Source organism: Cucumis melo, chromosome 5 (assembly GCF_025177605.1).
Source record: "Cucumis melo cultivar AY chromosome 5, USDA_Cmelo_AY_1.0, whole genome shotgun sequence".
In the NCBI taxonomy this organism is placed as follows: Eukaryota; Viridiplantae; Streptophyta; class Magnoliopsida; order Cucurbitales; family Cucurbitaceae; genus Cucumis; species Cucumis melo.
The window spans coordinates 3,663,485-3,735,573 of record NC_066861.1 but is presented as its reverse complement, the minus strand read 5'-3'; the positions used below and the strand labels follow the sequence as shown (position 1 = coordinate 3,735,573).

Here is a 72,089-nt window from a genome sequence, read left to right as displayed (position 1 = left end):
CAGCAGTAAGAAGAGCAATGGAGCAACAACAGCCACATCAGCTGCAAGCCTGCAATATTACACCAAAATTAGAAAGATTCTTTCTCACTTTCAACTCTTCTTCACATTTAACCTCGAACAAGATATCAATGAATTATTTGTATTTTTTAGATTTGATTTTTAAAATGACTACATATATACATTTATAACATCAAATTGCTTAGGTGTAGAAGCTAAGAACCCGTTTGGTAACTTTTCTATTTTTTGTTTCTTGTTTCTTGTTCTTTGTTCCCTGATTCTTCTCTTTTTAGAACAAGAAACAAGAAACAGGAATATGTTTAATAACTGTTTCTATTTCTTGTTTCTTAAAAAAAAAAAAAACGAAAAATGTGTTTGATAACTATTTCTTGTTTCTTGATTTTCTTCTAGATTTTTTTTTTATTTTCACATCTACTTCAATTAAACATTAAACAAAAATATAAGTAATCCATCAAACATAAAAAATAAAATTATCAAAAGTTTATTCATTTAATACAAAGAAGTACCGATGCATGAATAAAAATAATAACATAAACATAAAATTGTATCTATCCTTCAAATGTTGCCAAATTTGATTGGATATATCATCTCACTCTGGTCATTTCTCTCAGATGATGTTGACTCACTTCTTAATCCATCAATTTTAACAACTCATTGATATTTTGTGCCATCTAGAATGTAATATTAATTTTAAATTATTATATCTTCAATATTTAGAATTGAAAGAAACAAAACAAAATTTAACTTTAACTCTGCTACCTATGATGCTTTAGAGAAAAACCCACAACTAAAACCCAGATCCATGCAAAGAGGAAGCACTACAAGAAAATAGAGCATTCCCGACGCAAAAAAGGACGTCGGCATAAAGAACGTCGGGAATAAGGGCTTTCCCGACGCTTCAACAACGCGTCAGGAGATGTGTCGGGAAAACAATCTTTCCCGACGCATCACGAAGGCGTCGACAAGTATACGTCGGGAAAAGGGTAAATTAATTTTAATGAGCATCGGGAATTCCCCTTTTCCCAACGCGTTTTAGGGTATTTCCCGATGCCACGTCACTGCGTCGAGAAATCCCCTTTTAAAGCGTTTCGGTTTTATAATTTACAGAACCGAAACCGAGAGGGGAAAAGAGAGGAGAAGCCGAGATCGTTGTCGCCATTTCCGTCGTCCTTCCGCCGCCGTCCGTCGCCGCCCTCCCTCGCCGTTGTCCCTCGCCGCTGTCTGCCACTTTAGGTAAGTGGAAAATGAAAATTTATTTAGTTTAAATTTATGTTTTAGGGTTTTTTTTTATGAAAATTATTTTAGGATTTTCTTTTGGAATAGATTTTTGTTTGTTAAATGTATTTTTGTATAGAGTGTGTGTAATTTGTGATTGAATTCAAATTTGAATGGTTTAGGGTTTAGGGTTTTTTAGAAAATTGAATTGGGGGGGGATTTTATAGTTAAATGAAAATTGAATGGGGGTTGAATTTGGGGGGGGGGGGTTATTGTTAAATTGAAAATTGAATTGGGAGGGGGGTTTATATTTGAATCGAAAATTGAAATTGGAGGGGAGGGAGGGTTAATAGTTAAATTGAATTGGGGGGGGGGGGGATGTATAGTTAAATTGAAAATTGAAATGAGGGGGGGGGGGAGTTAATAGTTAAATTGAATTGGGAATGTAATATGCGTGTTAAGATTTGTTTTGGCTATCCTGCAGTTATGGTAGCCTGTTTGTGTTGAATATTTTTATTGTTGATTTGAGATGGCTATCCGGCAGTTATGGTAGCTTTTTTGTTTTGAATTTGTTTATGTTTGGGATGACTATCCTGCAGTTATGGTAGTCTTTTTTGTTTTGAATTTGCTGGTTTCAAGGGGTGGTAGTAGGATAGCTTGAAGTATTTTGTTGTTAATAATTAGGTTGTGTTGGCTATCCTGCAGTTATGGTAGCCTCTGTAGTTTGGAGGGGTTTATAGGATGCAAAGATTTTAAAGTATTTTGTTGTTAATAATTAGGTTGTGTTGGCTGTCCTGTAGTTATGGTAACCTCTGTAGTTTGGAGGGGTTTGTAGGATGCAAAGATATTTTGAAGTATTTTGTTGTTAATAATTAGGTTGTGTTGGCTATCCTGCAGTTATGGTAGTCTCTATAGTTTGAAGTTAGTTATCGAAAAATAGTGAAAATTCAGGGGAGTAAGTTATGGATGTGAGAGAGTGAGAGACATTTGTTTCTAATCAAACCTATTTATGTTTTAGGGACTTAAACGATGGATAAGAGTTGGATGAAACTTAGAAATAAGTTATCCCTTGAGTATAGACATGGAGTGACCCAATTTTTAGAATTTGCCAAATTTCACGTTGATGCTTACGGACGATTAAGGTGTCTATGCAAGAGATGTTTGAATTTAAATTCGAGCTCATTAGAGGGTGTGGATCGACATCTGCTGACTATTTGAATATCCCCCTACTACACAGAATGGGTGTATCATGGAGAGTCATTAAGCTATAGAGGTACAGAAAACTTTGAGGAAGGAACTAGTAGTAATCCTTTTAATGAAGGAACTAGTAGTACACAATTTAATGAAAAATGTGATATCTTTGGTATGCTAAATGATTTACAAGCCCCTATTGAACATGAAGAGGAAGTTATGTATTTTGATTCTAGCTATGTGTTCGTATTTGGTTATTATATTGAATGTTTGTTTTCTATGTCCATAGTCATTATGTCATATCGATGATCAAATTTTTTGGAGACGGACGATATGTTCCTCCAGTTTGAGGATGATTTAGATAACATTGCGGGAGGGTCTTCATCTGTGGGCGACAATACGGGTGAGTCTAAGAATTTTCTTCATTTTAATTTACAAATATTTCATGTAGGGGTTTCTAACTTTATATGTTATTGTCTATTTATTGAGCAGGGTCTTCTTCTCAACAAACGACTCCGACTCTTAGGAGACGTGCGTAGTCTCGACTCTTGAAGTTATAGCGCCACGTTGCAATAAATGGGCACATTTCGATGACGATCGCCCCTAGAGCGGAGAAGCCTATTTCTCCATATGCCGTTCGCTTCAGCCAGGTGATAGGCGTGTGCGTGCGAAAGACATTTCTCGTCCGCTGTCTTAAGTGGGCAGACGTTAGGAAAGAATACATTGAGGTCGTCAAAGGCGACCTCCAGGTAATTAAATGCACTACACATTTATATATGATTTCATTTGAAACATATCTAACTTTAACCAATCTAATGTGTTATGTTTGTAATGTGTAGCGATTGTTTGTGCTTGATTTCAATGATCAAGCAATGAATAGGTTTGTTGAGCATCAGATGCTCACGACCTTTAAAGAGTTCTGGGCCGACTGTCATAGACATTTCAAAAAGTACAGCGACCTGGAGGAGGCTCGTGCCAACCCACCAAACGCATTGGTTGGACGTGATGAGGATTGACACTTCCTCTGCGACCATTATATCAGCCGTGCATTCCAGGTATTTGTCATGATTAATTATGATAACAAGTTTTAATACGTATAAGAAATAAACAATATAATTGTTTTAATGCAGGAGCAATCACGGACGAATAAGGCTGCTAGACAGAAGTAGCCTTACAATCATAGTAGCGGGTCCAAGTCGTTTCTACAACGACAGTATGAGCTCGCTGAAAGAAGAGGGCAGCCGGTCGATCGTGTGGAATTGTTCCGGAAAACACACGTTCGAGCTGGGACATTCGTGTCGTAGGCCGTCGAGGATGCACATGTAAGTTATACCCTTATTAATTATCCACTTTCATTATATATTTTTGCGCGTTACTTAACGTAATTTTTAAATTTGTTGCAGAATCAAATGTTGGAACTCCAATCCCAGCCTACCCCAGAGGGTAGTCAACCACTCTCTGAGGGTGAGATATGCGATCAGGTGTTGGGTAGACGACCAGGCTACTCAAAAGCCCTTGGTTGGGGACCCAAGCCGAAGGCCCGCAGAACGGCGAGTGCAAGTAGTTCGTCGACATCTTGTTCGCAGTCCACAGAAAAAGGGAGTGAATTACAAGCTAAACTTCATGAAGCTTTGGAACGGATTGAAGTACAAGATAGAAATCACCATGCATTAGCTTCACAAGTGGAAGGTACGAAAAAGATGATAGAAGAACTAACTCGTGCACAACAGGGACCACCACATGATCCCTAGCTCTGCGGTACGTATATGTCTCTATTATTCTTAAGTTTTTGTAATATATGATTATGTATTAAACTTAATTATTTTTATACCATTTTTAGGACCGAAGGTGTAGAATGACGCGCATACGCACCTCGTTGGGAGACTTTTCATTATGTTTATGTTTTTTCTATTTTGAGAACTATATTTTGTTGTAGTCAACTTATTCGTATTATTAATTTTAATTCTATTTTTTTAATTTGTGTTTGTTTATTTATTAATTTATTTTAATTTATATTTAATTTATTTTAATTTAATCCAAAACGTCGCGAAATTTTTTTGAGCAATCCGAACATCATTGTGAATGTTTGAGCAAAATATTATAAGGAAAAAAGTAAAAATAAAATATTTTAAAAAATATATAAAAAAGATTTCTCGACGTTCTTTACGTCGGGAAAAAAACGTCGGAAAAGGTATTCTCGACCCCGTTTATGCTGACGCATATCTCGACGTCGGGAACACCTTTCCCGACGCCGTGTTGGTACGGCGTCGGGAAAACCTCTAGCGACGCATTTCTCCCGACGTCGTTTTGTACGTCGGGATATCCTTTCCCGACGAACTTTTCATTTTCGCCGACGTATTTGTGCGTCGGGAGTACCCTCGTCTCTTGTAGTGAAGAGTTAGACGAAAACTATGGATCCGACGAAAAGGAAATGTATAGGGATGAGGAAGAGTCCGGGTTGTAGAGGAAGACGATGAGAGGCATAGAGGAAGACGGTGTGCAGAGGAAGACGATGAGTAAAAGAGGAAGACGATGGAGATAAGAGGAAAAGGAAACCAATAAAAATAATTAAGAAAAAGGAAAAGAAAACAAATAATAATAATTGAGAAAAAGGAAAAGAAAACCAATAAAAATAATAAAAAAAAGGAAAATGAATCAATAAAAATGATTGAGGAAAAGGAAAATAAAACCAATAAAAATAATTGAGAAACACGAAAATGAAACCAATAAAAATAATTGAGAAAAAGGAAAATAAAAGAAATAAAAATAATTGAGAAAAATGAAAAGGAAACCAATAAAAACAATTGAGAAAATGGAAATGGAAACAAAATAGAAATAAATTGAGAAAAAGGAAACCAATAGAAATAAATGAGAAACTGAACAGAAGAAACTACTTTTTTTTTTCCCAATAATTCCTTACAAAATGAGAAATCTTTCTATTTTTTTTTAGAACGAGAAATAAGAAACGTTACCAAACACCTCTGTTTCTTAAAAAAGGAAAACAGAAACAGGAAACATGGAATGGGAACGTTACCAAACGGGCCCTAAATAATTCAAAAAAAGATGAGACTTATCATGAGGCGAGCAATATGAAGCAATCTTTTTAATAGCGTAATATCCTACCATTGTCATGTATTGCTTGCTCTCAAGGAAAATTAATTATTAGGCCATCACCAGCCAAAGTGGGAGTTGAGTCACCTACAATTTTAGAACGAATTTATGGTGACATATGTGGACTAATTAATCCACCAAGTGGACCATTTAGATATTTCATGGTTTTAATTGACACATCAAGTAGATGGTCACATGTGTGTTTATTATCAAGTCGAAACCTTACATTTGCACGATTACTTGCTCAAATAATAAAATTAAGAGCATAGTTTCCGAATTATACAATAAAAAACATTCAACTTGATAATGCTGGTGAATTTACATCCCAAACATTTAATAATTATTGCATGTCAACTGGGATAAATATTGAACACCCTGAAGCTCATGTTCATACACAAAATGGTTTGGCAGAATCATTTATCAAGCGTTTACAATTGATTGCCAGACCATTACTTATGAGAGCAAACCTTCCATTATCTATATGGGGTCATGCTATTTTGCATGCAGCATCATTTATACGCATAAGACTGATATCTTATCATAAGTATTCCCCAACACAATTAGCTTATGGCCAGGAACCAAATATTTCTCATTTGCGAATTTTTGGTTGTGCAATATATGTTCCAATTTCCCCACCACAACGTACTAAAATGGGACCTCAAAGAAGGTTAGGAATATATGTCGGATTTGAATCCCCATCAATTATTAGATATCTTGAAACCCTTGACGGGGGATGTATTTACTACACGATTCGCTGATTGTCATTTTAATGAGACAAATTTTTCAACATTAGGGGGAGGAATTAAGAAGTTGGAAAATGAAATTGACTGGAATGTATCGTTATTGTCTCATTTAGATCCTCGTACAAAACAATGTGAACTAGAAGTTCAAAAGATAATTCATTTACAAAGTGTAGCAAACCAAATGCCAGATGCATTTACAGATACTAAGAAAGTGACCAAGTCATATATTACAGTTGCAAATGCTCCATCTAGAATTGAAATCCCAACTCAGCAAGTTGATACAATTAATGAATCAGCGCAGCGCCAAAAGCGTGGTAGACCGATGGGTTCAAAGGATAAAAATCCTCGAAAAAGAAAAGTGACCAATAGTCGAAATGACTTAATTGACAATAGAAACATTTAAGAAAAAGTCATGGACACGACTAGTGGTAAAAATGTAGAAGAGACTCAAGTATATGAAGATAACTATGAGATCTCGATAAATTATACCATGACAGGAAAAAGGTGGAATAGAATTAATGTAGTTGTGGACAACATTTTTGTGTATAATGTTGCACATAATATCATTCATGAAAATGAGGATTATGAACCTAAATCTGTTGATGAATGTCGTAATAGAAAGGATTGACCCAAGTAGAAAGAAGCCATCCAAGCAGAACTAAACTCACTCACGAAACATGAAGTTTTTGGATCTGTAGTTTATACACCTAAAGGTGTAAAACCTGTGGGATTTAAATGGGTATTTGTGCGTAAACGAAATGAAAATAATGAGGTCACTAGATATAAAGCACGACTTGTTGCACAAGGATTTTCTCAAAGACCAGACATTGATTATGAGGAAACATATTCTCCTATGGTGGATGCTATTACATTAAGATATTTAATTAGCCTGACTGTATGATTTTCATCTTATGGATGTAGTTACAACATACTTGTATGGATCTTTGGAAAATGAAATCTATATGAAAATCCCTGAAGATTTAAGATACCTGATTCATATAATTCGAACTCTAGAGAATTATGTTCAATTAAATTACAAAGATCATTATATGGATTGAAACAATCAGGACGAATGTGGTACAATCGCTTAAGTGAATATTTATTGAAAGAAGGTTATCAAAATAATCTAAGTTGTCCATGTGTTTTTATTAAGAAATCACAGTCAGGATTTGCGATTATAACCGTATATGTTGATGATTTAAATATAATTGGAACTCCTGAAGAGCTTTTAAAGGCAATAGAATATCTTAAAAAGGAATTTGAAATGAAAGATCTTGGTAAGACAAAATTTTGCCTTGGCTTACAAATCGAGCATTTAGCCGATGAAATTTTTATTCATCAATTGACATATACAGAAAAGATTTTAAAAAAGATTCTACATGGACAAAGCACACCCATTGAACATTCCAATGGTGGTTCGATAACTAGATGTAAAAAAGGATATCTTTCGACCTCGAGAAGATAATGAAGAATTACTTGGTCCTGAAGTACCGTACCTTAGTGCAATAGGTGCACTAATGTATCTTGCTAATAACACAAGACCAGATATAACATTTTCAGTAAATTCTTTAGCAAGATATAGTTCTTCTCCAACAAAAAGACATTGGAATGGAGTTAAGCATGTACTTCGTTATCTTCGAGGGACAATTGATATGAGTTTGTTTTATTCAAATAAATCAAACTTTGATTTAGTTGGTTATGCGGATGTTGGATATTTATCTGATCCACACAAAGCAAGATCTCAAACAGGTTATCTGTTTACATGTGGAGGAACTGCTATATCTTGGCGGTCTGTAAAGCAAACCATGACAGTCACTTCATTGAATCATGCAGAAATTCTTGCGATTCATGAAGCTAGTAGAAAATGTGCATGGTTAAGGTCAATGACTCATCATATTCGAGAAACATGTGGTTTGTCTTTCAGTAAAAATTTACCAACAATATTATTTGAAGATAATACCGCATGTATAACACAAATCAAAGGAGGGTATATAAAAGGAGATAGAACAAAGCATATCTCACCAAAACTCTTCTATACGCATGACCTTAAAGAAAATGGTGACATCAGTGTTCAACAAATTTTTTCAAAAGACAACTTGGCGGACTTATTAACAAAAACATTACCCACATCAATATTTGAAAAGCTAGTGCACAACATTGGAATGCGACGACTCAGAGAACTTAAGTGATGTATCCATAAGGGTGAGTAGAAATATTGTTCTCAAGGAATAGAAGTACTGCATTTTTTTTCCTTGACTATGATTTTTCTCATTGAATTTTCCTAGCAAGGATTTTAATGAGGCAGTTATTAATGTATAAAAATGATGTACTCTTTTTCCTTCACTAGGATTTTTTTTCCATCGGGTTTTTCCTAGTAAGGTTTTAACGAGGCATTTATTTTTATATTATATGGATATCTAAGGGGGAGTATTGTAAATATAATGATATATTATAAATGTAGATATCCATAACCTACATAGGTTACAATTTTCGTATAACTCTCACATTCAATTCCATATTGTAACATCTATCCCATTGAATTCCATAATGTAACCTATATAATATGTCCTATAAATAGAGGAGTGTGGTACCTTTGTAAGACACACCATAATTGAGTTCAATTGTCTTCTCTTCTTCCTCTCTTCTCTATTCTTCTCTTTGTTTGTTTCATTATCCTTTATTTCATAACATATATAAAGAAACCTATTTAATTTTTAATATTTATAGGTAGCTTACACTAGAAGAAATCTGGTCTTTAATGTCGGGTGGAAAAAATGAAAAATAAGCTTTAATGTCGGTTTTCAAAAGACGGATCTTTAATGTCGGTTTTCAAAAGACGGATCTTTAATGTCGGTTTAAAACCGACATTAAACATCATGTTTTTTAGAACCAACATTAAAGGTCTTTTTTATTTTATTTTTTATTTTTTTAATTTTGTAAAAAGTTGAATTTTTCTCTCTCTTACTTTACTCTTTTCTCCTTTCTTCTCTACCAAACCCTACACTTTACTCTTTTCTCCTTTCTTCTCTACCAAACCCTACGAAAGAAGGTTTTCTCTCAACATTTCTTCCCTTTCTTGTTTTCTCAATCTCATCACTTTCTGCCCTCTCTTCTCTGATCAGTCGCCAACGCGTGTGAACTCGTCGTCGTGCTATCATCGGAGGCAGCTTCTTCCGTTGTCACATCGCGCTCGTGCCTCACGTGGAACACTCACCCTCCTCACCACCGGCACGTTACCGACTCGGGATGTCCGGTAAATGAATAAATGAATATAGAAAATATTAAATATTATTTTATTATTATTATTATTATTATTATTATTATTATTATTATAATTTATCTGTCAAAGAAGCTGAACTGAACCGGCTGGAAACCCTTTAAACAATAAATGGAGATGAAGAACGAGCCGATTGAGCTGGGCAGTGGATCTGATCGGTTTGCAAGAAGGGGTTGGGCGGCGGTGTCTGAAGAACGGGGAGGCGAAGGTCTGGTAGACGGTGTCTGAAGTACTGGCGTTCTGGTTGGCAGCGGATATGGACGACGATCACACAAACGAAGCAGAGACCGACGAACAGAAGGAGATTGAGGATCTGCACGAGCGGTGGTAGATCTGAGTAGGTGCGGCGGCAGAATGGTACTCACAAAATTTTAGAGCTATTATTATTGATTTTGATACATTGCAAAGTCATTTTAAAAGGAATATTATCTTGTTAATATGTTTTTCTAGAGTTGTGACTTTAGCAATAATTTTCTTCTCTCAGCCTTATACTCCCTCAACAATCATCTGCACGATGAGGTTCACAAGCTTGCTGCAAAATTCAAAAAAAGTTATGTGTGGTAACAAATCCTTTGCTTTATTAATTAGTAATCAAAGGAGGAAGGAAACCATGGAATAGTATCAACTTATTTGTGCACACAATGGTTTCACTTTGGTTGATTTAGTGACTTATAATAGTAGACATAATTTAGCAAATGGTGAAGACAACAATGATAGTGAAAATCATAATAATAGCTGTAAGTATGGACAGGTATGCAATCAATTGTATGCATCTCATGAGATCATCGTTGATGTGGTATTAAGATCATCTCACAAGTTCTTTACTTGTTAGTGAATTATTACCTAGTTGTGGCTATTTCCAATACGTATTCCTACCACATAGGCCAAGAAAAACCAATCCAAAATTCTACTTTTGGCCATCAATTATTTGCTCTTTAATTAGCTTTTTTCTACACTTGGAAGTAGATCACACTCATTCTGAGAATGGGAAGATTGGATTTTTTTCTGTAAAAGTTGGATTGGAGTATTCTTTTTCAGGTTATAGATAGTGAACATATGAGAAATTAGATATTGATTATAGCTATATTGGTTATGGAGTTGTTTGCTGTTTTTCTTTGTAATGTGGTTATGTTGTTCAAATCAGATTCTTGTTTTTGATGGCTCTATTGTAATAATTGTTGTTTAGCCATAAGAACACCCAAGAGATATATTGTTCTCTTATCTGTGTAATCAAGCAAATCACAAGCACCAAATAATATGTAGGAAATTGATGGTTCAAGTTCAAGCTTCAGTCAACTGTTTGGAATTGAAGGTATTATACAAAAAAGTTTATCTTACCATGTTTCTCAATTTGTTTTTTAGGAAGACTTGAATGAATAAGTTACAATATTATCTTGGTAAGGCTGTTATGTGGTTGCACTTAGTTTAGAAAATTTTTTTGGTGGTGTTGTTTCAAATACTGTTTAACAATTTAGAAAAGCGGGAAGTTTAATTATGTGAAGAAAAAACTGTTTTGGTGGTGACTTTATGTTTGGTCTTTTGTTTGGCAATGAAAAGACTATTATGGTGGCGACTATTTCTCAAAACTTGACTTGGATTTTTTTATGCACTTATTATGAAAAACATGAATAGAAACTTGACTTGGAACTATCATATCATCCTCATTTTGATATTTTGATATTTCTACTAGCAACTAGGTCATAACATTGTTACTTATCAATTCAACCATCTTGATGTCTTTTACAGGGAGTTATCACTAAACAAATGACTGCAATAGAAGAAATGGTTGCAAGTGAGTACAATTAGCCAGACCCTCATCTTTGTGACAAGATCTTGAAGTTGGTCATTTGTGAAGTGTTCTACTTTGCTATTAGTTGCAGTTTTAGTTATTGCTCTCTCAATATATTCTTTTTTTTTCTTTCTTTCTTTTTTTCCAAATGATGATCAGTGTAATAATTAAGCTTCATAATTTCTGTGTTTGGATCCAAGTTGTATATAAATGTCACATTATTAAGATTTCATTTTGTATATGTACAAGTAAAAGATTTCATTTTTAACTATTTGGTGTCATACAAAATGGACAATAATGCAAGGATTTAATAAAAATAAATTTGAGAAAACCACATTAAAGACAGCTTTAATGTCGGTTAAAAAAAAAATTAAAGACATCTTTAATGTCGGTGGAAAAACGACATTAAAGATGTATCATAAGTGACATTAAAGACATATTTAATGTCGGTTATCCACCGACATTAAAGATGAACCGACATTAAAGGCCTTCAATAACACCTTCAAAGATGTCGGTTTATAACCGACATTGAAGGGCTTTAATGTCGGTTTATAACCGACATTAAAGATGTCTTTAATGTCGGTTATAAACCGACATTGAAGCCCAACCGACATTAAAGCCCTTTAATAACGCTCGCAAAGATGTCGGTCGCCCTTTAATGTCGGTTTAAACCGACATTAAAGACCAGATTTCTTGTAGTGGTGGTTATTTTGTTTGACGATTTCCATCCAAGAAATTTGAGATTTTCTTATTTCTTTATTTATATTATATTATAGTTATTTTAGTATTATATTTTCTCGATTTCTGTATTCCGTTGTGACTCGATTTTCTAACTATACGAATTATTTTTCTTTTTTATTATTTTGTTTTTGAATATTTCATCATTACCTTATCAAAGATTTCCATCAATTTAGGACTCGATTTGATAACTATTTGACTTTTAATCCTAAACTTTATAGACCTTACATCAATTATATGTTTTTTTTAATCCACTTTCTACCAATATTTCAAAAACTCAGCCAAAATTTAAAAAAAAAATCAATTTGATAAGTATTTAGTTTTCAAAATCAAACTTATGAACACTACCTCAATCCATAATTTCTTTATTTTTTTAGTTAACTTTTAAGATTGTTTTAAAAATGTTACAACAAACTAAAATTTCCATAACAAAGAAAGTCAAATGTAGATAAAGGAGAGGAAAATTTGTCATAAAATTAAAGTCAAATTTGTACGAATTTACCACAAAAAATGATGCATGACTAAGAATTTATATTTTTAGTTTAAATAGAGAAGTCTTTTGAAAAATATAACAAAGCAACAAAATATTTACATTATATAGAATAATTTCGAAAACGAAAAAAACGCTACAGGCTTACAATAAAAAAATGGCAAACCTGAATATTTAAAAATGGCTAACTTTATGCACTTTGTTATATGTACGGTAAAATATTTTAATAGTTTGTTATATTTATGAAAATTTTCCTTAAATAAATAAATAAATTCATGTCGGGATAACACACTGAGTTCAATAGATTGAAGAAGTAAAATTTGTGAAACACTTTTGTGAAGCATAGTGAAGCCAAGTTCATGTCAGGATAACGTTTTTTTTTTTCAAAATTTGGTATACAACCGTTTATATTTGTTTACACGATTGTTTGTTTTTTCAAAATTCTTTGGTACTCGATTGTTAGTTAAAATATATTTTTTAATTTTTTTGATTTGGTTATCCAAATCTAGACAATGTAAAAAAAAGAGGAAAAGAAGAAAGACAATGAAAAAAAAAGAAAGAAAGAAAGACGATAGAAAAAAATCGTAGAGGAGAAGAAAGACGGAAGGACAAACCTGAATATTTAAAAGATAACTAACTTTATGAGTTTTGTTAATATACCGTAAATATTTTAATAATTTGCTATATTTATAAAATTTTTCCGTAAATAAATAAATAAATAAATAAATTCATGTCCTTAAATAAATAAATAAATAAATTCATGTCAGGATAACACACTGAGTTTAATAGATTGAAGAAGTAAATTTTGTGAAACACTTACGTGAAGCATAAGTTCATTATCTTATAATTTAACTAAGAATTGAATCATTTCATTAGAGAAAAAAACATACAGAAAATACCCACTTCGTAGGAATTACAAAACATGTTTATATATATATATATATATATATATATATATATATATATATAGAAGAAGGTAGCTCGTAAAAAGTTTGAGTGATGTGATACATCTTGCCACCCATCAAATACACACAAAACTAAAGAAAATATTTCAAAACAAAAAGTAAGAAAAAAATTGTTAGTGAGATTCTTAATGCACCTAAGTAGTTTCCTTTCCAAAATCCAACCTGACTTGGAGAAAAGAGCCCTATGTTGGTGAGATGGCTGAATAGCTTCTTGTTGGGACTTTCTTGATAGTAGCCCACACAAGATCCACATACAAAGGAAATTGTGCTATAGCAAACAATGTCACTGGCAAGCATGTCACTGCATACACAGGCAATGCAGCATATTGAAGCTTATCACTAAGCACAAAGTAATGTCCCGCACAAAATGAAACCAACATTGCTGCAATTGACACAAAAAGAGATGACAATCCCAGTAATAGCTTTGTGGGAAGATTGCCTCCAAAGTCCTTTGCTTGAAATCTTGAGGTCAATATTGAGAGGAACATTACTAAAGAAGTGACTGAACAACAAAGAGCAATGAGTGATGCTATGGCAAAAACATTGAAGGCTGGTCTCCCATGGAGTAATGGTATGCCTTTGTTTTGATCGTTTCCACCTGGGACGGTGGCGGAGGTGGCGAAGGCAACGGTTGCAATTAGGGCAGCTACTAAAGAACAGGATTCTGCGGTGTTTGTTAGCCATTCTTCTCCACTTCTTACTAGATCACAATGTGTCTCACAAAACATTACTTTTGAAGTCTTTCCTTCTTTGTTGTAGGTGGGGAAGAAGTTTGCTGGCATGGATCCCTTCACAAACTGTCACAAATTGGTGTTATATACTTTGGAATTGATAACAGTAGGAAAAAGCAGAAAAGAAGTAATTTTAACTACCTGATACCATTTAAGTTCCCATTGCATTTGCAAGGCAGCACCCGGGATAAGCCAAGGCTTATGATCACCAAGCTTTGCTGCAAGATGCAAAGCACTATTTCCTTGAGAATCCACCATTCTAAAAGCACTTTCTCTTAGAATATTTCTACGAAGCAATAGTTCATAAATATGAGGATGCCTATTCTCCACAGCCAACAGAACAATGTTCTTTTGCTCTGAATTAGTATCATGAATTGCCACAGGAAATAAGTGCAAAATTTTCTCCACCATTTCAACTACTCCATTCTTTGCTGCTATCAATACTGGTGTTTCTTGCCTATTTTGATGACGACCCTCTGTTTTTTCCCATGTATTTATTCTTGTTGCTGTTGTTGCTTTGAGAATCAGTTTCTTGTTCCCTTTCTTGTCTCCAATGGTTATTGGAAAATGTTTTAGGATTTTGTCACCAATGCTGGACTTCGATTCTATAGTGATTGTTGTCGTTGCTTCTTCTTTGTTTTCTGCTACTGTCATTTGACATGAAATAAATCACATATACTATCGTTTATCTTTACTCACTTTGATTGATACCTTAAATATTATGAGAAAAACTTCTCATATTTGCAAATTTGTAACAACTTTAGTTATTTGGATTTTCCTCTTTTCATGTTTTCAAATATACGAATTGTAAATCAAAATCTAATATAACATTGGTATACATGAATAATATCACCGTAAATCATGTATGTTTATGGTATAGGATTAACCAAATTCATTTTCAAGGCATAGAAAGACAAACATTTAGATTACCAATAACCACATTTCATCTAAAGTTTGTAAATAACACAACACAATTCAATAAAGTAATATCAACATTCATACCGTGATCCTGGTCGATAATGTTATTGTTGTGGAGGCCAGGGATGATGTTTGGTGGTTGTTGATGTGGAGGGTGTACTCCATGTTGGGAGATGTTACTATCATCAAATGTGACATTGTCATCAGCAATGGTATAAGGTTGTGTTTCTTCCCCTTTTGGAGTTTCCTTTGGTGTACTTCCATTGTCATCATATTCATACATTGAAGCACATTCTAGAAGTTTGTTCATAACTTGGAATGACCACATGTGCTTCTTCTTTTTCTCCTCAATCTTCTTTAGTCCTCTAGATCCTTAATCAATTCATATTTGCATACATATATATTAAATTGAAAACATTCGAATTTTTCTTGTATTAACAAACAACGAAATTTCTTCAAATCATAATTTTATATATACCTAGTCCCATGAATATGAGCAAGGCCTTGGAGATCAATTTGAGAAAGTTGAAGCAAGTTGCATAATTTTCTGGGAAAATTGCAAGCTCATAATGTTTCACCGTTGAATCATCCTCTGTAATGATTTTAATATATATACAAGTGAGTTTATATTATAATATTAAATTTGAAAATTCACGACTCAACCTAAAATTCCAAATTTGATGTTAGATTTTTCAAACCTTTTTGATGAGGATTCTCTGCATCGTTTGTACTCTCTTTAGCTTCATTGTTGTTTTGGGTTTTCTTTGTCTTTCCCACAGAACACACTGCATACAAAGGATCCAAAACACAATGAGATAACCACATAGTAATTTAGATGTAGATTCAAAAGCTGCTTATGGTTTCTAAAAAGAAAACGAGTTCCAAACTTTATGTATCCACTTCAATTACAACAGAAATCAAAATTATATACAAATATATACATGCCCATCCAACAACTCAATTGAAAGATTAAGAAATTTTATAAAGATACTTCCAAAGTATTCATTTACTTTTCACTCAAAGTTTCTCTATGACTCTCTTCCATTTTTATTTCCACTCTTTACTTGCTTGCTGGTTCACAATTGAGGATCACACCTTCTATTTATAGGCATGAAATTCTTGAAGCTCAAGTAAAAGATTTCTATAGAATTCTAACTATTCTAGGTAGTTATTATTTCGTCCTTATCTAAAAGAATAATTTTGAATTCCTTAACCTAAAAAATTCTTAAGGTATTTCTAGTTTTAATTTTGAGATATTTATTTACGTCCTTCAACATAACTGTAGAAAAATTTTAATTCACACACTAATGACATATTGTGGATACTTCAAAAAACTATTCCAGACGAGTTAGTGTTAGTATATATTTTAATACTCCCTTTCAACACTGACTATCCTGGGTCTTTCAATAATCCTCGGTTGTTGAAGAAACTTTGCATGCTTGGTTGCAAGTAATCCTTTTGTAAATAGTTTTGCAATTTGATCTTTTGTCTTATTGGCGTCATCTCAATTTCCTCTTGAAGTACCCTTCATCAATTTAGTGATTGTGTACCTTCACATGCTTAGTCCTTGCATGGAAGACTGGATTCTCAGCTAAGCGAATTGCAGATAGGTTGTCACAATATAAAGTTACTGCATGATTAATCTATTGGTGCAAATCCTTCATTAGTTACTTTATCCACATATTCTCTTGTGTTGCCATAGCTGTTGCTCTATACTCTACTTCTATGGTAGATAATGCAACTTTTGGTTGTCTCTTGCTACACCAAGAAATTGTTGCACAACAAAGTTTAAACAAGTAACCAGTAGTTGTCTTCATGTATCATGATCCCCTACATGATCAGCATTATTGCATAAGCCTTCTAACTTCTAGTTTTCCCCTTTCTTATATAGAAGGGCATATATATTATTCCTTTGAGATAACTTCAAAATTCTGATCTAGACTGCTTCGAGATAAGGCTTCTTCGGATTCTGCATGTAACGACTTACGACTCCGACAAAATATGAGATATGGGGTTTTGTTAAGGTAAGGTAGATCAAACTACCTACCAACTGATAGTACATTGTTAGGTCTGCAAGATCTTTACTTTCATGCATACAAAACTTTTGTTAACCTCCATCAGCATGGATATTGGCTTGCAGTCACTCATGTCATACTTCTGCAAAAGATCTTTTACATACTTCTGTTGTTAAAGGAATAACCTTTTCTTTGAGCATTCCACCTCTAGGTCTAAGGAAATGCTTTAGTTTTCTAGGCTCTTTCATTTCAAATCAGATTAGTAGATTCTACTTTATTTGTCAAACTTATTCCATTTGATCTTCTGTTATGAATAGATCATCTAGATAGACTAATATGATTGTGACCTTTGAGTTTTAAGCTTTGAGACATAAGCTGGAATCTGCTAGAGCTACTGGATAACCACTTTCAACAAGAAATTTTGAAAATTTTCCATACCCAAGTCTTTGGTGCTTACTTCAAGCCATATAAAGTCTTTCTTAGCTTGTAGACATAGTCATGATGAGCTTCATCCTCAAATCCTTTTGGTTGCTCCATATATATTTTTCAATCCAACTCTCCATCTAAGAAAGTGTTTTTAACATCCATTTTCCATAACTTCCAATTCTTACTAGCAGCTAGTGTCAATAAAACTTGAACAATGGTGAGCTTTCCTACTAAACTAAACGTTTTATAGAGTCTAGGTCATATTGTTTAGAAAACCCTCGAGCCATCTGTCAAGCTTCGTATCTCTCAATCTTTCCATCGTCTCGAGTTTTAACTTTGTAAAACCCATTTACATAATATGGATTTAACATCTTTAGGCTTTGGTATGAAGTCCCACGTACGATTCTTTCTTAATGCACCAACTTCTTCCATGGATTTTCTCCATTATATCTTTTGTGACGCCTTTTCGTATGTTTTTAGCTCTTCAAATGTTGCTAACGCTGCACATTTACATGTCTGGAATTTGGTTTTCTTATTCTGGTATCTCTATAATTGTGGTTCTTGTGTACTTCACTTTGCCAAGGATTTTGTGTTCCTAATTGTTCTTCTTCATCTTTATCATTTTCTTCTTGATCTTCTGTTGGAGTCTATTGCACTTAAGTTAGATTTTTTTTTTAATTTGAAAAAATCTAGGATATTTGTACATTTTTTATTTTGAGATATTTATTTACATCCTTCAACGTAACTCTAGAAAAGTCTAATTCACACACTAATGACATATTGTGGATACTTCAAGAAACTATTCTAGACAAGTTAGTGTTGGTATATATTTTAATACTCCCCTTCAACACTAACTATCTTGGGTCTTTCAATCATCCCGAGTTGCTCAATTAACTTTGCATGCTTGGTTGCAAGTAATCATTTTGTGTAAGTATATTTGCAATTTGATCTTCTCTCTTATTGGCATCATCTTAATTTCCTCTTGAAGTACCATTCATCAATGAAGTGATAGTGTACCTCCACATGCTTAGTCCTTGCATGGAAATCAGGATTCTCAACTAAGTGAATTGCAGATCAATAGGTTGTCACAATATAAAGTTAATCTCTTGGTGCAAATCCTTCATTAGTTGCTTTATCCATATATTCTCTTGTGTTGCCATAATAGTTGCTCTATTCTCTGCTTCTGTGGTAGATAATGCAATTGTTGGTTGTCTTTTGCTATACACCAAGAAATTGTTGCACACCCAAGTTTAAACAAGTAACCAGTAGTAGATCTTTGTGTACTGTGATCCCTTACATAATCAACATTGTATAACTTGCGGTCTTCCCCTTTATTATATAGAAAGGCATATACATTGTTCCTTTAAGATAACTTAGAATTCTTCAAACTACATCGAGATGATGCATCTTTGGGTTCTGCATATAACGACTTACAACTCCGACAGAATATAAGATATGGGGTCTTGTTTAGGTAAGGTAGATCAAACTACCTACCAACTAATGGTACATTGTTAGGTCTGCAAGATCTTTACTTTCATGCATACAAAATTTTTTGTTAGCCTCCATCAGTGTGGATATTTGCTTGCAGTCACTCATGTCATACTTTTGCAAAAGATCTTTTACATACTTCTGTTGTTCAAGGAACAACCTTTTCTTTGAGCACTCCACTTCTAGTCCAAGGAAGTGCTCTAGTCGTCCAAGCTCTTTCATTTCAAATCGGACTAATAGATTCTACTTTATTTGTCAAACTTCTTCCATTTGGTTTCTTGTTATGATTAGATCATCCATATAGACTAATATGATTGTGACCTTTGAGTTTTGAGCTTTGACATATAAATCAAAATATGTTAGAGCTACTACATAGCCACTTTCAACCAGAAATTTTGCAATTTCTTCATACCAAGCCTTTGGTGCTTGCTTCAAGCCATATAAAGTCTTTCTTAGCTTGCAAGCATAGTCACGATGAGCTTCATCCTCAAATCCTTTTGGTTGCTCCATATATATTTTTTGATCCAACTCTTCATCTAAGAAAGAATCCTTAACATCCATTTGTCATAACTTCCAATTCTTACTAGCAACTAGTGCTTTTCACTAGATAAAACGTCTCATTAGAGTCTAAGCCACGCTGTTGAGAAGACCCTCAAGCCAACAATCAAGCTTTGTATCTCTCTGTCTTCCATATGCTCGAGTTTTAACTTTGTAAACCCATTTGCATAATATTGGTTTAACATCTTTATGCTTTGGTACCAAGTCCCACGTAAGATTCTTTCTTAATGCGTCAACTTCTTCTTCCATGGCTTTTCTCCATTGGAAATTTTGTGACGCTTTTTTGTATGTTGCTGACTCTTCAAGTGTTACTAACTGTGCACATCTACATACCTGGAATTTCGTTTTCTATTATGATCTATCTCTGTAATTGTGGTTCTCGTGTACTCTGCTTTACCAAAGACTTTTTGCTTTGTCTTGGTCATTTTCTTCTTGACCGTTTGTTGGAGCCCTATTGCACTTGACTTATCTCTTCTTTTGATCCTTCTTTGAAAGACTTCTCATCTTTGATTGTCTTTTCTAATTTTGGTGTCCACCATTGTGATGCTTCATCACATATAACAATCATTGATGTATAGCATCATCCAATTGGTAGGATCAACACATCTCCACCTTCTTTTAGTTTTCATATCCAATAAAGAAGCATCGATTGCTTTCTTGTCATACTTGCTTCTTAGATGATTTGGTACGAATATATAACATACAAAATTAAAGACTCGAAAGTGTCTAACTATTGGCTTGATATTCAACAACTTTCATAAGGTGACTTAAATCCAAACATTAAATACAAACATTTGTTGGGGAAGTCTATCAACCACATGGGTCGTTGTTCTTATGCACTTAGCCTAAATTTTTTATGGGATTTTACTTGCATGTAGCATGTTATGTATCATAATCTGAAAGATGTTTATTTTTCCTTTTTGCCATTCCATTTTGTTGTAGACTGTTTGAACACGTTAATTGATGACATATCTTATACTTTTGCAAGTATTGAGAGAATTCATTTGACATATATTCTTCTTCGTTATCTAGAAGTAGACATGTAATTCTCTTTCCTAATTCACTTTCAAATTATTCTTTGGATTCCTTAAATTTTATAATTGTTTTAGACTTCTCCTTTCATAAAGAACACACAAGCATGTCTCGAGAAGTCATTAATAAAGGTCACCATGTAGCACATTCTATTAAGTGAAGATTGCTGGACAAGACCAAATACGTTTGAATGCACCGACTCCAGTAGTTGTTTTTATTTGGATTTGAACTCCTTTAATAATAGTTGATGTGCCTTACAATACTAAAACTAGCATAGACCACGTTTTCTCTTATATCAAGTTGTGACAACTTCTTAGGCATAGAGTTGTTTATCACTGTCTTCAATTTGTTATAGCTAAGAAGACCAAGTCTTGCATGTCAGAAATCCGTTGTTTCATTCTTCAATGTCTTGTTCACATAGGAAACCTCTACTGACATAGCATAAATGAAGTTCATCGTTTGTCCTTCCAACAATGGTATACCACTAACTTTAAGATTATAGTACACCTTGACATCATCAGGTCCAAACACAACAAAGTTGCCTATAGATGTCAATTGAGATATTGACACCAAATTCTTCTTTACTCTAGGCACATAGTTTTGCTAATGTGGGCTATTGACAACTTCAAGATGATTGCGGTTACAATAAATTGGTTTCTTTTGTACTATAATGTGTTTTGCAGCTTCTTGGTATCTTCCGTCCTGAGGTTAGAGCAACCAAAATCAATAATCCAATCATTTTCATAATTTACCTCTTTTGCATGGATAGTCAACATTTCCTTCTTCATCGACTGGATGTCAACTGGAGGTTGGGATCTATTCTTGCAAAGCATACATCTGTACCCCATTCTTCTTCACTAATGCTCTCAACTTAGGAGGTGACAGCTATGCTTTCTGCTGTCTTTTCTATTTATGACATTCTTTAGCATTATGACCTATCTATCCATAATTGTAAAATTCATCCTTTTTTATTATGGTCATGCATATTGTCGATCATTTTTACCAACTCCCCCTACTTAGGGTCGTTTTCGAGTCCTTCATCTTCTTTTGATCCTACTTTATTTTGATATTTTAAATGACCTTTTCTTTAGCCAATAAAGAGTGCTTCTTTATTATTTTTCTTTATTGTGGCCTTTTGCAATTCTTGACTGGGAAGCATATTTTATAGGACAACTAAAGAAGGTTACATTTCCCAACCTTGAATAGGAGCAATAAAGCTTTTAAATTTAGGTTTAAGACAATGGATAATAATTCTTCTTATTCTTAATTCTCAAATAATAGAAGTAGAATCTAATTCACAGATTTCATGATATAGAGCTTTTACCTTGATGACGTATTTATTGATAGTCATCTCGCTTTGAGCAATTGACAAGAGCTCATTCTCTAGAAGCTACAATCTTGTATCATTTTTCTTCAAGAAAAGTGAGGTACACTATGTGTCCCATGCTTTCTTTGGCATCTCAACAATAGTAATGCGATCCAACATTTCATCAACTGTAGTTTTGATTGCAAACATGACCTTGCCTGCCTGGACATTCTAGTTCTTCAAAGCAACAACTTCCTCAAGTGGGTTAACTTTAGTATCTCCTACCATATCCCGTAAATCTTGGCCTTGGAGATACGGGTTCATGCTTATGGGCCATGTTTTGTAATTATGAATGTTGAGCTTCTTAATTCTTCCAATAATTTGAAGGGTCTGATCTTCCATCATCATGTAATAATGAATGCACTCAACAAGTAGCTTTTTTCCAGACAACAATTAAGTTTCATAGTCTCAAATTGTATTTGATCTTCAAGAGCTCTACCACAACAAGTTAAGCTAGCTTGGCTCAAATACCGCTTAAAGAAATTGACACAAAAGAGACACTCACTCGAAAGAAAAACTTTTCTTAAAAAGAGAGTACTCTTTTACTCACAAAACACTTACTCTCTTTTCATTCACATTTTCTCTCTAACTCTCTTGCACTCTTTCTTACCCTCTTTACTTGCTTGTTTAGTTCACAGATAAGGATCAATACACATTCTATTTATAGGCGTGGAATCCTAGAAGCCTTAGAAGCCTAAGCAAAAGTAATCTCTAGAATTCTAACTATTTTAGCTTGTTATTATTTCATCCTTATCTAAAGAAATTCTATAATATTTTTAACTTTTTTATTTTGAGATATTTATTTATATCCTTCAACATAACTCTAGAAAAGTCTAATTCACGCACTAATGACATATTGTGGACTAGTTAGTATTTGTATATATTTTAACACAAGGTGTACTACATAGAAAATTTAGTTTAATCCAACCTATAGAATCACAATTTGAATTTTCCTTTTAAATACATTTTTTCATTAGATCTCTATTGCTAATGGAGAATCGTACAAAAGGTAGGTGTGCAGCTCCAAATGCACCAAAAAAAAAAAAAATTATGCTTAATGATTTATATATCAACCTTAATTGTTCAATGAAGGCCGTTTACAACGTTCGTAAAATGTTTACCATTTTCTATCCAAACTAAAATAACATGTACCCTAAATATAGACTATTATAATTTATAGAGGATGGTAATAAACAATCAAGTGTCCAAACACTACCTTAAAAATTATATGAAATACAAATTTCTCAACCAACATTGCCATCTTAAGTAATTTACAAAGAATTTGGGCTAACATGCATGTATGGTTAAAATGGAGGAATATTATATGTTGTGGATTGAGAAAAGAGAAAAAGAAAAATTACTAACCCATTAGAATTCCTTTCCACAAAAAGTTGAAGAAGTTGGCACATGTAGTGTAGTTGGGTGGATAAAATTTCTCATTATTATTTGGGTTCGATCGTGGGTGTAGCGATAGCGGCTTTGTCGGCAAAGCACGAAGAAATGACTTTGGATCAATCTTCACTTCGTCCACAAATATACCTAATTCCATCGTACAAACCATATTATATGATGTATTATTGCTGGACATAGCTAGCCATAGAAGAAGGGTGTGATTAGATAGAAATATATATATACATATACTTACAATGATAAACAATCATCTTCCATCTTCCTAAGTGGGTTCCACTTTTAAAAGCTGAAGGCTTGGTGGCTAAAAGATGGAGAGGTGTGTAACCTTGCACATTCACATAGTTCACCAACTCCTTGTATAGTCTTATGATATGAAGTGCTAGTTCTGTTTAATTACAATTCATTCATTAATTAACTAATTGAGATCTTAATGTAATGTATAAGAATTGAAAAGTTGTGTATGTGTCTACATATATGTTTAACACACTATCTTACAAATTTAATAATAATGCATCAACAAGGAAGGAGTCTTAATTTTTACCATGGTTTTCGCGGTTCTTAAAAGGCTTGATTGAATTATTAGTCAATTCAAAAAATAAGAACAAATTCTTAAAACTAATTAATGTCCCCTCTTTCGTAGCACTTTAGATTATGAATTTTAATTTTTGAAAATTAAGCCTACAAACACTATGACCGACTCTAATTAAAGAAAATTATTTTACATTACAAAATTTCAAAAAATATCTACAAATACAAGAAAATATCACAATCTATTTGTAATAGATCACGATAAACTATTATCGATGTCTAAGATACAAATAGACTAAGACAAATGTAGTCTATAGTAAAAAATTGTGATATTTTTTATAATTTTTAAAAATATTTTAATTTATTTTACCATAAGATAATAAATCTAAAATTATTTAGTTAAAATCTTTTAACTCCTTTCAAATTTACCAACTCAACACATGTCATATAATGAATGTCAAATTAACTTTAAATTATATTCTGAATTGGTCAGCTTTCTAACGTTAGAAAGAGAAGTTGTTATGAATAATAAGAGAAAGAACCTATTTACAAATATATAAAAAATATTAAATGGATTAGAGTAGGTTTAATAGATTTTATTATATTTTGTGAATAATTTTAATATTTTACTATTAAATTAATTGCAAATATAGCAATCAAACTCAAAATATTTGTAGATATAATACAACGTAAAAGAATTTGTAAAGGTATTAAAATTTAGATCCAATTCTAAGAGCGAGTATGATTTTCACATTACTTAGATCCTTTTGGCATTGTTAAAATCATTTTCCTCTAAAATAATCATGTCAACAAGAAAATAAAAAATACATTTTTAAATATAGTAAAACAAACTAAAATATTTAACAACATATAACAAAATTTTGGATAATTTATCAATAAATAAACACCGATAGACTTTTATTACTATCTATCAATAGAAGCATATCAAGAGCTATCAATTCTATAATTGATAGAGTATTAAATTTTCTATATTTTGTAAATATTTTATCAAAAATATAATCTTTTACAAATCCCAAAAAAAAAAAAAAATTGAATTTTCAAAAAGTAAAAGGTCACTTTAATTTGATTTTTGAACTATCACTAAGCAAGTGATTTTTGTTTTGGTGATTGAGTGAGAATCAACCAAACCATTTTTCTCATATCATTGAACTTTTTTAAAACTCCTGTTGTCATATAGATTTAGGACGAAATTTCAGCCTTAAAACTATTAAAAAAATATTAAAAACAAATAAATTGATGAATTTAGATAGGACATTTTTAAATATAGAAAAATAAACTAAAATATTTACGAAATATAGTAAAATTTTGTATTCAATTAATGATAGACACCGATAGACTTCTATTATTATCTATATGATAGAAATATATGGGTGTCTATCATAGATAGAATCTGAAATTTTTTTATATTTTTTTATATTTTGTCAAATTTATTATTTTTCAAATATAAAATACCTTTCTTACTAACTTTGTAATTTTAATATCACATTTAAAACCAAACATAATAATTTAAAATCACTTTTAGACATTTGAAAATCACTTTAAGTTTTGAAAACCAAACATAAATTTGTTGTTTAAAAATCAATTTTACCTAATTTTTCTTTTAAAAAAATCACTACTTCAACTATCACTCCCAAACACATCCTAAATCTACCATGAATGGAAGACAATTGATCGACTCTACCACCGATAAAATTTATTAGATTTGCATTGCACTAAAAAGGTTGCTATATAGTTAATTATTAACTATAAAACTGTTATACATCGCAATAATCAAAATCTTTGCTTGATAAAGATTAAAATAAACATGAAAATAATAAAAATAGTCAAATAGTTATCAAACAAAATGAAAGAAAAATAAGAAAGAAAAACAACCATTCAAAATTTTAGTGAAAGACCGAATTTGTTATCCCATGTTTGCTTGAAGACAAACTATTGAAATATTTACAAAATATAGTAAAATTTTAAATTTTATCAATAATAAACATTGATATATAAACACTAATTAATAGAAGTCTATCAATATTTATCAATGATTGAAATGTTGTTATATATCGTAAATATTTTTGTTCATTTTACCATAATTAAAAAAGAAAAAAAATTAAAAGTAGATGACGAGAATAATGTAACTGACCGAAAAAATCACCCATAATGGCACAATGAAGAATGGTTTGACCATCTTTAGATCTTCTACAACGATCCTCTGTGTGAGCACAGAATGAGTGAAGGCAAAGAAAAGCATCTTTGTTACCATGCAAAGCCGCCAAGAAGAGCGGCGTCTCCCCTTCATTGTTCCTAATCCCCACCAAAGAATGGTCCACACTTGCTATATCATAACACATTTTCACGTTCCCGAGCGTCGCCGCTAGGTGCAGTGCCGTGGCACTCTTATGGTTCGCAATTCGAACCACTCTCTTACTATTATTCTCCTCCCCTCCTTTCTTTTCCTCCCCTGATATAATTCTCATCAGCTCCTCCACTACCCCAACTTGCCCATCGCACACTGCCACATGCAACACCGTGTCTCCACGCTTTGTGATTTTCATGTCCCGGGCTCGACTATCCATCGCATATTTCTCCACCACTTCTTTCCATTTTCCTTTCATGGCGTTCTTAAACAGGGATTTCTTCAGGCTTTCCAACTCCTCCATCTCTTTCCAATTCCTCTCTTTTCTTGAGGGCTCCATTATATTGTACATATCTTACCATCCGTTCGTCCCTTTTTATATAAAAGAAAAACACTTTGGTAAGTGTTGCTTGAATTAAGACATATTTTATGACTGATTATTATTTTATGGGGGAAGTGTAAGTGGATTCCATTTTTGAACTTGAATATCAAGTTATGAATCTACCTCCTCAGTTTAAGTTAGAGTGAACTGACAACTTTCTTAAAGTGTTAGCTTCAAGACAAGGAAAAGCAAATGCTTATATCGTACATACAATTTAGCATGATAAACAAATCAGAATAAAGCAAATGAAGAGTGCGAGGGTTACGTTGGTTTGGTAAGTGGAAAGAATGTATGAGGTTCCAAACACTACTTTTGAGATTATCTGAGTTTTGAATTAAGGAATTAATGCTCATTATCCTATAAATGTATTTTGAAAAGTGGGATCCATCAAATTAGGTTTGTTGTGGTGTTACAAGTGTTCCATAATGTGGGTCCATTGTTGAATCTTAATAAAAAAAAAAACAATCGGATTGCAGAGTTTGAGAGTAAATAATTTGATTGCATTTGAAAATTACATGGAACTCATTAGCTTGAGATACTTTTGAATGATTTTTCAACTTTTGTTCTCAATTCTATTACCTTTGCAGTAAGATATATGAATATGAATATGTCATAGTTACTGTTAATGTTATAGATATCATTACTGATGGACTCCAAAGGGTAATAATAATGGATGACATTTACGTTATTCCTTCAATTATTTCAAGTGTAAATTAAACAACTTCAATAGTAATTACATTACATTTTTGCAAATTTAGAAGCTTAAGTAAACAAAATCAAAAGCTATCTAATTACATTTAAGACCCATTACAATTAATTTAGCAATAGAACCTTATTATTGTTAAATGTACTGTGTAATTTCAAAATAGTCCATTCTGTTCTTCGATATGACTTTTCGAAATATGAAATGCGAAAGCACTCAAATAGAAGAAGTTTATTCAAATTACTCTCTCCGTTCTAAACTTTATCCTAATTTTTCTTCATTGTCTCCAACAAATTTTGTATAGGAGCAATCCTAAAATAACATCAATTGTATTCCACACTTAGCTTTCAATTCAAACAAAGCAAGCTCTAGTATGATTTTAATTATATCTTAAAACTCGTAGTTTGTAAATGCTAAACTTATTTTAGACACATATTATTCAATAAAGTTATAGTTATTGAGGTATGATTCAATAAATTGTTATTGAATTAATGACGTGCTCATTGTAACCTAAATCTAATAAACTAAGGTTCCTTGACTATTATATGAATATTCAAGCTTTATGTAGTGACATAAAAGTGGATCAAGTTTAAGTTAATAGTCTAAATGATCTAGGTATAAGAATAGGGTTTGACACCTTATTTTGGGGACACTATGAATGTGATTTAATTTACATTTAGCACTACAAGAAGTGGGACCACTCCCGACGCACAAAAACGTCAGCATAAGTGTAAATAACGTTGAAAACTGAGTTCACAATGCAGAAAGAGACGTCTGAAAAACCGTTAGAAGAAATGTGTCGGGAGACAAATTCTCGAGGCATCACCAACACGGTTTTGGAAATATACTTCTTCCGATGACCTCGTTATCGACGTTTTCAATGCGTCGACAACAAGGCATCCCTGACGTCCGCAGCTCCGACTTAGCTATGCATCGGAAATAACTATTTCTGACGTTTGTATATCAGACGTCATCCATGCGTCGGAAATAACCATCCCCGACGTAATGATTGAATCTTTGTAGTAGGTTTGAAAGAAAAGAAGACGCCCCCTATATTCGTTTTTCTAAAGAAAGGAGAAAGAGATAAATAAGAGCAAGGAGGCAAGAAATCTCCAAAGGAGCCCTTCTACTAGGCTTTTTCCTAGCCTTCAGTGGAGGCAATCATAGTTAGAAGGCGATAAAGGAGAAGTCAAAGGAGCAGTTTCGTGCTTCTAAAAGTACGGTGGGAAAATCCTTGAAAATCAATGCTTTTCCACTCTTATATATTTTTATGATATATTGGCATATTTAGGAAGGAAATATCAATGCTCGAGGCGGAAGCGAAAGGGGGAAAAGGTGAACTTTCAAGGGCAGATTTCTCTTTTCATTTGCTTTAGACATTCTTTAATTGGCCTGAAGGATCAATATAATGGAATGAATAAGCAAAATCAGTATTCACTCATCAGGGAGGAGATCCTAAAGGACTTAAGACCTAATGCACACTATTTCCATGAAGAGGAGTAGTCTTTCCTAACCGCCTTAATGAACAAGGGGTCTTTTCGCTTGCTCAGTAGTCATATACATTTCCATTATCTTACGTAGCCTCGCCTTTCATATGATGAAAGTGATAGCTTTCTAGTAGTCTAGTCTGGAAAGATTTTGATGTCCGACCTAATAAGTCTTAGATATTTCGATATAGAGTAATCTTCCAAAATCGCGACAGCGAGACAGAGAGAATCCACATATGTTGATTCTGAAGGCTACCTTTATTATTTAGTCTTCCATTACAAAAGGGAAGGTCGAGATCCTATTATTCCATAGATTAGGATTCCTCAACGGGTCTAGGTCTTTCACTGATGCTTTTCGTACTCATTTACTGGGCATGTTCGTCCTTTTTATCTTGCATTTGTCCTCTCATTTTGCCTTATCAAATCTACTCTATTGTCGGACGATGAGACTATCCTATTCTATAAAGGGTTCAACTATAGAAAAGAATATATTTTGAGGGCTTTATCCCAGTTCTCTTATGAAAGGGATATTTCTATCAAATAGAGTCCAAATCAAGGAAGGTTTGAGTTTTGCACCTGGACGAAAAAAAGAAAAAGGAAGTCTCGGGAGAAGTTTCCGGAGCCTGCCCTGGCAGACAGTCACTCTTCTTCTTGCAGGATCAGTTTTTGGGCAACTGACGCTTTAAGGTCAATTCTCATGAAGGAATTGATGAAATTACGGTTGAATAAATATGAGAATCGACTGTCTCTTCTATTTAAAAAGAATAGGTTACAATGAGACAGAGTTAAGAATAGCTAAGTAAGACCAGAGGTTCGAAAAAAGAGAGATCGACCTGAGTATTATGAAAGAGATCAATGAAGAAGGCTAATATCTACAGAAAAAGATCAATGCCCACAGAGTGAGAAAAGAGAAGTCAAGATAAAGAGAAGAAAGGAGAAAAGTCTCATAAAGAAGAAGAGAAAGTTCATCCAATTACTTGGCTTCTAAAACTTGCACCTATCTTTAGAGCTATGGCATACTCTTTATGCCTTAATATGATTTATGAGGGAATAAAAAGAAGAGAACTTCTACTAGGCCAAAACCTACTCCGCAAGGCATTAAGCGGAAAGCGAGACAAAGCGCAAATTGACACCTTGGGATTGTAGTTCAATTGGTCAAAGCACTCCCCTGTCAAGGCGAAAGTTGCGGATTCGAGCCCCGTCAGTCCCGACAAAATCCAATCGTACTTTTCCTGTTCAACCATCAAAATAGAATATAATCTCTTTCTTCCTTCCCACGAAGCGGTAGGAGAGTTGGAAGAAAATGCCAGTTTAGTCAGACCTATGCAAAGAGTTTTTTTTTATGCTGGTTATAGGTTGATTTTGAAGTAAAAAAAAAAAAGAAAAAAGAAAGAGTGAATAATAAAAGTGGAAGAAATCGCTATTTTGGTACTGCATTTCATGGAAAAAGCTTAGTCTGATGGCTTCTTCAGAGCAGTCTTCTTCCATATTCACTTTCCTCTAAATAGTAGGTTCATTAAGCCTAGGACCATGAATGAATTGCTTAACATAATCCGTCTCATAAGAAGATAATGAGTTCCATTATATTCAGTCCAACAACAAGAAAGTGAATTTCAGATAAAGGAAGCATAATAATGAAATGAATCTCAGATAGATCAATCTCAAATTAGTCTCACAACAAAAGAAATGAAAGGATTACTATCAATATACAAGGTTCAAAGAATATGAAACAAGGCTTAAAGCTCTTAGCTAAATACAAGCATATTTCTCTTCATTCTTTTAATGGTCAATTTCATTTCCCACCCATAAAGAAGAAAAAGAAAAGTCGGGGCACTCGACTAAGTGCTAGGGCATAATAATTCGTCCCTCTTTTGGGCCCATGACACGGTTCTTGTTAGGGTTGAAGTTATTGCAGAAGCATTCCCCAATGGATAGTCGAACCCTCATATAACAATGTATCAAATCCACTATTCATCATTGAATTATTATGCTTTATATATTATGTTCTTATAACATAACATCCTTTTAGTAGGTTTAGTAGGTTATTAGTCGCTTCGCATCGTTAGGCTTAATCTGATTTGTACGAATTCCCATGTGAAGCAGACATGTTTCTTCAGAAACCCGTCTTTTTCTATCTTTTTTATGGGAAAGGTCGAAGGACTGATGTCAGTTCAAGAACCACTCTTTAGACTATGAATTTACAGATTTCTACAAGGGACCTACCTCATCGAGCCTTCTTAAAAAATACAGGAAAAAGAGAAAGTCGCTCTTTCTATGGTTGAAGTGGTTAAAGGAGGCTAGACCCGTTGTGGCTGCTCTTAAAGAAGTAGTAGTCGCTTTTCTTCTTTCTATGCTAAGTTAAGGTTTAAGAATATTCTCTATTCACAAGTCAGAAATGGATGAATGTGCAAGATCGTTACGTGGGTCGGTATAATGAGAGTTCTCAAGAGGAGCTCGTGTGCAATACCAACTCATAAAGACAAACATTGCTCTATAGGTGTACGAGAAAGACTACATAAAGACTATGAAGTGCTAGAAGAAAACTAAAGGCAGGTTATCGATAGATGATGACGGTGGACATGGAGAGGAGGACTTGACTTTAAGGCGTGCCCCAGAATTACCAGTATATAGTCTTTCTTTATCAAAGAAATTCTTGGAGGCGATGTATGAGGTGCAAAAGGACAGATGGCATTACCAAGAACTAGAGATGGTGCGACTGAACCTCAGCACCGCTTTCTATATTCAGTCTTGCAGTGTAGTCCTTCAAAGGTATTCTTAGTGAAAGGACAATGATGAACTCCCCCTTACCTTAATCCTGTTCCCAGCTTGCGTTACTCCCGTGAACTAAGTACGTACTATGTTGCATAATATGAAGGATGCAAGAAACCTCGTCCCAGGAGTAGAATATGAGACTCCTACTATGCGGTAAAAGAGATCTTGCAAGCTTTTCTTCTTAAACAATCTAATAAACGACGAACAACTAGGATAGCTCGAACCAGTGCAGATCGAAAGACTTATTTGTTAACCCACTATGCAGAGTAAGAAAAATAACCCCACTTTCATTATAGTTTAAGGTGGCTGACGTCTCTATCAGACGCTTTAGGCTAGTCCGTCCCTCTGATCCGAGGTAAGATCTTAACAAGGATGAATCAATTCTTTTTCATTTCACTCATTACCCTTTTGGTTTTGACAAGAAAGTCTATCCTCATTCAGTAGAAAGACTCTTGTCAAAGAGATCGAATCAATCTCCTTTTCCTCTAATTTGCATCCAAGAAGAGCCAGGGTAGAAGGATCAAGTTATCTCAGAAAATCAGAGAAATCTTTGAATCGTAAAAATCCTGTAAAAAATACAAGAAAAGAAGTTTGCCTAGGGTTTTTGGATTGAAACCTACGTAGCGGTATTTGAGCCCACTCCGCAGTTACAAAGGGAAGGAATGTGTCTGAAACTCTAACCTCTTTTGAATAGGAGATAAGTCAAACTCTTTTCTTAACAGAGTCAACTTCTCAAATTCTTTGACCCTCAGTCTCTTTCTTTGCTTCTGATAACTGCCTTCCTCCCACGGAGCCCAACTCGGGAACATAAAGTTGGAATCGCTGGTAATCGCGGATCAGCATGCCCTAGTGAATATGTACCTGGGCCCTATACATACCACCCGTCACACCCTGGCCAATTATCTAAGTGTTCTCTTAACTTTTTGGGCTATATTTCAAGTGTACGATTTAATACTTAAGTGGATTCATGCTAGAAGTCTTATTCCTAATTGCATAAGTAGGTGATGATTGGTTTCTTAGCAAAAATGCACAATTTGCAAGGTTTTAATATAGGAAAGATGGAACAAAAAAAATATCTCTTTTCAATTATTTTTCATATTTTATCGTTAAATATCAATCTTATAAAAACTAACAAAATGCAACAAAAAAGCCAATAAATTGCAAAGGTAGGGCAAGGTGGACATCAAGTTTCTCTTAAAACAATCAAGCAAATGTGTGTATACTAGCTTCCTAGCTTGAGTAGCTCGACAACTAAGGAATCAAAACATTTATTTAGGTTGCTAAGACTAAGTATAACCTATAGGAAAGGCTCAGGCTTCCGCGCCTTGTTGTTCAGAAAGGTGGAAGCAAGATACTTGCTTGTGAAAGGTGTTTTCCCGTGGCTATTCGTGGATCTGGAGTGTGGCAGCCTCCAACTTAGACGATCTTATTTTCTCATGAATTAGGAATCTTTCAAATATTTTTTGTTCATCTTCTAGTTCATAGTCGTTATAGCTTTCCTAATGGATCACAAAGAGAAAGATCAGAATTCTTTGCCAATATTTTTTGAACCTCATTTCATTTTTCATCTTTGGTTGATTCTCTTTCATTCATCACTTCTCTCGAAAGCTAGTATATTCAATTAGCTTTAGCATATTTCATATCCTACCATGGAGTGGGTTGACCCAATGAAATCTTCTGACCTTTATGATTCAACTACATAAGTCAGAGTTAACCTCTAAGCTCGAAGCCTCGTCCTCCACCCATCGAAATCTTCTGACCTTTATGATTTTCTTTGTGAAAGATAGAAAGAGAAGAAAAAAAAGAGAGAGAATTTACACAACTATCGATATTCAGAGTTCTTTACCAGTCCAAAGGACTTTTTAATCTACCATATTCATCTTTTTCTTTTCTTGAATTGAGAGAATGAATTTCGAATTCAACCTATTCTTAGTTGTAATCAATGTCGTTGTAATCAAGTTAGTCCAAAGCAATGACCGCAAAAGCAACTTCTTCTTAGCCCTTCGGATGTAGGTATCTCGAATATCATAGGTTCCTATTCTATTCTCCTTTCCCTTGGATTAGGTTAACCTACAATAGTTAGCTTGTGCTTTCCCTCCTCAATCTGGAAACCTGAAAGGGAAATCTCCGAGAGTAGAAGGCGAATTACGAGTCTCAACCCCTTGGCTCCGAAAACCTGAAATACAGATTCCTCGATCAAAAATGGTGAAACTAAAATAAAGGGCCAAATTGAGCATTGAAATTGAGCTCCTCTTATTCTTCGGACCACTAAAAAAAAAGATTCTTATGATAGGGTAAAAAATATAGTGAAATCACCTTTCCTATTCTTTCCCTAGACCCTACGACTAAAAAATATGTTCACTTCTGAAAATCTCTCATATACGTAGGCGGGAACAGGGGAAGGGGTTAGATTTGCGTAGAGTATTCCTCTATCCATAGAGTACATTGAATGTACAAAAATGACTATAACATAGCGTAGCGGTTAAGAAAGGGCAATCCATGTTCAGTGGTAAGGTACACCCTATCCTTTAATTGAAGAAAAAAAGTCAGCATTGCATGAGAGTAGCCTTTCTTTCTCCTTTTGAGCCAATTGCAGTTGAAATGAGGTAGGGCTCAAGTTGCGGTGGCAGTTGGAATGGAAGTTTCGTCTTTTTACAAGGGAGTTCCCAAGGGCTATGGATCGAGCAGGCTAGGCTCGATGGTTCTAAGGCAGCAAGTTTGTTTCCAATATTTGAAGCTCTTCCTGCCTCAGTGAACAAAGATAGTCTCTAAAAAAAAACGTTAGCTCGTTCATATTCAAGCAGTGCTTGTCTTCTAGGCTATAAAGCAAGTAAGGGGTCAATAAAAAAAGAACTGTTAATTAATCAAAGGTCCAATTAATCCCCCCGTCTGTATTGTCAATCAAAGGTCACAAATAATCCAGCCAAAGTAATAGGAATTCGACCAAATACGATTCCAAATAGAAAAATAGAAATCATTGAAATTGATTTGAATGAGGAAAATGGGAGGTAATATCTATCCTTGAAATCTAAATTGGTATTGCCCATGAATCTCAATGACCAAGAATTGGAAATGGAACTGACAAGGTAAAGAACTCTACAATATATTGAATCATACCATTATCTTTCTTTTTTTGAATTGTCAATTCAATGAATTTGGCATGGAGTGGGCAACTTATTAAGATGGCATGAAAATAGAAGCTTTCTTTTCTTGTTAGTAGGCTTTCACTTTCTAACTTTGAAATCTGCTAGACCTCTTGTTTTTGTTGTGTCTAAGGATGCGTCATTCGGGAATGATAGGTCTTCTTTCTCTTCATCCGAGATTTGATGCTCGTTAATCTTTTCTATTAGGTGGTCGGGTAATCGACGACACTACTTCATTCCCTTCAATAACATCTCTCTTTTCATTCCCTGATAGTGTTATCGCTAACCCGCTTTCTATCGGCCTTTAAGAACCTTTTCAAGATTGGATTAGTGGAAACCCCTCCTCCTAAAAAAAAAAAAAGCATACTTTTTATAAGAGCAGTCGTGAGGTAACTTGAAAGTTCACCTCCATAGTCGTAAATCTACGCCCAAATACTCCTCGTAAAGATTTTCAAAGACTGATTCACTTTAAGGTGCAATGCGAGTTAAGCGAAAAAATCTGACTATTTTTTCGAATCACTAGAAATAGTAAGCATGATGAGGCTAAATGAAATACATTATTTTGATCCATATGTTTATAAAGCACTTCCCTCAGTTTCTCTTTTGAAAGATACGCGGATGGATAAGTCAAAATACTAATTGAAAAAATAGATGAAATGAAAAGTTTTTTATTCATCTATTATTATGATCGTAGATGAGACTAAGAAAAACCTTGTTACATAGGTAAGAAATCAATTCATCATATGTCTTTCTATCCTGCAATCAAAATCAAGGGCCCCATGTGAAAAGAAGAATTGCAGCTTTAGGAGCGAATGGAAGTAAAAGAATGATTTAAGACTAGACTGATACAATATTACCTCTTCTATCACATAATAGAAAGAATATCCCATCTATAATAGCAATAGGATATAAGCAGACTAGGGAATGATTGGTCTTAGCGATTCCCTTCCTATAAAAGGATCATTGCCAACATATTCTCTAGCAAAAGAAATGACCTAGACAAGACCTCTTATACCGCATCAAGAGGAAAGAAATTCTGATTCCCATGGGTCAAAACCTATTCTTTGTCCATTCTATCTAAGAAATGGGTTCTTTTTCTTCTTTTCTTGAATGAACCTATACCTAAAAGTGCATTTTTGTGCATTTGCCCTAAAGTAGTACAAGAAGATTAATATGGTAGATTTCAGAGTCCAGAGGACCTTCGAAGGCTCTACTAATTGAAGCTCCTAAAGATAGATCTTTCACTTTCTCATTCCCTTTCTCATATTACATTAAGCCTTTCTTTCGATCTTTTGATGTTCACGGGTTTCTTACTCAGAAGAAAGAAGAAACCTGGATTATTTTTAGTTCATGTCAGAAAATTGACTTTCTTCTTTATGCATTCATGGTGAGGCATATGGATTTTGAATCATAGAATGAGAGCAAAGGTGCAAAGGAACTCGTAAGGAAGCTAGAGAGAAGGAGAGCTAGAACTCTGAATTAGGATCTTGAACGATAAGGAACCGCATATGCCGAGTAAGTCGATGATCTTGGGGTTTCATAGGCAGGCGTAGTGGTATTTGATCTTTCCTAGGTTTTTGCTCTTGAAATAGGATAAATAAAAGGGTCGGATAGGTATGATATTCATAGACTCGTTCAGTAATTCTATATAAGAAATGATCATTTCATGATTAGTTTCGAAATGTCAACAACTGGCACAAGAAGGCGAACTTCTGAAGCCAGAACGACTGACACAGCTGGTCGAACTGCCTAAACTAGTCCAACGAATAGGCTTTCTGCTTTTAATGGTCCTTTTGACAGGTTAATATAGATATAAACAAGTCAAAATGATCGCTCCGAAGGAGTTTAAAATCCATATGAACCTGTTCAGAGTTCTCATGAAATTCCACTAACCCGTCCTTCAAACCACGGAGTTAAGAGTGTGAAAGTAGAGGACTCATTCATTCCACTCAAACAAGGACTTCGGACCCATAGTCGTTTCTTAATAAAGATCAGTCCCACAGGCTTTCCCTCTTCTTTCTCTCCTTCTTGAAAGCCTAAATGTGCGAATGAGTAGGGATCGAAAGTAGCTATCTCTAGCCCAAAAAGGTGTATTCAATGAAAGAAAAGTGTATGAATTTTCTTGTACGCCATTTGTCTCATCTTTCCTTAACAATCAATGAACAAGGGCGCAAAACTAACCCAATCGTTGAGGAAGAAACAGGGATCATTCTTTCATTCATGCCCCAAAGATGAGAGAGGAGGCGCCAAAGCTGATTTTTGACACCGAGGATATTAATACAAACAAGGATCCCATCTATCTCTCTTAGTGAGGTAATTCACAATTTTTGAAAGTTTCAGTTTCGTGTTTCTTTCTTTTTTTTCAGAAGATTTCTTAAGTACAGAAAACAGAAAGGAGTTTAGCCTCCTTTTCCTTTTTTGAATTTCGCTGTTATTCTTTGCTTGAGTTTGTTGATCAACATGTTAGGGTAAAGGTAGTCCGATGAGACAACATCAGATGATTGCATTGAATAAAAGGGCAGAAGATTATAAAAAAGTAAAAATGCAAAAAATTAGAAAGAAAAAAGTCACAAAATTCTTGATTGACTCGGCTTTGAGCTTTTTTATCAGTTTGCTATCTTAACAATGTCAACAAGCAAGAAAAGTAACTTAAATGAACCGAAAGAATAGCTTGAGCAGCAGCTTAGTTTGCCTGCCTCTGACCCCTTCTTCTACGTCTGAAATCTACCATATGAACTACGAAAAGAGTTGATTCTTTTCATGCTACCAAGCGTGGGACTATCGAACTACGAAAAGAGTTGATTCAACGGGGTTCCAGTTCCTACCCTTTCTTCTACAGCAGATCTTGCTACGTTTTCTTTCATGGAGCCTATTTCTCATACCTATCTTCCTATAAGAAAATAATGCTTTTCTTTCGCTCACCAATCTTCAAGATCAATCACCTATTAGGAATCCACAGGAGAATCTATCATTGATCAAGGCGACGAGACAAAGCTTCGCAATTGAGTACAAGGATCCATTTCGTTAGTCAGTCACTAATTAGCTCTAAAGCCTTTGTCAGTATTTACCACGGATTCTCTTACGTCTCTCCCATTGGGGATTGGTTTTTTTCCATGGCATAATATCTACGATGAAAGACCTAATAGAAGGAGAAAGATTACCCGACCTGATTGAAATAACCTAATTGCAGTAGATGAATTAGCTGATAACCTTGAGTTCGGTAGTCGGAGGGGACGGAGATGATTTCTTTGATGTTATGATGCCTCTTGTTAGGCCATGGGATTTTCCTTTCGTCCAGTTATAGTTCTTTCTTTTCTTGTGCGAGAAGGAGTGTCATATCTAGATCTCTCTATGGTAAAGTCTTTCGCCTGGCGTATTTATCCATTTACGAACAAGAGGCTTAGTCAAACGTCTTATCCTAGGGCCTTTCGTGAAAAAGGAATGGAAAGTCTTGTTCGACTCATTTACTGAGCAAAAGATCTATGACTTTCCACTTTCATCCCTCGTCCGAAGGACTTGTTTATCCATTAAATGTAAAGGGGTCCCTCTACGATCATAGAAATGAATAGAAAGGGATATTTGAATCCTTTCAAATTTGATATTAGGTAATAGTCTTGTGTGCCTTCGATGTCAAATCAAGAAATTTTTTTGGTTATTTGGTGAATCGACAAGGCATGAATGTTGACCCAACTAAAAGAAAAGAAGTGGGAGATATGCTAGAGCCAACCTCAGCGAAAGAGTTTGAGTCATTTTTTGAAAAAGCTTACTACTTGAGAAGGTTCTTAGCAGGATTAGTAGCCCCCATGAACAAAGATGAGTGACCCTTTGTCAAGGTAGGGTCGAGCCTATTCTACCTTTGAGCGTGCCTCTTACTGTATCGAGTTTCCAATGTGAGAACTTATTGAATTGAGTTTTGGCATGCTGACTAAAGCTTAAGCTCTTTCTAGCAAAAGCTTAGTTTCTATAAGAAAGATTTCCAAAGAATTGATTATCCACATGAACAGCAAGCAAGAAAAAGCCATTAGGGCGAGGAGATCCTTCCTTATCATCAGTCTCCTTGCATCGATGCCCTTGATGCCGAAAGAGATAAAGAATCAAAACTCAATCAAAAAATGGGGGAATGTTCAACCTTCAGATCCGAGGATGCCTTTTATTGGTTAATCCTGGACATCAAAATGCCTATTTAGTTTTGACTTGGCTTTGTCTAATTCTGGACTCTCTAGGCTTGATCTTTATTTCAGTAGGTTTAGTAGGAGATTCACTTAAACTTCTATCCTCTAGACTGATCTCGCTATGTCAAATTCTTTGAACCTTGTTCATTGATCTCCTCCTTGTAAAATGAAATACAAAAAAAAGTCTTTTCGTTTATGCAAGAGAGATCCGTCCAATAAACGGGAATGACTACTATGACAGTCACTACTGAAAGAGCAAGGGATGCAAGAAAAGGTGGTCTCCAAACGGAAGAAATGACCCTTTTTTTCACCCTAAGAGATGGGATCTAGCTCTCATAAGAGGGAAAAGCACGTATTTTCTAAAGGAGTCTGGAGATACTAATCAAAGTAATAGTCTTTGAAAAGCAGAACCTAAGTCCTAGGGAGTACTATCTTATTCTCTGAGATAAATGTGCTTGGCTGCTAACCTTTTCTGTCTTCAAGTAGGTGACTTTAGAGAACTGTCCATCTTTATCAGCCAACTCACCTCTTTCCATCTTTCTTTTCAGTGTTGACCACTTAACTTCTTGAACTTTGGTCTCGCTCCCAAAGTGAAAGAGTATACACTCTTCTCTCATACATCTCCGTCTCAGCATCAGGACCAATCCGAAAGAGATCATACGAACTGTCTGGTGAGACAGCCATAGCCATCTTCCTCTCTCTTTTCAAGAAAAGATTAAATAACCTTTGGTCGAGCCTCTTCTCTCCTCTTCTGCACTATTCTCTGACATCCCAAGTTTATCATTAGGCTGTCCTTTCAATTTCTAGTCTTTTAGTGGTTTGAAGTCCCTTACGATCAGTGCTTTATCTGGGTTTCTTTCCCACCCTAACTCACTCGATCCAGTATTCTTTCGTTTACGATCAGTGGAATTATCCTTCCTGTAAAGTAGGGAAAAAGATATAGTAGGTGGGCAAAATTCACATTACCATATGCTCCCTCCCAAGAGGTTGCCCTTTCTCTTTCATCCGCTGGGCGAGACCGAGGATAAAAAGGAGGCCCAGAGAGCAAAACATCAAAAACGGAGAGTTGTAGCAGTTGAGAGAAGAAGAGAAGCGACTAAGAATAGAAGTCGTGCAAGATAGAAGGAATTTTCATTCAGCCTATGTCAAATCCATGAAAAAAAAAAGAATGAGCACTGAAAGTCTGACTCACCCCAGGAGAATAGGTTTCGTCAAATCTTGAGATAAGAAGAAAGGATAGAAAAAGAACTCCACCAGGATCGGGGATAGGTTAGCCCAGCCGAATGGGCCTAGTAGCAGTGAGGTAGAATTGATTAATACAAGAGCAAAGGTGCGAAGGAAGAAGATAGGAGAGGTTCGAATGCGAAGAGTCAGAAGTCCAATTATGAATTCAAGACCAAAACCTTTAAGCAAATGAGACCAAGGGCTGCTCGATAAAATTGAGTTAGAAGAAAATTTGAATCTCCATGGAGAAAAGAAAGGAGACCTACGAAGCAAAGAAGTGTAGCGGTAGACTAAGGAGTCAATAATCAGTTAAAGGACTGCACCACTGGTCCCCAACCCGAAGACGGATGCGCATTGGCGATCAAGGAAAAAAGGAGCGAAGGTAGAGAAGACCCCCTTGCTGGGGCCAAAGCTCCTGGTCTTGCAGCAAGGGTTCTCTCTTATGATCCATATTGTTGTGTCTAACTCGCCCCGCTTCGTAGGCCTCATTAATATTCTTTGAACCTCTCCCACTCCTTTTAGTGGAATTCATGGATCAAGAGGACCCTCCTTTAGGATTCTGAAGATGCTTCCTATTTTAGTGAGTCATGAAAGAATGAAATATCGCTCTGTGGGCTAGGCTAACCAGTACATATTTGATTTAGTGAATAAAATGCAATGCCTATTTAGTGGATAAGTCCTCCAAACCCCTCCTTCTACGTCTGAAATCTACCATATTCACATTAACAAGTCCCACAACAAGATTCATATGGTAGAATTAAAAAGTCCTATATACTAGTGGAATTACAAGGACTGAGGACCTCTAGATGAGTATATTTGAAAGCTAATATAAATGGTGAATATGGATAGTCCTTCAGACTCCTCTTCTTTTTTAGCTAAGTCCTTCGATCATTCTTTGAACCTCTTGACTCATAAATCTACCATATTCACGAACCTTATTCATTAATTTCTAGGAGGATTGAATATAGATTGATTCACTTTTTCAAAGGTCGCTCCTTCCCTGTGTCTATCTTTTCTTCAAAAGGTGGGGTTCTGAGCTTCCTTCCTTCATTTGTCTGTGCTCCATCTATATCAATAATGAAAGAAAAATGTGGTTTCTCCCTCTAAGTGAAAGGAAGAGGTTCGTCTATCCTGCGTCTGCTTGTTACTTCTACTTTCTCTTCCTTGATCCTGATTGGTCCTGCTTTCTCTTGCTGCTCAAATGATTCCTGCTCTACCTATGCCTGACTCCTATCTCTCTATGCTTCATGGAGATTTGAGTTATCAAACTCTTGGTCTAACTTGGTCTAAGAATGAAATACTACTACGTGGGAAAATGAAGATCGAATTCAACTTCTCTCTCTCTTTATCTTGATCCTAAACCTGGATATGAAATCAATGGCTCACCCTTTTTCGCTTGCACTATTGATCCTTATCAATCCCTTCTCAATTAGATCTCTCCTCTCCTTCTACAACTAACCTACGACTCGATAAAATGGAAGAAAAAAGGTTAAATCACATTCGAGGAGTGCAAAATGGGAGCACAAATCGACTACGTCTGAGACCTTACAAGGAAGACTCCAAAAGAGCTGGGTAGGGGAAAAGTGAGACTTTCCCTAACAAGAGACTGACAATAGGTCTTTTTGGAAAGACACCGCTGGCCCAAGCTCTCGTCCGCTCTCACTTACCATCTTCATCTTTTTCTTTTTCTTTTTCTTCCTTTTGGTTTCTTTCTTTAGTTGGAGTTCTAACTTTTCATATTCCTTTTATCAGCTGCCACAGGATTTCATTTGGAACCATACATTGGAATGGAACTTATTGGAAAAGGTAAGACAGGAAAGTCAAAAGCGGTATCCCTTTGAATTTTGATCATGTATTTGACAGTATGAAAAGGGTTCTCTCATGTAACCTTCATCCACCATTCTTTTTTATGGAAGGCCTTGACATTTTTTGGGCTTATAAACGGCTTGCAAAGGAAAGAACTCTTGTTATTACTAGTATTGCACCACCCTATCAAAGCCAGTTATATGGGGCTCGTTACCGTGCACATTCACGGTTATACCTCTAATCGCTCTAAGAAGTAGGAGCGATTATGAGTATAGCCACGAAGCCACTGAGTTCATTGTAGGTACCAATAGAGTAGTGGATTGGAAGGGGCATGCTCCTTAATGCTTATCTACATAGGCAGATAGTTGCGATGTTGTTGCAGGAACTTAAGCCAAAAGAGCTTCATCTAATTCCATCATACCTCTTCACTAGGGAAGGTGAAAAGTGAATGGTCGAGTATGCCACATACTGGAGCTGGCTATCCAGCTGGCTCATGTGGTTTCTGTGGCATGCAAAAGTCAGTGTTGATCTGAATCCATCGACTCATTCCCTATTCAATGCCAATAAGTCCTTTGAACCCTCCAGACTTATCAAATTCCACTAACCCGTCGAACTTGTTCATTCTACCATATTCATCTTGTTGCTGGACTTGTTTATATCCATATTCACTTTATTTTAGTAGATTTTAGAACCCACACTTTGAAAAATTCTGTTAGGTTCTTAGTAGCAGTCTTAGACATTTCTTCTTTTACTTCACATAGCTTTTTGTCTCCTTGATAACTGGAAGTTCTTCAAAGGTATGATAAGCCGGAGGACTTTGTAGCATCCATTCAAATATGGTCGAATTTTGTTCAAGAGCTCAAGGACATGGAGCACATCTTTTCTGATTTCCACTGCTTAAAATGATTGTGACAACCACGAAGAAATGACAAATCCCAACTATAGATATATAAGAGCCAAAAATTCTAAGGACATTCCATCCCGCGTAAGCATCTGGGTAATCAAGAATGCAACATGGCATACCTGAAAAACATAGGAGGCTCCGACAAGGAATAAGACTCCTCCTATTCTTTATGGTCTTTCAAACCCATAGATTCAAGCTTATCCTTCAATTTCCTTATGGAAATAGATTCTAGAAATTAGAATCTTAAAAAGATGCATACTTCTCCCCTTGCACTAAATCAAACATTGAGATGGAATTTCCTGTTATCTAATAAATCTTAGGATTTAAATTGTATCTCTTCTATATAAATCTTAAGAGTCAATGACAAAACTGAATGTTCTAGACGAATTAACTAGAAGTGAAGATCAAAAGTGTTATGAGTATGCCAATAAAAGTGGAATTAGCACTAGAGTGTACTCCAAAAGTAGATGGGGTTTGATCCAAAATAGACAATGGTATAAGAATCACATAAAGTATTGAAGAAGAATCTATGGAAAAGAAAGCAGAGCCAAAAAAGTCGACAAGGACATCCATCCATGAAACCCTTTTACTAACATCAGTAAGGCGTCCAAAGAAAGTTAGAGGAGCCACATTTGTTTTAGAATTGGGACATAACTCAAGTATTGAACTTGAGTAGATCTTGTAGGCAACTTCGAGTAAAAGGATGAAGTCTGTCACCGACCTAGCCCCAAGGGCCACGTTCTTGATTTTTCTATCCACAGCGATGCAATTTTTCTGACCGTCTATGTTGTAGATATAGAAGAACAAAACATTGAGGCAGACAACTATTATAGATGAAATGAGAAACCTAACTCATAGTACAATTTTTGTGTGTTCTTGATCTTCTGAGCTTGTCTTGCATGTAAATCATATAACACAACTTCATCTTCAACGATGGAGAAAGAAAGGAGTTCAGTTCACAACCTCTCTGAGTTCAATTGAAACCAGTTCTACCATGTTCAACACAAGTCCGTATTTCTTTCTATATCCTAAATGAGGCGTGAGATTGAAATTCTTATTTGTGTACTTGTTAGAACTCAAGAGACATACTTGTTAAAAAAGAAAGTATCTTTTAGAAAGAAAAAGAAAACTCTCAGATACCAAAAAATTTCCAACAAGTAAAGGTTGTAACCTAGAAATACAATTAAGGAAACAAAAATGAAAACAAGAAAACCAACTTAGAAGTAATATTGTTTACATCGGCCATTTACGCTACAACTCTTGAGAACTTCAAGTCTTGGAGACAACTCAAGAGTCAAGAATATAGTTACCCCAATTTGAAAATAGTGAAGGAATATATGTTTTGCTCTTTACACATTACCATTTATATATTAAGAAAAAATCTATCCCTGTAGTAAAAAATGACAACCTTTTAAAAATTGACTTGGTCATGGTACATCACCTTGTCCTTAACCCATGATTGTTGAGAAGGGATAAAAATCATGATATTTTTCTTCTTATTATTCTATTAAATACAATAGGTACAATGAGGGAGGGGATACAATAAGGAGTAAAAAAAGAAAAGATTTAGAAAGTAGACAAAATCTTCCATATACTTTCCAAAAATACTCTAAGGATCAAGCTCACTAATTCTAACAATATATATTATTTGTTCCCAATTGAATGATGATAGGTATTTCAAAAATACTATCAATTGGTATTCCTGACAGATACTATAAATAATTTTCCAATATTCCTATCAACATATAAGAATCTAACTAACATTATCTATTAATGATTACAGTAGACCGATATCACTCATAGCATCTCTATAAGTGATATCATTAGAAGGATACTTTTTATGGCTATACAAGATATCTCCTTGATAAACATATTAATTGTGATTTGATGATTATTTGACAAGGCTAGCAATTGATATTTTTTATAGTACTATGAATAATATTCTTCTATTGCTCTCATTGATAACATCTATAAGTGATATCCCTAATGTGATACTATAGATCAATGATATCAAGGTAATGTTTATGTAAGTCATATTGTGGTTGTTTGTTTTTAACATAAATTGATAAAGAAAAGAGATAGGGTTAGCATTCTATCAATGATAGCTTTGAATCAGATAACATGTTATCAATATGATACTTTCAATTACTAATAGTATAAATGATAGCAAACTTATACCTTATTGATAGATGCCATGTTATTTTTTGATTTTATGATTTTAGGTTATTGAAAAGACTCCTAAAAGAGTCTAATAAACCAAACGTAGAAAAAAATATGGATGAACTTATTGTTGAGAAGAGGCAAAAGAGACAAACAAAACCTAAAACTCATTTTCTCCAAATCCCAAGTCCACTTCCTCTTCTTTTGCTTTCGCCCTTCTTCCAAATTTCATACCCAAAACTGAGGAAATTTTACTGTTAAATGATATCTCGTAGAACTACGTGTTATAATAGCCTTTTATTTAGACTTTATACCCAAAACTGAGGAAATTTTATGGTTAAATGATAACTCGTAGAACTACGTGTTATAATAACCTTTTATCTAGAATAATGGGGTAAAATTGAGAGAAAAGTGAGATAATGAGTGATAAATTTAATAAAAATATCAACTATTCAATCTAAGAGTTACAAAAGATAAAACATTTGTTTATCATGAATTTTTCATGTTTAAGCGCAAGATTATGAAAAATTAAGACAATGTAGAATGAAGAGTTAGGATAGGAAAGTTGATCTAGTTTGTGTCAACCAACCAGGCAATGAAAAAAAAAATAAAACACGATGTGAATTGCTAAATGAAAAACAAGTTGGTGAAAATGTTAGACGACATGCAAAACAATGGATTCTATGGACTAGAGAGGATTGAACTCTAGAAGCTAGAAGGACAGAAATAGTAGGGAATCTATGGTGTGAGTGTGAAAGAAAATCGAGGAAAGAAGACTTTTGGAGTACGTCATCTTCTTGCATTTTTCTTTCTTGTTCCATTAAACATCAGGTGAGAGCTTGGTGTTGTGAGAGTTGGAATGGAACCCTTAAACACCAATCCTCTACTTTTTGGAACAGACAACCACTAGCTAAACGATGCAATACATTGCATTTTGAGACTCGACACATTTTACTACCTTTCCATTTTCACTCTCTCTTTACAATGTATTTGTAATATGAATTTAATGTTCGAGAGATGTAAAGTTTTCAATTAATGTTCGAGAGATGTAAAGTTTCCAATATGAATGCAATGAACTTACACTATCATTCTCTCGTCTCTTTACCTGCTCCATATTCATGTTTTCTATATTTTGATTAAAATAAAAAGTGGAAATGTTTTCTTTAAAAAATTTGGATGAATGCAATATTTATTTTGTTTAATCAAAGATATATTCAATACATAATTCTATTATAGATAATGAATTAAGTATTAAAAGTTAACTACTCGAAAAAGAAAGTAACTACGACTTCATTAAACTAAGTGTAGAAGTTATTTTAAAAATAAAATCAATTTTGCTATTTGAACCTTATCATACATATCAAAAATGTGTGTGGCAATTAAGCGTCAAGATGTTGCTTGGCTTAAATAATGATTGAATTGTGAATATCACATCCAAAAGTACTTAGATATGAATCGCATGTTTCAGCTTCAGCATGTATATCCCAATAGGCGAACATATGTGACAAGACATCGAGAGATTGTTCGTCTTAATTTAGGATTGAATATTATATTTATATCGATTCAAAGAAATTTCTTCTCTTTCATTTCGCATCATTACACATGAATTCACAAACTTAGAACCTCAAAGATGAATTTACGAGTCAAAAATATCGCACGAAAATAATTACACTGCATATGCCATATATAATTATGATCATGCAAATGCATCTTCACATCATGCATTTGCGATAAAATTACAACCCAACCAAGTTTTTTGTGCTATTATTGTCGAGAATTTTAATTAATTTATTTGTTTTTTATCTTTTGTAGAAGTTCATTTGTGGTCTATCATTCACTTATCCGAAGAATGCGTGAGCGAGTTAATGAGTGATGGTTTTGAACCTAAATTTGAACTTCACTCGAAGATTGAACGAATCTTTCAACTTCACAACAAAGAAATAAGCCAAAGATGACAAGGAAAAAATGACATATAATAATGAACGAGGTTTCCATCTAGCAACCAATGAGGAAGAACAGAAAAACACCAGCTTAAGTCACATTAACAATGAAGCTAAGGCTCAGATGAGTATGAATGCCCATCCAATTTTGATAGCTTACGAATAGAATAGACCCATTCGAGAATATGCTTCTCCCAACCTAAATGTCTTCAGCTTAGGGAACATGTTTTCAATTGGAGATGAAACTGGTTATTCTCCAAATGATCCAAATTGCAGGTCAAATCGAAGAGTACCATGACGAAGACCCACACACGCATATTAAAGATTTCTACAAGATCTGCAAAACCTTCAATAAGTCGGACATTACTCAAGAAGATAATGCCCAACGCTTTTTCCTTTCACTCTGAAGGATGTAGCAAGAAATGGGTCGTAGCTCTAAAAGCAAGTAGGATTACTTCATAAGACCAACTAGTTGAGAAATTCATCAAGAAGTTCATTCCACAAGAGAATGCCAAAAAGAGGAGAGACATTGCAAACTTTCAACAAAAAAATAGAGAAACTCTTTGTGATGCGTAGAATAGGTACAAGCACCTGATCAAGATTTGCCCTCACAATGGCATTCATGAATGTGCTTTAATGGATATAATTTATGACGACTCGAACAAGGTTACACAACAGGTAGCTGGTGCTACGTGACTGGAGCTTGTGGGTTGATGAGCAAAATGTATACAAAGGTTAAAGAGACTCTAGATGCCATGTCTAGAAATCACAAAGAGTGTGAAGACAATGATTTTGGCTTGTGATCTAGGAGGCACAAGAAGATTCTGAAGGAATGGGATAAAGACACTATTACAACGTTTCAAGATTGTTTCACAGCTACAATGAATTTGCTTCAATCAATAGCATCGACTCTAGTTAATGCAAAAGGCAAAAAAGTGCAAATAGTCAATCAGATGGAAGGAATTGGTTGTATGTACTAATGCATGCCTATAGAACCAAGAGTCTATTTCGTACCTCAAACACGATCCCTATTCCAACATCTATAATCATGAGTAGATGAATCATCCTAATTTCAGTTGGGAAGGAACCAACGGCAAAACAAACAAGATGACCAATATGTTAGGACGCAGTTACAACGCCCTAGGTTTTACCAAGGTCATTAGAACTCACATCGGCCAAGTTTTCCACCATAAATGAATAATGTGTCTTCATCGAGCTCCTCTTCTAGGAAAGCCTCTAAAGGAATATATCTAGAAGAATGATGCTCTTCTACAGAATCAAGAAGCCACGGTTCGTAACCCAGAAATGCAAATGGATAAAATAACCAACAAGCTCAAGGGAAGGCTGTCGCATAACGCAGGTCGATCCACAAAAGAGCAATGTAAAGTTATTACATTATAGGGTGGAAGGCCTTTGACCATTAAAGAATTAGATTAAGAATTCAAACGGACAAATTCTTTACCAACCAACACTATGATTGATAGACTAGTTTTACCTTTTATATTTCTTATACTTCTATAACTCAATTTAACGGTAATCCATCCATGCAGATTTAGAAAAACAAGAAAGCAAAGAATGAGAGGCAAAATGCTAAAATAAGATAGACGTCTAATTAGACAACTGCATTTGATCCTATGTCACCTCCTTTTCCAAGTCGCCTAAAGAAGAAAGGTGATGAGAAGTAGTTTAAACAATTGATGGATGTGCTTAAGCAGTTATGCATTAACATCCAATTATCGAAGCTTTGGAGTAGATGCCTTCATATGTCAAGTTTCTAAAAGACGTATTGTCAAAGAAAAGAAGGTTAAATGAGTATAAAATTGTTGCTCTAATGCAAGAAATAGGTGATATCTTCAAAAAAAAAAAAAAAAAAAAAAAAAAGGGCTCCCTGAAAAGATGAAAGATCCCTAAAGCTTCATGATTTTGTGCTCTATAGGCAAAATAGCTCTTGGGTGTGCATTATGCGACCTTGGAGCCAGCATCAACTTGGGGATTGGTGAGGCAAGACCTATAACAATATTGCTCCAGTTGACATACAGATCTATACCCTCCTTAAAGCAAGATTGAAGACGTGTTAGTACAAGTGGACAAGTTCATCTTTCCTACATATTTCATTATCCTGGATTATGAGGCTAACAAGGAAGTTCCTATTATTTTAGGGCAGTCGTTTCTATTTATTAGGAATGCCTTAATTGATGCCCATCAAAGGAAATTGGCATTGAGGGTCAATAAGCAAGAAGTGAAATTCAACATCTTCAACTTGTTGAAATACCCAAATGAGCCTGAGCACTATAACACGATAAAATCATTTGGACAGGATTACTGCAAGGAAGAAGTGATTGTAGAGTTGTTTTGCAATAATGTTTAGAAGAAGAGTTCCCTTTAAATGGCAAGATTGAAGAAGTGAATGTCGTGTCTGACGCAAAAAAGTATGAATCCTTAAACCAACAAAGGATTCAAGGAAAATAAAACCATCAACTGAAGAACCACCAAAATTAGAATTGAAGTCTTTCCCACTTCACCTGAAATATGCATATTTAGGAGAGAATGGCACTCTGTATGTCATCATTTTCGCCCACCAAAAAACCACTAAAGAGAAAGCAATAATGAAGACTCTGTAACGCCACACTGAGGCCATATGATGGCCTCTAGATGATATTCAGAGCACAAAATCGGGTTGGAGGAGGGATAAGCTAATGTTATTCAATATTAGAGGCGATTAAACCCCACGATAGAAGAAGTCATCGAGAAAGAAGTAATTGAGTGGCTTGTCATGGGGTGATTTATTCAATCTCTAATGGTGAATGGGTCAGCCCAATCCATTGAGTTTCAAAGTCACTAATGAATAAGATGAACTCATACCTATGCAAATTGTGGGTGGATGGCGTATCTTTATGTATTAGCAAGCTGAACACAGACACCAAAAGAGCCATTTCTCATTGTCTTTTATTGATCAAATGTGAAGTAGGTTGCCTGGAACAATTATTTCGCTTTCCGATGGCTATTTTGGTTATAACTTATAACTAAATTACAATAGCATCGAATGATCAAGAAAAAACCACATTTACTTGTCCATGTGGCGTGCTTTTGTTGCACGCCATTTGGATTTGTTACGCACTAGGGACATTTCAAAAGTGCATGATGACAATGTTTTTCAACTTCCTAAAAAGATCAATTGAGATCTTCATTTATTATTTCTCTATCTTCAGAGACTCTTTGAAGAATGGTTGAGCAATTAAGAAGTTGTTATGGCAAGGTGCAAATAAACTAATTTGGTGTTTGAACTAGAAAAAGTGTCACTTCATGATGATTAAGGGGATTGTGCTAAGAAACAAAATATCCTGCAAGGAGTTAGAAGTTGACCTTACTAAGATTGATGTCGTGGGTAAGCAGCCTATGACATAGAAGTAATTGCTCATGATAATATTTAAGCTTTAGAAATATAGGAGTTATGTTGTTGACTTCAAAATCACAATATATATTAATCATTTTGCAATCAGATATCTCATGGCCAAGAAAGATGTCAAATTGAAGTTAATCTGATGGATTTTATTGCTCCAAGCATTTGATTTGGAGATGTTAGACCACAAAAATCAGGTTGCAGATTATTTGTCTCGTTTGGAAAACACCTCTTCAACTTGGTAAGACTGAAATCCAAGACTAGTTTCCTTATAAGTAATTGTTGAAAATTGAAGAGAGGGAATTGTGGTACACAAACATGGTCAATTATCAGTACGCATAACATGACCATAGGACTTAAGCTATCGAAGAAGTTTCGTGAATGTCGCTTTTACAAATAGAATGAGACCAACTTTTACAAGTAGGGGATTGATCACATTCTAAGGAAGTGCACTTAGATACTCGCCAAGTGCCATGATGCACCTTATAGGTGGCACTTTGGTCATGGCACTTGGGTGGGTGAACATTGAGGTCAGAAAACAACTATATTGCAGGATGCATTCGAGGAGTTATGTTGTCAGAGAACAGAAAACAATGAGGTTTTCCAATATCATTCTCTACCACCGCAATGCAAGAACTTACAATATCATTGTGAAAATGGCTCATCTTTTCTCCAATTCCTTTACAATTCTCTCCCCCGTTCTTAAGTACCCAATCGCCCTCGCAATCTTCCTGACCTTAAGTACCCAATCGCCCTCGAAAATAAGGGTAGCTTCTCTTATCCTTCAAAAATTTGTGTTACAAAAGACTTCCTAATCCAAATCCAGTAATTTCTACAAATCCATCTCTTGTGGAATCAAAATCATCAGCAAACCTATCCAAACCCTAATAAAACTAACAAACTACGAGGAACAACCAATGCAAACATCTGTAAATAACACCATACCATTGCGAGTGTTCCTATGCAAACATCTGTAGATAACACCATACATAGATTGTGAGAATGCTGCTATGCTAAATCAAACAGCCCCAAGGAATTAATAGTTATGATCAAAACCTAACATCTATTCAAAACCCCATCTAAGAAACCATCAAATACAAGATAATTGACAGTATCTCTAAGAATTCATCTTTTAGACAGATAATAGGCAAAATTGGAACCACACAAACAGAAAATAGGGGAGAGAAATACAAGGATTGAGATTTACCAGGCTTAACAACAAGGCTTCAAGCTTCAGTTACTGAATCCAATCCAAGTCCATTTCAAGCGTTGAGAGAAACGAATTGTTTCCTTGATAATTGGAGTCGAATTGCCCATAGAAATCATAGGTTGAGAACTGAAATCAACAATCCTAATTGATTACTGAATTTCCATTAATAACTAAGCTGAGTGATACATCAACTTGGGGAGAAAAAAAAAGTTCTACAAATTAACAAATAAAAGAAAAAAATTCGAAAAGGTAAGCTCCTCTATAGCACGGCATGTAAGGGTCTATACACCCAGAAGGATTACGGATTGACAGAACCGCCGCCAGAATCTACCTCCCTTTGCTTCCTCTTTTAGAAGGAGCCTTTTTCGCCAGCGATTTCACTTTCTTTGCTTTAACGCTTTTTGATGGAGCCTTCTTCGCCGCCGGTGCCTTTTTCACTACCGGTTTTGGAGCTGGTGCCTTCCTTCCTGGTGAGGTTCTTGTCGAAGTTCTAGCAGCCTTCGCAGGCTTTTCCTTGGCTTTCGGCTTGGGAGCGGCTTTAGTCTTCGCCGCAGCTTTGGGCTTCGCCACAGCACTGCTCTTTGACTTGGGTGGAGCAGCTTTGGGTTTAGGAGCAGCTTTGGGTTTGGCAGTCGTCTTAGGCTTCGGCTTTGCAGCAGCTTTCGGCTTCGCAGGAGATTTTGCCACAGCTTTGGGCTTAGCTACAGCTTTAGACTTCGGCTTAGCAGCTACAGGCTTCTTCTTCGCAGGAGAAGCAGGCTTCACAACTGCCGACTTCGCCGGTTTAAGCTTGAACGAACTCTTAACCTTCACCAACTTCCCGGAAGCCACAAGTTTCTTCAAATGGAATAACAAAAGCTTCTTAAAGTTAGATGGAAGTTGCTTTTGCTTCTCTTCAATAAACTTAGTGATCGCGTACTGACTCGAACCAGTCCTTTCCTTCAACGTAACAATTGCATCCTTAATCATCTGAAATCGAAACACCAAACCAAATCAACAAAACGGATCCAATACACCAAACATTAAGTTCAAAAGATAATTCGAATTTGAATCAGTAACACACCTCTTCATATGGAGGATGAGTTGGAGGATTCCTAGGTTTCCTAGGAGCAGCAGGTTTCTTCTCTTTAGGTTCTTTCGACTTCTTAGACTTGGCAGCTTTGTTCGGCGGATTTTCCTCCGCTTGTTCAGCGTTAGTCGGCTCTGCCGCAGACTCCACCGGCACCACCGGTTCCTCAGTAGCCATTGGAGTAGAAACAAGATCAAATCCAACAATAGGAAAGTGGAATTAGGGTTGAAAAAACGGAAGAATTGAAATGGATTAGGGAAGAAGAAGATTATCGAAATGAAAATTTGGGATCTTAAGAAAAGAAAGATAAGCTATTTGATATGTTACTCGTAATTTCGTTGCGATGAAATAACTAAAATGTTTAAGCTTAAATAGTCGGCTTGTCGTGTTCAATACACGGATACTCAAATCTGATTGGATAATACACCTATCACGCGGATCTCGACCTTTTCCAAGTTTAAACTACGGTCGTTCGATCAAACGTCATCGACGGCTAATAGCGCTAGATTTGGGTGGCATTGATGAGAGAGTTTGGATGGGGAGGAATTTGAGAAGAATTGGGTGTGCTTTTAAGCTTGATTAATATGATTATAACTAACACTATACTTGATAGATTTAAGTGAGTTTTTTTTCATCTTGTAGCATATTATATTAGCTTTCTAATGAATATTTGTTCATATTATTTCATTAAAAAATTGAAGAGATATTTGGTTTCGAATGTAGAGTGGTCATGTTTAGGGTTTATCACGATGATATTGTGGTTCGGGACAATTTTAGGACAATGCTTCACATAAAAACTTGAAAACTTCATTTAAACCGATAATAGCTTAGTTAAGGAGTTCAATAAAACAAGAATCATAAAAAACCAATATCATTTGTATATAAAATTGTTGCTCGAAACATCGATGAAGTTGAACATGTATTGTACATGTATAAAGCCTACATCAGTTAACCGATTTATTTTTACGAGATAGACAATATTTCAATTTGCAATTGCAAATACATCAAATTAGTTAGAAATGACATGGATTTCGATTTTTCTTTTCACAAAATTAGTACACATACAAAATTATGTTAGCCGTTTGCAAATCACACTATATTTTTTAAATTTGTGACAATGGTCGAGTAGACAATAGGATGTAGTCTTGCAACAAACATCGAACTTGTATGAAGTTCAAATAACAAATACAAAATATATATACAATATTATGTGTTGGGTCTATAAGTTATCCAAAAAAAGCCTCAATGGAATGAATACATAGTTTGCACAACAAAACGTATATATGCATACTATGAATCTATCGTCCATTCTTTTAATACTAATGATTGTATAAGATTGACTATATGTGGTTTGGTTGTATTTTTTTTAGTAGTTGATTAAGCTCTAAAAATAATTCATGTATGATTATTCAAACTCAATTTTGGTTGGATTAGAATCACAATTCATATTAAAGTTATGTTTATTTATTGAGTCAAAATCTAACAAAATCAAACACCAAACACTCTATAATATGTTTGGAAATGTATAGTTCCAATGGCATGCATTTCTAACAACTTTGAAATGCAGTTTAGATCCCATTAAATTTAAACATTTTATTTGTTGAACATATTTGACTAGAATTTAGAAACAAAAATTGTTCTAAATTTTTCAAAAACATTTTAGGAAGATTTTTCTTTATATAATTTGTTTGTTTCTACCAAGAATTTTGCTTTTTTTTTTTTTTTTTGCATACTATACTCTAGAAAACATCACCAAACATACTTTAAAATGACTTTAAACAAAATATTGTATGCATACAAATGAGGTAGGTTTGCTTCCTTTTCATTCTCCACTCATATATTCGTCATCATAAATTGTCACATCATTTCTTAAATTAACAGTAAAATTACAAATCATTTAATTGAAACTAATTAGAACCCTAATAATAAAAAAAAACGTTGAAAAAGTGTGATAATATCACTGCTATCATCATGACCGTTTGATCAAATAGACTAATTTTTCAACTAGGTTACGATATTAGGAAAAGTTCAACAGAGCTCAAAATTAGGCTAATTAGGCCATGATCTCATTGGTTTGGCCTAAAGGCTACATAAACCCAAAATTCATAATGAGAATGAGACTATAAATCGAAGAGTTAGTCATTGTGGATCGTAAAACTTCCATCTTTTCAAAACTAAAAGCTCTTTAAGTTCTTGAAAATCAAACTCCTAAAAATATATTGCAATATGATTTCAAGATTTGAAGTAGTCAATGGTCAATCAACCCTAGAATATCAACAAGTCAAGATCAAAGGTAAAATTTTGTCAAAAGTTTGCAAATAAAACTCTCTTTGGAGCTTATTGCAATGGGTAGACAATATGATCTAACATTGAATCATATTGAGTCAAAAAAAAAAAAAAAAACTAAATTGCATGTGCAATTATGCATTTGGTCTATAAGCTGGCGAAAGAAAAAAAGTCTCAAGTGATGGATACATAGTTGCACAACAATGTATATTCTATCTATGCCTTTGAACCTATAAACATGGTATAAGGTTGACCATATGTGTGATTAATTTGCTTGTATTTTGTAACAATTTCTAATATCTTTGGACATGTATTTTTAATGAATGGACATATGTTTCTAACAACTGTAAAATCCATTTTAGATGCCATTAAAATTTAAGCCCTTTTTTTGTTAAAGATACTTGACTTACTAGAAATTTTGAAAAGAATTGTTCTAGAGTTTTCAGAAAAACGCTTTGAAAGATTTTTCTTTACATAGGTTGTGTTCTTCTATTAGAATAATAATAGTTATGCACTTGGAATGCTACTCTAGAAAACACCCACTAGACATACTTTTAATAACCTTGAACTAAAAGATTTATGCATACAATTGAGTATGTATGTCTTAGTTTTCTTTCTCTTGTCATTTTTTGTTAGACCATTCTCAAATCAATAACAAATTCAAAAGTTTTTTGATTTGGGACTGCACTACAAGAAAAAAAAAGTATTTTTATGATGCTACAAATAAGTGTCGTGAGAACAACTCATCGAAAGAGTATTTCATTCGACGATGTACAAATACCGTCAGCCAATGTGTACCAAGTGTCGATGTAATATTTTTAGAAATTGACATGTTGGGTATTATATCCTAAAACGTATTGATAGTAAAGGTACCTTATTGATTGCTACTAATAAAATGTTGTTATTGTAATTTTCAGTAAGTGTTATTGGTTATTTTATTAGTGTTGTCTTAATAATCAGAAATTCAATAAACTAGCAATCCTAGACTACCTTATGAATCTTAAACTGTATGTTGTGGAGACATACAAAGATCATTGGTCAAGATACAACTTAAAGAATCTATAGTATTAGGATAAAGTTGGGTACCTTATCTTGGTAACACTATGGTTACGACCCATTTTGTAATGATACATACACAATGATTCGACTTATTTGTGTAGGTGGCATGTAAGTATGGATATCCTATGCAATGAGTTTGCATAAGATTGGATCATGAAATAGTAACCACTAAATGTAACTCCGTTGACTAATTAGGTTTCTATTTCAATAGGATGTCTAGGTAACTTATTCTTAACATTAGGTGTATTATGAATTTTTTGTTCGGGATGAATTGTTTTTTTGTTTTTACGGGTGAGAGTGACCAGATTGTCGACTCAATAAGCCTAACATTTTGGGGATAAGACCGAGTGGAGAGCTAAAAACATAATCACACAAAATTGAAATTTACTTTTTCCAGACTTCATGGTAAGTAGATGATTGATCTCTTAAATGGTGTCTCCGGGATTGGAACAAAATATCCTACCTCCTTTATGGCACAAAAGGGATTTTTGTTTATTAGTTACACCATGAATAGAGATTATATTGTTCATTAGAGGAACACAGGTATTTAAGAACTAAGAAAGAACCAAAGAGTAAAACGATCATTTGACCTAACTGATTTTACACACACTTGTGATGGAATAACTTGTTGTTATTGGTTTATATATGTTTGACACAAAAATATATCTATACATACATATCATTGTAGATTTCGATTTGTAGGACCTGTAGGTCCTCTTCCTAACTCGTAAAGGGTAATGGAGTTATTATGTATATGATGGAATTTGAATCCTTCAAATTTACTTAGGAAAATAAAATAATGTATGATGTTACATTATAGTATAAAATTAATAATATAAATTCAATTTTTGATATGATTCAAAATCAATGAGAGAATAAATATTTGAAGGAATTCAAATATATTAATTTAATATGAATTTGATTCATATTAAAACTATAAATTAAAATTATTGCATATTAAATAGACATTAATACTATATGTTAGGAGAGAAATATGATTGAATTTATAGTTTATAGATATATAAAAGGATGGAAGTGGGGAAACTTTTTAGCCCAATTTTACAATTTATTATAGCTTTTTTTAGTCTTGTATTAGTGGCAATTTTGTCATTCATATAGATTTAATGTTTGTTGTCCTTTTCACATTCAACAAATAGAATTAACTTTTCATCTCCTTATTATAATTTTTCTCAAAATTTTAAAATTTTCTCTCCAATTAATTATGTCATTTAAATCTATCGAAATCTATTCACATTCCTCTCCTCCTTTAATCTTTCATCTCCCAACTATTCTCATTCCTTTATCTCATATTTAACTCTTTTGTATGCAACCTTTCAAATTCTTCCTTTTCAAATCTTTGGATATAAATACCCCATTTTTTTCCCATTCATACTCACAAGTCACAACAAAATGCTAAGGGTGAAGAAGAAATGAAATTATGTTTTTCTATTCTCTTCTAATTCTTTTTTTTTTTTTTCAGTTTTAATTTTGTTGTCTATTCTTTTTGTATATAAAAGTCTCTGCGTGTATATTCCTTCATTTATAGGTTTCTTTTTAATATACAACAGAAGTTAAGGAAACTTGAACCACCAACTTCGTGATGGGCATGTATATATGTCTAATATGTTCTTTATGTTTAAGTCATGTAATATTGAGATTTTTTTTTTAAATGTAACCATGAAAATTTTGTTCATTTTTTTGTTCATTTAATTTTTTTTATCAAAACTATTTTATTAATGAAATGGTTGAGTGACTTATACTTTGATTTTGTTAAAACAATGTAAATATTGTTAGAATTTATAAAGTATATACATAAAAGTAATAAAATGTGTAAAGCAAGAAATATTAAAATATTTTCTTTAATTTTTTACCTACAAAATCGTTAAAAAAATTATGATTTCGCATTTATAATTTCATAATTTTAAAAAAAAATATATGATTTTGGTGAATGTTTTTACCCTTTCACTATAACTTTTTTTAGTCTTGCTTTAGTGTCAATTTTCGCATTTACATAAATTTAATGTTTGTGGTCATTTTCACATTCAACAAGATAGAAGTTAGACTTCGTTAACTTTTCATCTCTTTATTAAAAAAAAGCTTTTGATTCCATAATCGATATTAGTTAATGTTCTATGTTATTAGGGTCATAATGTATTTTTCCATCTTCCACAACGTAACTGATATTATATAATGTTATATGTTATTACACAACCTAACAACCTTTCTATATTCCACCTTATTTGAATATACATAGATTAAATGGTTAAGTTTGCAATGTGTAAGCTGAATATGTTAAGAAATGAAATTTGAATTGTGCAAACAAATCAAATTCAACATTTGATCATTGAAAACAAAGAAACATAGGAGAAGAAGATGATGAATTTGGAGAATATTGGAATGACTGTTTCAATTTTATAAAGTTAAGTTAAAATTATATTTTTTTTTTGTGTGATTTTCACGTACATAACCGTGTTGTTTACTAGTATGATTCAAATATATTTAAGTTAAATTAAATATATAGCAATTAATTAATTGGAGAATTAATTGATTATTTAATTTCATTTAGTTAAATTAATTGAATTAAAAATATAAATTAGGTGAGAGATGTTCATTTAAAGGAAATAATTAATTAGATTAGATTTAATTAATTATTATTTTATTTTATTTATTAAATTAAAAATCAATAATAACTCCCACATTTTAGGGGTGTTCATAAGCCGGGTTGAGCCAGATTGGAGAAAAAAATAGGAGAAAAAAATATAAACCAACCCAAAGTATCCGGATTGACAAAAAATTAATCCTACGGTTTAATGTGCAAGGGTCAACCCAACCCCAACCTAAAAAATTCGGGTTGAGCCGGGTTGGATTGGTAGGTTAGTTTTTTTTTTTTTTTTCATTTTTTTTCCATAAATCCATAATTTAGACAAAATTTCCACAAGCCTATGAACAATGAAATAACATCCACAACATTTAGAAGAATTCTCAAGAAAATATGAAATACATAGTTCAGATGGACAAAATTTTAAATCTTTATTCTATCAATGTTATTTAATAACATTTTCCCAGCTGCTGTTTGGTATCATCTTTGTTATTCCTTCAACGCTGAACTACCCAATTGCCTAATGGCAATAACAAGAAATATTGTAGATGTGTTGGTGCAAAAAGATACTCCAATTAAAATCCATGAAAGGTTATTGGACAGCTACTACAACTTAAATGTATTTGACAGCTTACATTCAATAAACCAACTAGAGAGATATTCCCAGTCGAAAGCGCGATGGGAGTTGGAACTAGCTTACATTCGATAACCAATCGAACAAATAAGACATGAGATGAGAGTTTGGACTGGCAGTGCCAACCGGAAGTGCGAAGAACTGGGATGGGATGGGAACAGCGAAAGTGCGATGAAAGAAGTGTCGGCTGAAGAGAACACCTTTTATGCTTAGGGTTTAGGGAGTGCGAAGAAGGGAGTGGCGGTGGAAGTGGGTGTACTGATGTAAGTGGGATAGAAATGGCAAAAGTGTGAAGAACAACAAAGCGAAGTGTCGAAGACTAAACCTAAATGTATTTTAGGGTTTATATATATATAGTATAACTAGGTCGGGTTGGGTCAACCCGACCCCTTAACTACCGAACCTGGTAATCCGGCTCAATTTTTTAAAAAATTTTCTAACCCAACCCAACTCAACACAAAATTTAATCCACCCCAACTCTCACGTTTTGACTTGGGTAATCCGGGTTGGTCGAATTATCGATTTTTTTTAACACCCCTACCACAATTAAGTGGAAGTTATTTAGGACGTGCGGTAAATCCCAGGTTTATCCTCTCTCTACCATATGTAAACTTCAAAAAGAAATAAAAGAGGTAAAGAACGGTTCTGTGAATTCTCTTTGCATATTTTCTATGTCAATTCTCTTCAAAAATTGTTCTATATAAAATATTCCAAATTCAAGTTTGGTTCCCACAAACCAAACCTCACAATTTAGAGAATAGAGAGGTCTTCAAATTGGTGGTGTTTCAGTGACTCCTAAAAGGCGTATTGTAGATTCAGAGAACTTCAACTCAGAGAATAGAGAGGCGACAAAAATCTCCCAACAATAAGTTGGAAGTTAGAATAGTGTATGACTCTTGACACCTTTATAGTGTATGACTCTTGATGCCCCTACAAAGGTGTCGTGTAATGCCTTAGACCCAAGATTTATATAAGAATTCGAATTTTGGATTCATCACTGACCTAATGGCCTTGGCATTCTTCTTCCACTTGACTACATCATTTTTGCTTGTTTCTAAGAATTGGAAGAGTGAAAATTGTTCCCACAAACCAACACGAGTTTTTTTAGCACGTTTTGTCCTCACTTACTTGCATACTAGAAAAAGACTCAGAAGGTCACCGAACATAGTATTGCTCCATGTTAAACATGCTTAACTTTAAAATTCTTATAACTAAGTCATCGAAAAGAAATGAGCCACTTTTTCGTGTAGGTAGTAACTTTCAATTCTTTTAAGCTTTTATTAATCATACTTTTGTATCCTTAGGATCCCTCCCATTCAGATGTGATCTCGATACATTCGTGTCTCCTTCCTAAGCATATGATTTATACGTCACAAGAAACCTCTTAAAAACCCTTAATTCTGAGCACTCCTCTTTGTCTATTTCTTATTTCGTTGAGAAACCCTCTTCTCTCCTTGCATAATATCTCTCATTTTTTAACCTAATCATTAGGTTCGCCTCTGCTACTTAGTCTACACATCCATTGCATCTTTATCATGTTGTCGTTTTCTCCCTTAATTTAGTTGATGAGTTTTTGTCTATTTCTCTCTTTGATTTTTGCTATTAAATTCCACTGCATTATGATATTTGGATGATATTTATGGTATAGATTTAGATTTTCAATTAGGGGGTATTTTTGTTATCGGTTTAGTTTAGTTTTGATTAACTTTTCTTTGCATAAAAATGGAGAACTACACTACAAGAATTTTGGTCTCTACTGACACAGAGAAACGTGGGCAGATCTTAAGAAAAACGTAGATAGAGTTTCTGTCAATGTTATTTTTGTGTGGACACGCTTCGTGGCCAAAACCCAGTTGCCTTTTCATTTACCCACCTTGTTGACGTTACGTCGGAAGAACTACCCATGCCAATTAAACTTGTGGGTAAAAAAAAACATTTCTACCTACGAAACAGGCGTCGAGAGAAATGACTTTTTACTCATGATCATCCTCACGTCGACAAAAATAAAACTTCTATCCACTTTTGTTTTGTGGGCAGAACTGTTTCTACCAACCAAAATATTTTTGTTGGCAAAAAGAAATTTTCTCCCCATGCTAAATTTGTCAGCATAAATATATATATGCATGTGTCAATTTTTTAATAGAAATTTGATTGTTAACCACGAATGATGCGTCGACAGATAATATTGTTTCTTTTTTGCCCATGCATAAAACGTTGCTAGAGCTTTCTAACTCCTAACATATTTCTAGCAACACAAAAAACATGGCAAAAACAATTAATTTTTTTTTTCACATTTATTATTAGTATTGTATGCTTCTAGATTAGTTTTCAAATAGAATGAATTTCCTGGCTATAACAAAATATATCGAACATTGCAAGAAAAAATTTAAAAATAAAAATATTTTCAATCATTAGTACTTTGGTCAAAATATAAAAAACCATAACTTTTTTTAGTGTGTCTAGTTACGTGAGCTATATTAATTTTCATTTTAGCATACCAAAATGAAAAAAAAAATTAAATACACAAAAAATGGTTAGCTTAGTTAGAAAGTCTTCACAAAATTAGTCATTCCCTGCTCCTTCAAACTATATAAACCTAAAAAAGGTACATTAAAATGAATAAAAACATGCTAAATCTTAATTACTTGTTTCAAATGAATCTAAGTATCAAAATAAATGAATTAAAATTACATTTATACCCATAAAGTGTAAAAAAATATGACCTATGTACTTTAAGACAAAAAATGAATTAAAATTATATATATATATATATATATATATATATATATATATATATATCTAAGGTGTTTAAGTGATGATTCAATAAAGCATAAAAAATGCTAAAAAAATGTCATATGCTTTAAAGTACCATAATTTTCAATTTCGATATCCTAAGACCTAAAACTGCCATAATTTTCAATCAAAACGATAAGCTTAAAATCCTAAAAAAAGCGAAGGATCAAACAAGATGCAAATGACTTAAGTGTGATTTTTAAACCCGAAACCAACCTAAAAAGTTCCTTAAAAGTGTCTAGGTGACACTTTAACTCTCAAAACAACACCTACATGCCCTAAGTGTGACTTTGAAACTAAAGTCGAACTAATTAAAATGTGCTAAAAAGTGTCTTAATTCTCAAAGCCGACCGGCAAAACAAATTTTCAAACGCCTAAGTGTGATCATAAAACACAAAACCAACTACAATAAATCTAAAAAGTGCTAAATGATACTTCTACAAACCATCCAAAAAGCTAAAAAAAATGTCATATGCTTATGTATGTTCCAAAGCATCCAAAGACCTAAAAATGTCATAGTTTTCAATCAAAACGAGAAGCTTAAAGTCCTAAAAAAAATTGAAGGTTTGAACAATATGCAAATGACCTAAGTGTCTAAGGGGATATTGGGGTAAAGAGTGAGTTATAATGGTTTGAGAATTACAATAATATGGTATTATAACAGTCTAGGATTATAATAATTTACATTTGGGATGCAGAGTAATATAGTTTGGGTTATTTATAGCGTGTGTTAGGAGTGCATACTATTATAGTCTTTCTTATTATAATTTGTGTTTTGGTGGAGACTATTATAATATGGTTTTTCACTACTTTTTTTCTTACATACATATATACTATACATGAAATACACATTTTTTTCTTCAACTGTTTTTATCAAATCTGGTTAATTAGGATGTTCATTTAATAATTTTAGTTTCAAACTGGGTTTTTCACTACCATGAGTGGCTAATTGGTGCAAATACATGGAATTGGACAGAAGAAGAATCAACAAACATAAATCCTAAAAAACTCAAATAATATTTTCTTTTTTATGCAAAACAATGATTAGTGATAAAAAAATATTATTGTTGTTACATAAGTCAAAGAAATTTAATATTGGGTTATGACAATTTATGACTGCTTGGTGAGCATGAGTTCACCTTTGAGAATCTTATAAAGATAAAAAGTAAAAATGGGATTAAGAATGTTAAAATGCAATTCATATATTTATTTATACTATTTGGGTTTTCAAAATTTCTGTTTAAACTTAACTCTAATCATCTCCACCCATATAATTTACTTAGATTATAAGTTTTAGTCATTTAAACTTTAATAATTTTGATTTTAGTATGAAAGTAATATTATTAACATTGAGGAAATTTTTTGTTTTCCTTTTTAAACTTTTGAATGTGTTCTTGTTTCGAATTAAAATATGGAAATTGATTTGATGGTCAAGGTGGCGATAAATATCCATTATCATGCTAATTTTCACAAATGATATTACAATCTTTTAATTTTTTAATGTTAAACAAATTTTCATATACTTTTTTACATAAATTAAATCTTTAAAGATATTTATGAACAAAATTTATTAGATTATTTTTCTTGTGGCATAATTAACATTTGTAAAATATATTCTAAACTACATATTATATTAGAACAGTGGTTGACAGAGAATGATAAAATTGGGTAGTTAAAAAGAACTGGCAACGAGAAAGTAGAGGAAATGAGAGAGGAGGAGTAAGGAATAGCGACAGAGGAAAATGGAAAAATGAAGAATAGTGACCGATTAAAAATGGGAAATGGTAACAGAGGAGAAGGGGGGAGGGGAGTGAGGAATAGCGATAGAGGAAAAAGGGGGAATGAGGAATAGTGATAGGGGAGAAATGGAGGAATGAGTAGAATAGTCCTAATCATAATCCTAGGGTTACAATAACCATCGGGCCAAACGTTGTGTGGGCTAAAATTGCTCACTCCACTCCTTCATAGTCTAAGGGCTCAAACAACTCCTAATTGTCTAAGTAATACTTTTACAAATCATCCAAAGACCTAATTGTGAAATGACACTATATGCATGATTAACCGTAATTGCATAATAGCCGCAAAATATTTCAACTCAATTATATAATAAATGTGAAATGTATGCATGATTTGTAAACATTAGTTTCATGATTATACAATAAAATCCTAACATTGTATATAACGATAAGTGTCAAGATCTTTGAAACTAGATAATTTTACAAATTAAAATTAGTTAAGGAACAACATACTTGATATTTGATAATCTTATTGAGGAATTGTGTTTCTCTCACTTGTCTTTCTTTAGGATTTATTTTAGATTTCTTGATGGGAAGAATAAGTTACTTAACAAGGTAGTGAGAGAACCAATCCTTAAGGTTTTATTTATAGACACCATCCATCATGGTGTTGAATTAGAACATTATCTTTTAACCTAATGAGCATAATAAAAATAATAAGCCCAAAAGAGATAAATAATATATAATGCAATTGGGCAACATTAATAATAATATTATATTTAAGAATAAATCTAACATTCTCCCACTTGGCCCATTGACATTATTTACCATATACTTTCATAGTCATAATGTGTAAAATTAAACTTCATAACATATCATGGCAAGTCAAAGAAACTACTAAGGATCATGGCGATCATACATCATTGCATTAACATACTCCCTTCCATGTATCACTGAAATAATTTTTCTATTAACATGACCTATAATAAAGATAATCAATAATGGTCCAACAATAAGTATCTTTATCAAAGATGGTGTCGTGTTTGGTTTATATAACTCATTTATGTATATACTAATCAATAAGAACAGAACCATAAGATAGAATCAGAAACAATAAATAAATGAGCTCAAAGTGTCAAATAACATAATCTTGATCTCAATAATGATATCTACTGATGCTCGTACGTTCAACGTGATCATGGAACGTCTTTGGTGACAATCCTTTAGTTAGTTGATCTGCAATCATAAGTTTAGTGCTAATGTGTTCAATTGACACCCTTTGTTTTTGAACTTCTTCATTAATGGAAAAGTATTTTAATTCCATATGTTTAGCACGTTTAGAATACTTGTCGTTTTTTTAGAAGAAAACTACTGCAGAATTATCACAATAAATTCTCAGCGGCTTGGCAACACTGTTGACAATTCCAAGTCCTAAGATAAAGTTCCGCAGCCATAAACCATGAACTGTAGCCTCAAAGCATGCTACAAATTCAGCATCCATAGTGGATGCAGCGATAATAGAATGCTTTACACTTTTCCATGAATTTACTCCTTTAGCTAACAGGAACAAATAGCCAAAAGTGGATTTTCTTGTATCCACACATCTGGTAAAATCTAAATCTGAATATCCAATCACCTCAAGATGATCAAATCTCTTGTAAGTAAACATATAATCCTTTGTTCCTTGCAGATACCTTAAAACTTTCTTTGCAGCTTTCCAATGATCCATTCCTGGATTACTTTGATACCTGCCTAGCATACCCATAGCAAAACCAATGTCTAGTCTAGTGCAAGTTAGTGCATACAATAAGCTTCCAACAATAAATGCATAAGGAATAGTTTCCATCTGATTTCGTTCCAATTCATTTTTTGGACATTGCATGAGACTGAACCTATCTCCCTTCTGAATTAGAACTACACTTGAAGAGCATTTATCCATCTTAAAGTTCTCTAAAACTTTATTAATATAGACATTTTGAGACAATCCTAACAATCCATGTGTTCGATCACGGAATATTCCAATTCCAATCACATAAGATGCCTCACCCATATCTTTCATTTCAAAGTTTTTAGAAAGCAATTCTTTGGTTTAACATAACAAACTAAAGTCATTTGTAGCAAGCAAGATGTCATCAACATATAGAACAAGAATTATAAACTTACTCCCACTAATCTTTAGGTATATACACCGATCAATGTTGTTTACTTTAAAATCAAAAGATGTGATGGTATTATTGAACTTAAGATACCACTATCTGGAAGCTTGTTTAAGTCCATATATTAACCTCTTTAATTTACACACCATATGTTTCTTTCCTTCAACCATAAAACCTTCTGGTTGATCCATGAACACTTCTTCATCTAAATTTCCATTTAGAAAGGCAATTTTCACATCCATTTGATGAAGCTCTAAATCATAATGAGCTATTAAAGCCATAATAATTCTTAATGAGTCATTTTTCGAGACATAAGAAAAGATCTCTTTGTAGTCAATGCCATCTTTCTGAGTATAACCTTTGACAACAAGTCTAGTCTTGTATCATTCGATATTGCCATTTGAGTCACATTTGATCTTAAAGACCTATTTACACCCAACTCTTTTACTTTCTTTAGGCAATTCTACAAGATCCTAGATTTCATTATCATTCATAGATTTTAACTCTTCTTTCATGGCATGCATCTAACCATTTGGCAGAAATATCTCCTTTAATGGCTTGTGAAAACTAAACCGGATCATTATCAATGCTTAAGTCAAATTCTGACTCATCAAATAAACCACATAGTCATCAGAAATAGCTGATCTTTTTGATCTTACAAATCTTTTTAACTCTATTTCTTGTGGTCCCTCAGTTACAGGTTCATTTGTTATGACATCATTATGTGGTGTTTGACTATTAATTTGTAGTTCTTGTGGATTGTTAACAAAGTCAACAACTACAAGAACAACAATTTGAGAAGTTATAGATGAAGAAATTTCCACCATAACTTCTTGAATTTCCACTTTACATGGTTCCAAACTCTCACTAATTATCTCATTATCAATGAACCTTCCATTTCCAGTTTCAACTATTCTCGTATTGTGGTTAGAACAACAAAATCTATACCCTTTTGATTTTTCTGGATAACCAATAAAGAAACCACTGGTTGTTCTTGAATCCAGTTTCTTTTCGTGTGGATTATAAATTCTTACTTGGTGTCTTAAACTAGGTTTCCTTCTTGTTCACAATTCAAAAGGTGTCTTTGGAATTGACTTACTAGGAACCATGTTTAATAAATATTGAGCTGTTTTTAATGTTCCACAAGGACACAAGTAAAGATGAATTAATCAACATGCTTCTAACCATATTCATTAATGTACGATTTCACCTTTCTGCAACACTATTTTGTTGTGGTACTGTGCCTGGCATTATGTATTGAGCACATATGTCGTGACTTTCTAGGAATTTAACGAATGGATCGGGGCATTGTCCATTCTCATCATATTTTTCATAATACTCACCACTTCTATCAGATCTTAAGATTTTCACCTTTCTATCTAATTGCCTTTCAACTTCATTTACAAATACTTTTAAGGAATCTATTGCTTGAGATTTTTCATGCAATAAATATATATAACCATAACACGAGAAATCATCAATAAAGGTGATAAAATACTTTTCTCCACCAAAAGATGGAACATCAAAAGGCCCACAAAATCAGTACTGTGTATAATTTCAAGAAGTTGTGAGCTTCTTGTGGCTTCTTTATTAACTGTGTGTTTTGTTTGTTTTCCTTTAATTCAATTCACACAAATTCCAAGGTCAGTAAAATCCAAATCTTGAAGAATTTCATTCTTTATCAATCTTTTAATTCTTTTTTTAGATATATGACCTAAACGTTTATGCCACAAGTAAGCTAATGATTCATTAGTTTGACCACGTTTAGTGCCAACGTTATGATGTAGGGTTAACAAACTCTCAACAATAATATTATCAAGCTTTAATTTATATAAGTCATCACAAAGAATATCAGAACCAATAAAAATGGTCTGTTTGAATAAACCAAAAAACTCATTCCCAAATTTAAAGTTGTAACCTGAAATATCAAGTTTTGACAAGGAAATCAAATTACGAGAAATAGAAGGGACATAAAAGGTATCAAAAAGGTCTAAATGATGTCCGTGTCTAAAGTTAAATGATAGGTTACCACAGCTTCAACTGGAACTTTGACTTTGTTTCTCATAAAAATGAATTTCTCATTTGGGTTTGTGGTTTGGGTCGTAAGGAATCCCTACATCGTATTGGAAACATGAATGGTACAACCAGAATCAATCCACCATGTATTATAAGGAACTTCAGTTAAGTTTGATTCGAAACATACGAAAGCATTATGCTTACCTTTATTCTTGAATCATGTCTTACGTTTTAGACAATCTTTCTAATAGTGCCCAGGTTTGTTGCAAAAACGACACTTATCCTAAATTTGTCCCTTTTTGTGGATTGGGGCAGATGACTGTTTCACCTTTAATTGTCCATGATTGCCCTTTCTATTCTTTTTCCAAGGTTTCTCTTTCCAGCTCCTTTATGACCCATGAGATTGGCAAAGTGAATTACTAGTTTCTTAAGCCTCGCTTCCTCTTGAATGAGCATACTTTGTAATTCATGCACATTCCATTATCTTTCAGAGTGTTATAGTTCATGTGAAATGGATCATACTCTGAAGGTAAGGAATTAAGGATAAACGTTAACAAAAATTCTCATTAACTTCCATTCCCATGGTTTTTAATCTTGCTGCCAAGTTCGTCATTTCAAGGATATGCTCATGTATAGTACGAGAACCATCAAACTTGATGTTAGTTAAAGTACTCATAAGTGTTCCGCAAGTAACTTATTAGCTGACTCTAACTGAGAACATTTTTCCACAGATTTCATAAATTCCTTAGCATCTTCAGTTTTCTTAATTGTGGACTTAATATTGTCTGCTACAGTCTTTCACATAAACATTAAGCTTAATCTATTTGATCTTTCCCAAGCTTTATAGAAAGATCTATCCTCATCACTACTTGCAGAAGTAATTGCAGCAGGTTTCTTACTTAAAAGTGTTAAATCAACAAAACTCCAAGATAGAATCAGATTTGTTCGCACCAATCAGATAAATTGAGTGCATTAAACTTTATTATAGATGTAGCATGCGAATAAAGAGAAATAGAAGCAGATGCTGCAATTACAAAACAAATATGTTTATACATCATTGCTTTGAGAAATAAACTTAAAGATACTGACATATTTTCAGATAATATTAAATAATCATTAATTTATACATTGAAGTTCTTCTTATGGAAGGCACAACAATGTACAAGTTCACACTTAACTAATGCTAGATATAGTTTCATATAATTGGTAATTAAATACTCAAAATGGATACATTAGTTATTTTTTGATATACTAATAATATCTAACCAAACACCTCAATTAACCACAATAAGATTCAAAATTATAAAACTATTAATTACCTTTGAACAAATTAAATGTTTTATAATAACGAAAATCAATACACTCATGACAAATCATTAATGTTTCATAATATCATCTCATTCATTAACATCAAATAAACATGAGAAATTGAATCAACTTTAATTTGATGTCTAAATATTTACCAATTTGGTCACTTTGGTGACTAACAAACTGTTCATAACATAGACATCATAATAAAACAATTTCAATTAATCACAATAAGATTCAAAATTATAAAACTAATAATTACCTTTGGACAATTTAAATATTTTATAATAATGAAAATCAATATACTCATAATAATATTTTTATGTTTCATAATATAATATGATTCATCAGCACCACAAAATTATGAGTAATTGAGTTTAACCTTAATACAATATTTATTGAACCTACTAATTTGACCACTTTGGTGACTAACAAATTATTCATAATATAGATATCATATTAAAATACTCATAAATAATTATTTCCTTAATTTGCAAAACACTATCAATGAAATATCTATAAAACTTACTAATTTGGTCACTTTAGTGACTAACAAATTTTTCATAATATATAGATATCGAATAACATAATTCCAAGTGATTTACCTCGTCATTTATTGTTAGATACATGAATTTCATCGAAACTTCATACATTCATACATTATCCTCCAACATTTAATTGTATAATTTAAATTTTAGAGATAAGTGGGTACTTTAAACATAACACATAAAATATAATTAACACATGATCATCAATTTCAACATAAATGAAATATATACAATATTTCTAAAATCATCAAAATCTAAAATTTAATTAGATTTAGAATGAATTAGATTTTCGACAATTTAAAAGCTTGCCGACGGTGGATTTAAACTTTTAAAATTTTCTTTCCTTCTTCCGACTTTCGATAAAATAAAATTCCCAAATTCATAATCTTTAATTAAAGAATCTTTAATTCAAATGATAATCGATAATTAAAGAATCTTGATTTAAATTTAAGAAAACATGCAGCGGAAACATAAAATCAAATCATTAATCATCCATGTAAAATTACAAGTTCTTAATTAAGGCTATGATATCACATGTAAACGTTAGTTTCATGATTATACAATAAAACTCTAACATTGTATATAACGATAAATGCCAAGATCTTTGAACTAGATAGTTTGACAAATTAAAATTAGTTAAGGAACAACATACCTTGATCCATGATCATCTTGTTGAGGAATTTTGTTTCTCTCACTTGCCTTCCTTTAGGACTTAATTTAGATTTCTTGATGGGAAGAATAAGCTACTTAACAAGACAGTGAGAGGACACATCCTTAAGGTTTTATTTATAGACACCATCCATCATGGCGTTGAATTAGGGCATTATCTTTTAACCTAATGGGCCTAATAAAAAATAATAAGCCCAAAAGAGATAAATAATATATAATGCAATTGAGCCACATTAATAATAATATTATATTTAAGAATAAATCTAACATGATTGGCTATCGTAATTGTAGGATAGCCACACATAATATCGAAGCATGTTTTAACAACATAATTTTTTAAATTTTATTTTGGGAAAATATTTAAGTGTTCAAAGGTGCATCATCTTCATCTCCTAGATCTAACTTTTTTTTTTTAATGTTAGCCCACCTTTGTTCCCATTTTACAAGTTTATCGACGACACCTTGATACAATTTCGGATGCCTTTACACTAGAGATCGTCTGAACACCATCTTCAGGTCACTCTGCAATGATTCATTGCATTTCGAACTATATGAAAGATCTAGTTAGATTTAATGTACTGAATAACACATGAATTTACTTAGTCATGATAAAACAAACTTATGTATGCATCTTTTGCCTTATATATCATTGATCCATCATTCTTTTTCACAAAAAATGTGTTTCATGCAATACCTCTACCTCATCAACTTCGCAACGTTTTTTCTTTTTTATAAAAAGAATGCAATTAAGATTATAAAAAAAAAGTGCTACACAAGGTAACTACCCGAACTTTTAAACTAAGCTAAGGTCATTACTTAAAGACAAATAATAATTTACATTTTCCTGAAAAGAGGAAAACTAAAATTTTTATAAAATTAATATCAAATAACTCTTTGCAAAACATAAAATTTACAAAATCGGTAAAAATACTGTAAAAAAATGAACTGTGGGTTCTAACACATTTAAAATAAATAAATAAATAAATAAGATGAAGCTTTAAATAAAATGTCTAGAAATCAAAATATTGAAAAATTGATAATTAGAAGCAAAAGCAGAACTGAGTTCCTATATGGCATGTCACGAGCCCTTCCTATCACTCGCCAACTTTCCAGATCCTTTACTTTTTCCTGAAATAATAAAATAGAGAAAGGGTAAGTATATAAGATATACCTAGTAAGGGACTTACTACTGGTTCCGCTAGGTGAACTGTTAACTTTCTGTTAGGAACATCATAATAATGTCGTGTGTCCAATGAAGTACACCTGGGCCAGTGAGACCATACGAAAATCGCTAATTGTGCGAGTGATCCCATAGGAACACTCCTAGTCATGCAAGTAATTGTGTGTACACCGTCCATAAACATGTACGAGATATGTTGGTACACCCTTAATCGTGTGAGTAATTTTGTCAGAACATCCTTATTCGTGAGAGTGACCTCGTATACATAATATAACCGATCTCTAACCGTGCATGTGATCCACAGATAAACCCTTAATCATGCAAGTGGTTTCGTAAGAACACCTTTAGTCGTGTGAGTG

The 72,089-nt window shown here is 33.5% G+C and overlaps 2 protein-coding genes and 1 non-coding gene across 3 annotated transcripts; all 3 read right to left on the bottom strand.

Annotated features, from left to right (window-relative positions):
* Positions 1 to 13,393: 13,393 nt before the first annotated feature.
* Positions 13,394 to 51,758, bottom strand: LOC103491271 (uncharacterized). The gene is made up of 9 exons (XM_008451149.3): positions 51,675 to 51,758; positions 26,162 to 26,746; positions 23,717 to 23,866; positions 23,437 to 23,610; positions 15,885 to 15,971; positions 15,665 to 15,778; positions 15,271 to 15,558; positions 14,410 to 14,915; positions 13,394 to 14,334 (listed from the first exon to the last, which is right to left on the bottom strand). Exons 2-9 carry the CDS (start codon positions 26,724 to 26,726, stop codon positions 13,720 to 13,722), a joined length of 2,499 nt encoding a protein of 832 aa, XP_008449371.2. The 5' UTR covers positions 26,727 to 26,746; positions 51,675 to 51,758; the 3' UTR covers positions 13,394 to 13,719.
* LOC127149637 (small nucleolar RNA R71) lies at positions 47,581 to 47,687 on the bottom strand. Its single transcript, XR_007821340.1, has one exon. It is a non-coding gene; the product is annotated as a small nucleolar RNA R71 (small nucleolar RNA).
* Positions 51,759 to 51,796: 38 nt separating the features above from the next.
* On the bottom strand, positions 51,797 to 53,093 carry LOC103491272 (histone H1). Its single transcript, XM_008451151.3, has 2 exons — positions 52,741 to 53,093; positions 51,797 to 52,646 (listed from the first exon to the last, which is right to left on the bottom strand). Exons 1-2 carry the CDS (start codon positions 52,921 to 52,923, stop codon positions 52,005 to 52,007), a joined length of 825 nt encoding a protein of 274 aa, XP_008449373.1. The 5' UTR covers positions 52,924 to 53,093; the 3' UTR covers positions 51,797 to 52,004.
* Positions 53,094 to 72,089: the final 18,996 nt, after the last annotated feature.

Coding starts and splice junctions, on each gene's coding strand:
- LOC103491271 (XM_008451149.3), bottom strand. CDS start 26,726: ATGTACAATATAATGGAGCCCTCAAGAAAAGAGAGGAATTGGAAAGAG. Junction 23,867..26,161: donor CATTATGGGTGATTTTTTCG/GTCAGTTACATT, acceptor GTAATTAAACAG/AACTAGCACTTCATATCATA. Junction 15,972..23,436: donor GTGGAAAGGAATTCTAATGG/GTTAGTAATTTT, acceptor CTTTGTATGCAG/TGTGTTCTGTGGGAAAGACA.
- LOC103491272 (XM_008451151.3), bottom strand. CDS start 52,923: ATGGCTACTGAGGAACCGGTGGTGCCGGTGGAGTCTGCGGCAGAGCCG. Junction 52,647..52,740: donor CTCATCCTCCATATGAAGAG/GTGTGTTACTGA, acceptor TTTCGATTTCAG/ATGATTAAGGATGCAATTGT.